The following is a 72,089-nucleotide window of genomic DNA, read 5'->3' on the forward strand; positions in this document are numbered from 1 at the left end:
GAGCGTTTGGTATTGACGAACATATTTTAACAGGTTTTGACCGTACTAAACTTTTTACAACTAAAAATATTATTTTTTACTATTAATGTTAGATTTCTGTCCAGTTTGCATGCAATATATTTATTTCTTCTAGCTTTTTGTGTTGAGTACTCAAATATCAGTTACGTTTGGACTAAATATAATTCCAAATTCTTTAAATTCCTTATTGTGCCATTCTATTTGTAAGTCCTGCCATAATCGATCATTGCTAATCGCTGTAGACCCTATACATATTGCTTTTGATATATTTAAAACTAATTCCGTTTCGTCCGCACACTGCCCGATGTTTGTGTTCTTTGTCATTTACAATAATTCCTTCAATCTTATTATTATCTCTAATCATACACCATAGAATTTCAGCTACTAGGAAAATATTTGGCGACAATGGGTCTCCTTGTGGACAGCCTCTTTCATGTAAAGGTTTTTGAGAAAACAATATGTGAGGCGCTTGACTTCCTCACACATAACGCCTTAGCGTGAAAGTTGGGAATGAGGTTTTTAGACAAGAGATAGGCATTCCCATTGACACCAGTTGAAAGTTTTTCTTGTAGACATGTGGAGGACATTTCCAAATTTGACGCATCAGTTGATGTCCTGTGCTATTCCCTATATGATCTGTACCATATGTTCCCGTGTTTCGTTCACTTGTACTATCATGAGTTTGTGACGAGTGCTACTGGTGGGATATACGCTCACCTCTTTTACGAACACCTGGTATCATCACTATTTGATATGCATTCATAAATACATGCTCATGATATAATCGGAATCGTATAATCGACTCTGCTATATCTATATATTTCTGTCACCTCATCAGTTAACCCATGGGAATTGCGGTGTAGAACGTCAGTCCATGTTTGTCGTGTAAATGCAACTTCCTGACTTAGATGTTCACGAGACACCGACGTCGTGGATCGTTGCTCATGATTTCAATCACTGGATTGTCTGTCCCAGATTATTTAGAGGCCGACGTCCTATAGCTTGAATAATGCTGCCTGCAGTGTTAAGCGTCAAACAAATCAGGAAGCATATCACAAGTTAATGCGGTAATTGCATGCTCAGGTGTATCTGCCCAACACCAACATCTTGATGATTGCCATTGATTACTACTACCAATGCATTAGGTTTATCAATACTCACAAACACGTGGGGTTTCTGTGGACGATAAAGGCCCCCAGTAGTCATTTGCATGTCATCGTATCTCAAATGGTATGGATATCGATGACTGGATTGTCTGGTCCATACTCGACTATTTCCAGACCGTCATCATGTAGCTTGAATATTGCTGAGTGTGTCATTAAACAACAAATAAACAATTCTGTCACACGTTTGGGGAGTTTTAATTTGGCATTCAGATCTCCTCGATCTTATGTATATGTTTTACTTAATTACTGCAGTGAATCAATTGTCACTTTTCTACTTCAAATATGGAAATCATTCGAATGACCATATATCAGCAGACTGTCCAGGTCACACTCAGTCACTCACTCACTCACTCCAATTGCGTAGATCGATGCTCATGATATCCATTTCAGGAATGTCTGGTCCAGACTCGATTATTTACAGACATACAGCTGGGATATTCTGCGTGTGGCGTTAAATAACAAACAAACCAACTGCATATAATTATGAAAGATTAGTCCGTCAGATCGGTATTTCAAGCTTCTGTTTAAATGCTCACAATATTGGATTAGGTCCATGATAATATTCCGATCCTCGTTGTCAGGCCACGCATAGCTTAGAAACCTTAAAGGGGAAGTTGACACGCAAAAATCACTTTCTTTCTTTTTCTAAAACAAAACGCAATTTTAGAATTAGTTAGTATCTGTGTTTGAAAATATACGCTCATTTTTTTCACAGTGAAAGTAGGAAGCTCACAATAGTGTTAAAATGATATGTCGTTATGAGGCCTTCGTTTTACGAGCGAAATAGGCCTGAGTTATCCCCCTTAGATTATGACGTAATTGGTGCCAATTCAACTGGGTCCCTGTCTATTCTCAACGCAAAAGATATCAAGGACCAGTTTGCGGTAAAACAACATGGTCTACGACACACTCCGGCGCAGTGGTGACTCAGCATAACACAATTCTGGCTGGCATCTGAGACGCTAGAATCACAAAACTGTACCTACACCACGTGAAGCGGCTCTAACAAAGCATGATGACGTCATAATGTTTATCAATTGGCACCAATGACGTCATATTGCAAGGGGCATAAGCCATGGTGTTTTTGTTATGGAAATAGAACACTTGGTAAATGTGAAAAATATAGATCGTTTTAATGCAAAAAATATGTTAATTAAATATGATGTTTTTATATTTTTGTCTATGACACTTCTATGTTAACACTTTTAATGTGGAAAAAGTACAAGAAAAATTGGTTCATTTCCGTGTGAACTTGCCCTTTAAGGCTGTCTTTGGAAGCAATTCTTTTCGAATTCTTGCAATTATTATTTGATAAATGATTGTGTATGAAGTATACCATAATTATATCTTTTCGTCTCTTCGAAAGCATAAACAAAATAAGCTATAGCAGAATTCAGTGTCACAAAGGCAATTAATGTTATTTTCACTGATACACATCGTATTTAAATGTCATTACTCATGCGATCATTCAATGTGTAACGCTTTTGGCGATAATGTAAAGGAAATTGCAATAGTATGGTGCATCGGAGTTTGAAGGAATAGTTTGTGTTGTCGGAATCTCCCAGCGGACTCTGCATTTTGCAGAGATTCCTTATGATTATGGAAATAGTTTTGTCGCTTTTATTAACAGGTGTATTCATGTGTACACATCCACCAACAGAAAGCTTGACAGCGGAGGGTAAGGACTGACCTTTTGATAACGAGTGTATGTGTTTGTGAGAGAGAGAGAGTGAGAGAGAGAGAGAGGGAGAGAGAGAGAGAGAGACAGGGATGGTGGATGGGTGAAAGGGGAGGGGTAGTTAGGATGTTTGGAGTAAGAATACTTTTGTGTAAGTATATTCTGAAACAAATACTATAAAGATATTGCTATATAAATAAAATAAAAACATAGTTCGGCTTATCCATTCATAGAATCAAATTGTATGTTTTGAAGCAGTGGATATATGCAATATCCAATCTCTGACCAACTTGTTGCCCGGATTTTCTTCTTTCCAATCTGGAATAAGTCATAATTCTCTGCTATAAACATTTGTCAAACTGATTTATGTTTATTATAATTAACCTCACTGTCATACACAACAATTTCGACAAAAACCCATTCCATACTTTCCAATCATACTTTCCATCTCTGTTGTACGATTCCAACTGCATCATAAACACCACTGATCATGATCTACATTTTAATACTGACGATACCAGGTGTTCCCGCCACACCGTCAGTCAAACACACACACACACACACGCACGCACGCACGCACGCACGCACGCACGCACGCACGCACACACACACACACACGCATGCATATGCAAAGTTATTGTTAACCTAAAAACACCGGAACATATGGTACAAGTCAAAATACGGAAATGCATGAGGTATGATTTTTGTCAAGTGACGATATCAAAATCTTCAGGTGTAAATCACGAAGACTAAATATCCACAGCTCAAACATCCGACTTTAGCCGTACACTTACAGTCAGTAAAAGTTATATCAAATCCCCATAACGCTACCAACGCATCAAGGTTTGATCTGATACATCAGCTAAAGTACCTTCACATCCAAACTTACGATGCAACGCCGAGACTTGCAAAGGAAAACCTCTCAAAACAGTCCCACATACAGTTCGTCATGTACAGCAACAAAGTAAAAGATGTATCAAATTATCCTTAAACTGAAACCGTAAAAAAACATGTTACACTCTAAACACTAACTCTAAAACATTCAGTAAAATCATTGTTTTTAAGTTAACCTTTTACAACACGTGTTACAACCATTGCTCGGCAAATACCATCCGTGAACACACAGCTGAACAAAAGGCTAAAAATCAACCTTTTCTTAAAGCTTTCCTTAAAACTGAAAGATCAAAGAGACTTTTCAACAGACACTGACGTAGCACCACAGATAAATTTCATGGCATCTGCTTTCTCTGTGGTGTTTCTGAGTTCTGGAAATAAGTCCTGTAAACGGCAGCATCAGGCAATCGATGAAACAAAGATGAAGATGCAGTTATATGGTCGTTGCACATGGATAAGAAACATCAGTTTCAGGTTTTGCATGTTCTGCAGACATGTGTATCGATTTCTTTGAGGTATAGGAACATTCATTGCTCTAGATAGGAGTTGTTGTAGTAGGGTAATGTTCGCCGTGGTCTGCAGCTGGTGCCTTTAACTAGCGTGGTGGTAACGATGATGGCTTGCACAGAACTAGGTAGACGCTGTTATTACATAGACTATTACACAGTCAAACATTATTAACAATAAATCCCGGGACCATTGAATAAACTAAAAGCGACAAAACCTTTTCTGTAATCATAAGAAAAAGCTTTGTAGGATTCCGACTATATCATAACCATTGCCCAAAAGGGGTACAGTGTGTGAAGCCCACTTCTGGAGTACCCCGTTGTGATATTGCTGGAGTATTACTGAAAGCGGTGTAAAGTCCGACACACATTCATGAGCATGACAGTAGTACTGATGTGCGATTGGTGTCAGACCTCAAACACAATTTCATTCAAATTGTGTGAGTAGCGTGTGAAACCAGTGCGACTACAAAATAGGGAAAATCAAATTTAGAAATGTCCTCCAAACTTTTGAAACCTCCACTAAGGAAATGCTGTAACCTCGATCAAACAACTTCTGAGGCAGAGTCGTATGCCACTCTCTGCAATCGTCGTGGAAAGACCATGCTCGATTAGTAGTGCCTAAAAATGTGAAATGTGGATACTATAGACTGCAGCTGCAGATTATTGCTCGACATACAGGGGAAAATGACTATTGAAAAGTTGATAAAGGCGGCCCATAAACGTCCTGTCCATACTCATCTATGTCCAGAAATCTGTGCTGGGGTGCCAGTGCACGATTCAGTTATCTTTCAGTTCAGTTCAGTTCTTATCAGTAGTAAGCAACGTGGATACATACCAATATGTTTTGCCTAGGCCTTGGCCCACATTCATAGAACAATCTTCTTTACTATCGATCTTTGTCGCTTAGAATCAACTTAATTATGTCCAAACCTAAGTCCTGTTCGACTTGCACAGAGCTCTGTTAGCGCGGTTGAAAGATGGCTTGGATTTAACGTCGTGATCTTAGATTAGATAGATTTTGGACATGTCCTAGACTGGGCTCAGTCTGCAAATGTCTGCAAAAACTCCTGTTCATCGCATGTTTGATCTTCAAATAACTTGTTGGGCGGTCGGGTATACGTAGCCTCGTGGTTAAAACGTTCGCTCGTCACGCCGAAGACCCGGGTTCGATTCCCGACATGGTATGAAGCCCACATCTGGTGTCCCCCGCCGTGATATTGCTGGAATATTCCTTAAAGCGGCGTAAAACCATACTCACTCACTCACTCAAATAACTAGAACAATGACATCACTGACACAAATTATGTCTATTCCCTATTTTGCCTTGTACCAATGTTCAGCTGAATACTTGACTTGCTTTTGCATGTGTTTGTGACGTGTGCCAATGGTGGGGCAGGATACGCTCACTTGTCGGGATCATCTGGTATCAAACAGTTGGTCAGGCTCGCTAACTTGGTTAATGCATGTCATCGTATCTCAATTACCTGAATCCATGCTCTTGATGTCAATCACTGGATTGTCATATCCATACTCGATTATTTACAAACTGCCGTCATATGGCTCGAATATTGCTGAGTGCGGCGGTAAACAACAAACAAACAAACCATCTAGTTTGATAGTGATACATAAACACATGCTCATTATATACCAGTGGTCGGAATCGTACAATCGACTCTGCTTTTTTATGAAGGCGCTTTGTCGCTATTTTATGGTTTTGTCAAGTTCCATGCATACATGCATAATTTAACTTGAAGCAGCGAAGCACGCGTCTTCACTTCACCGCTAAAAGCACGAATGAAACAGTAACATCGTCCTCCAAAGTACACATTACTCTCACACTCTCTCAGTATCTCTCTCTCTCTCTCTCTCTCTCTCTCTCTCTCTCTCTGGCTAATAGGTCTTGAGGAACATAAGGAGATTTACATATGGCGTACTTTTATGGCGAAAAACAGACCATAGTTCTTCATTTTCGGAAGTGAACTATAGGAAGGTGACTCAATTACTCCCACACAAATCTGGAGAATATCGGGAATGATTGTAACCTCATCTCAAGTGATGAAGGGGTAGGCTGTGATCGTCTTCACAGCAGGAGAGTAAGAAGTGGCGTTTCTCGTGAAGATGTCCATGACACAATTTCAAGTTTGCATTCTATATATAATTCTTGCCGTTTTCACATTCAGGCGAAATCTTCCCTTGTCCTTATGGGCAGTAATGCAACTCTTCTTTCAAACAGGATCAATGTATTAAGCCATGTCAAGTTTATCATGAGTAATATCATTATACCAGGTTCAGCTTCCAAGATTGACATGTCAACGCCGTATGATGTATGTAGGTTTGCTGGAGGTTTGTTTGATTGATTATATCGTGATGACACAAACGGGTTTCCATACTTATTGAGGATTTACTCATGTTTCATGAGGACATTTCCAAAATTTACGCATCAGTGACACAAATTATATTCGACGCAATTGCCTTTTTTGACCAGTACTAAATGTACCAATTTTATCCAGGTGAAGAATTGACTTGCCTTTGCATGTTTTCGTGACGGGTGCCAGCGGTGGAGTAGGATACGCTCCCTAATATTTATCAAATGCAACGTATGATTCACGCAATATTTATGTCCTGAAAAAAGTATTCATACGGAGTTGAAAATCCAGATGATTTCCGGGCTTCGAATCAAATGTTATTAAAAACAACATTTTTCTTTCATTTTTCATATTCATATGGCGCCCATTGCACGATTCAGACGATATACATGCATGAGTTGATGAATCACCATCACCTTGGTGAGCGTATCCTGCTCCAACTGTGGCATCAAATACAAACACATTTTACAATCTATCACACATCCCTTCATTTCACATTAACAAATTATGATTCTTTTCAACGCGGATTTCACATAGTGAGTGAGATGTCGTTTTACGCCGCAGTCCCAGTTAAATCACGGCGGCCTGAAACGAATGAAATCTGGCCAGGGTGATAACATGAGAAAGGAATCGAGCCGACGGGGACACGCTGACAATCAATCAGGACACCTTCTGTAACAATCCTGTCTTCATTATTAGTCGGTTCCTTCGACACGGGGTTCCCACGGGGTATTGTTCTCCAAAATCAAATAAAAAGAACGGCATTGTACGTTCATATTCATGTTTGTTCCTACTTAAATCTAATTAATGTCCCTTTGTATATTTTTATGGAGACAGCAGTTTACCAGAGTCTGTCGTTTTGAATCCTGCCCCACATGAAACACGGGTTTTATAACTTGTGGTACCTTCACGCAGCTGTCCTAGGTCGAACTGTGTCGATGTGTACCAAACTGCTATTGTGGATCCGGTTGAGTGAGATGGATGGCAATTTGAATGTAGAACGGTCTAGGGACTGATAGGCAGCTTTGATTGTTTACTCCTCAGGGAGCTGAGAATGCTAAATGAACGTACACTGATCTGTTACCGGGTTACACTTGATATACTCTGATAGGCGTTTATGTAGTCGTCGAATGTGAACCTCTTTTGTAATGTTTACCTGATGGGGGTTTATTTTCTGCGTCTACGGCTGCAATCTCAAGTAAAATGCATCTTAAAGCGTATTGGGGTTTACGTGGAATTTCTTAGATTCTTGAAGCCGATGGTGGTTTACGTTGGCACCGGCTCCAATAACCCCTTGTAATCTTGAAACTGATGGGGAATTATGGGGATATTGGATGGATTAATATCTCGTAATCGTGAAGCTGAGAAAAGTCTCGAAGGCTTCTGTGAAGTACAATCAATTGAATCTAATCGAAATGCTCTATAAACAGTTGAAATAATAACTTTAAATCTTGAAGCTGATGACACTTACGCAGTTGTCATTTGCAATGATCTCGTGTAATTTTAGACTTCATGGTGATTTACGCACCCTTGTAATCTCCCTTGTAATCTTAAAGCTGTTGGAGCTACCCGAAGACATTGGCCGGATTAATAACTGGTAAGATTGAAGCTAGGGACAGTTTTGCGAAGTCGACGGTCCAAGTAAAGTCCCGTTTACAATCAAGTGAAACTAATGAGATACGCCTGGAAGAATAACTTAAAATATGTGTAATTTGGTTCGAGTTGAGATAGAAAAAAAATATTGAAAGAGGAAACCAACATATACCGAATTTTTGACATGATGATATCATTGGATTTCTTTCAAAATGACATTTTGATACATTTATTGATGAAATATTAAATTCAGATAAAATTAGTAGTCCGTTATTCTGTATGCAATATATTCATATATTTTCATCCTAATGAAAAAATCTGAATCACAAGAACCTGTTCTGTTTAATGACACCTACCGTACACTAAAGTGTATATATTTTTGTGATCATGATCACATCTTACCATGACATAATAAACACAAAATGTCGATTCTAGTCGTTCATTTCTCAGCTCCATGAGATAGTATATTTCTGCAGTTTATGGACGTCACAGTATCGCCCACATATTTCACAAGTAATGACAAACTGCTTATATTAGCTTTGTGAATATACTGACCTAGTGTGATGTCTCGTGCGCTTGGAACTACTTCTTATTATCGACGGGTAAAGAATATTTCTGCCAATTAGTTTCAAGACTTGCCACGTATTGAAAAGGTCATCGTCAACGAACTACTTGAAAGCGAACCATTTCTTTGACACTGGCGAATCTAAAATGTTCCATGGCCAACTGAATAGTGACTTTGATCTCACGCGACTGTGAAACCAGTCTGTCTACTTTTATGGCGTATACGTGGTGTCATCATTGCATCATTGCAATAAAAAGTGACGTTTTCTTAATTTGACGGGTTTTCTTTTGGGGTTGGGTTGCGTGCTTGGTGTGAAGGGATACGTATAGCGGAATAACTTTACATCAAATAAAACAAAAGAGACAAAACCTTTTCCAAAATCATAAAAAAATCCACTGCGAGTAGAGCCCATTGTACGGGATTCTAAGGTACAACAAGAGACTTGAATCGGACATCATTCTGGTCACTGATGCGTCAAATTTGCAAAAGTCTTCCCCAGTGTCTACCATAAAACATTTTTTAAAGTTTTTCTCAGGCTGTGAATGATGTAACCCTGATCAAAGTTCTTTTGATAAAGAGTCCTATGACGCTCTTAAAACATATGGTCAAAAGTAAAATGAAGGGAAGAGTTGACATTTGGAAAGTCATCCCTTTTATCATACAGTCTTGTGGATATGCTTTCACTCTGTATCGTATGCATAGATGAAACAGATGAGGCGGTGTCAGTGGTCTCTTATTTTTCTAGTTCAGGTGGATCAATCGGTAGAAGGGAATTAGATATTTGACCATTATTGAACGATATCAGATCATCAACATACGTGAAGCTCAATACGTTGGTCTTGGCCAAATCATGAAAGAACTCATGGAATGAACGATTATTCTGATTCCAGATTCTGCGAATGGCTTTTTGGTTCCGGGGGATAATAGGAATATGTATGTATGTATCTTGTTGGAACATTGTATCTAATACGTTATTGTTTTGGTTTGTTGTTTAACGCCTCACATAGCAATATTCCATCTTTATCACAGCATTCTGTAAATAATCGAGTCTGGCCCAGACAATCCAGTTATTAACATCATGACTCGACACGATATGGCTGAAATACTGCCGATGTGACGTCAAATCTTAACTCATTCACTATTAACATCATAAGCATCTATCTACGTAATTGGCATACGATGATACGATGACAATATCATTTTCGTAACTTTCCAGCGGTCCAATTTGTAGCGGTCTTCCGATTAATTCAGTTCGTGGGGCAATCGTAGTCCTTCAATACGAGGGTATAATACACAGCACTGTGGGAACTTTGCTTATCGAGAAATATTACCATTTTCTCAATATATATTTCCAGGAACGGATCATCTGGTTCATAAATAATTGTATTAGCAAGTGCAGGTCATCTGTCTAAATCTATGACCATACGTTCCTGCCACTAATACTGCACCAGCCACAACTGTTTAGACATCGTAGAGCTGCTGAATATCACGATAGCGACGGCCCACGCTCTTTGTCTACTTATACAGGGATGAATCCTGTTGCATTGTAAACTGTATTTCTTTACATATAACACTTGTATTTAGAAATATAAGTCCATAAGTACATAATGTTTCACATTGAAGGGACCATCCGATTATTCCATGCTATACCAAGCTTCTCTGCTCAACAACTGCAAGACGTAGATTTTAGGAGAAACATACAGTATAGCAGTTACTTTAAATTTGAATCAATGCGGTACGGTCACACACGTATTGATAAATGGCTTTCTCACTTGGTCACCCTTCCAAGGAAGGTCCCCTGTCAGCCTCTCTTGAAACCATATGGTATCCGTGTTTGCCTTCTTTTGGAAACTTTCCCTATTGTTCTATTTTGTTTCGTTGGGTCTGATATATTGACATTCGCTGCATATGAGGTCATCGGCCCTAATTCATAGTTTACAGATAGTAATACATGTTACCTTATGATTGCCAACAATGGACATCATGGGACGTCTTTCTAAATCGTTTGGCTTTAAGCGAGGACATTGATCTGCTGATTCCATGATTGGATTTGAACTGGATGCATGGATAGCTGTTATACAATATGAAGGAGGGGGCAGCAACTAAAACAGTGTACCCATATAGGGAATCGAATCCGGACTTTGGCCTGGCATAAGTGAAATAGCGTTGAAAACAATACGAATGGATCACTGAAAATCGGTTTTGACACCTGGTCTTCGCGAAAGAGGTTAGCATGCCCTGCTTTGTGTAATATTTATAAATTGTACCAACATAGGTGTGGATGCCTAGATAATTTGCATGGTGTCATCATGGGGATTCAAGAACTCTAAAATAGACCTGTATCTCTTATAAAACTGAGCAAAGTTAACATTGTATTACCAAATACAAACAGATATCAACAAATATGTCTGGCAAATATGTGGACTTGTCTAAATCGTACACTTTAGCACTATAATCGTCCTCAGGAACCCAATATGGACTGTAGACACTGATTCACCCCACGATCTCCCTGCTGTTAAAGTCATTAAACGCGACTAGACGTGCTTGTAATCTGACTAACACGAGGAATGGATAATGAGTGAAGGCGATGCTGTTTCTGTGAACAGAATCCACGTAACACTAACCTAGTAGGTTGTCATTATCCAAAGAAAGGGTTACATTGGACATGAGTAGCAATTAGTATTTACATATAAAATAGTATTAAAAAATAGGCTAGTATTAGAACTGTGTACCAGACTCTCAGTACACGCAATGTAGAGGTCGAACCAGTACATGGTTCTAAAAGTATAATCGGATGATTTACATATTCTCAATGTTAATATAGACGGATATCACGGATTTAGTTGTGACTGTGGCATACCATGTATGAAGCTACCGACCTATAAAAAGATGACACTTACTTTAGCGACGTTTCTATATACCTTTTGATAGCGATTGAGATCCATAATACTTCTTAAATACTTAAATACTTAAATACTTACATATTTGTATGAATCATTTAATGATCACGGATAGACATTTTAGGCTAAATCATATATGAGAAAGACATACATAGTGCCGGATAACCTGTACTCTATTATACCCGTCTCCGTGGTGTATTGGATAGAGCGAGCCCGGAGAGACGTTCGGTGGTTCGATCCCTGGCCGCGTCATGCCAAGAGATGTTAAAGGACAATACTTGCTGTTACCTTGTCTCAAGTTAGGGACAATACTTGCTGTTACCTTGTCTCAAGTTAGGGACAATACTTGCTGTTACCTTGTCTCAAGTTCGGTAAGGGAATAACTCAAGGACTGACCGGCTAGGAGTCTTTATAATGAATCTTAATTGGGTATCCATGTTAAACTACGGCATGGTATCTCAGTGGATTATTAAACAGGCATAAATCGGGACTAGCACAAGCAGTCACATATGTGCATGCACGTCGCTATGGAAGTGAAATAATTTTGAAAGCGACGTTTAACGCGATTTCACCTCACCCCATCTACTCTGTGGTAACACTGATTATACTTGCTGCCATACGAAAGATCACCCTTAAAGGTATCTGCACCACATATCATTTCTTAACTTCAAAATGTGTTTTAAAGGGCCGCGTTGTTGATGAAGCATCGTGTTTTCTATTAGATGTTGGCGTCTTACTGCCATTGGAACTACGGATTTGAAACTAAATGAGAATTTACTATGTGCATACGTGTTCATTTAACAGCCTATTTCTTTGATGAAGAAGAACATTCTTACTTCAAATACACATAAAGACCTTTTCATTAACTTTTAATCCTATATCAGTCTACCATCTCTAGTCCCCAGCATTTATTGCATTGTTGTTGTTTTTTTGCATTAAACTGCCTAATACCCAAGTAATTTCCAGCCATCTTGATCAATGGTCAAATGATGTATGCGTGATAAAAAATCAATAGGCAAACAAGCACAAGAATGGGGAAGCAGACAGATAGCCTACTTGGTTGTCTTGAGGAGGGTGTGGGTCGAACCTCATTTCTAAAGTGAACCACTTCTGTTACATCGTATTTCATTGTTGGACCCTTCTGAAGGAGATGTGCGCACCCCTTGTGAGAGATGACACCGACTGGCTTTTGAAAATTTGTCTGTTGGAATAGTCTGGATAGGGCTTCGATGTATTTATCGTCCTTCAGAGTGAAAGGTTATCCGGTGTAGCTGTGGAGAGACTGTAAAGTGATGCGTTGTTGCGTGGCTTCTAGGACATGTTTTAAAAGCCATGAAAATGTCCCACTTTGACGTATTCTATGAGCTGCAGTGTCGTTGGTTCTGCTGATGGCACATTGGTGCAGATACGAAAGACGTTACCAGTGCAATAATTGATTCAGTTCTACAGGTTTGGTTTTTGCCTTTCCGATTTGTCTGGTGTTTGTTCTTTGCGGAAACACTGAGAGCTAGTTTACAAGACAATGGGAAACAGAATTGAACAGAGCAATCATGCCTAAAAAGACGTCGGTGCTAAATCTATTCAAACCAAACTGTGTATGTCCAGCTTCAATAGCACATTCCAATAATGAACATCAGCATTACGACAGGTGATAATTCGGAAATTTGTGTCGTGATAAGGATATTTAAGACACTCATTTGTAGTTTGCATGGTAAATTATATATTTCATCCGTATTCAAGCAGACAGAAGTGTATCAACTATGTATCACAATTTTGATGCGTGCACATTCGTGCTTATAAATGAAATTTTGTATGAATAGATCACTGAAAAAATCATTGACTAACATTATTGTACAAATTCTTACTAAATGTAGTGTAATATTTCATGATGACTTAACGTTTGTATTGAGTGAGGTTAGGTGACACAGTATGCTTACTCAGAGTCGATCAGTCCTTTTTTTTATCCCATTAATGCCAAGGGCCAACTGCAGACAGGGTAACAACACGTACCATCGTTAAACATCTTTTGGTATAAGTCAGTCAGGGGATCGAACAACTGACTTTCTTGTGGGGCAGATTCTCTATCCACTGCAACACGGAGACAGGCTTTAGGTCAAGTCTCCCCTTTCCTCGTCTTTGTGTGGTTAAAACTAGGTATGTTTTACAGATTCCAACATATCATTTAACCTATGTGTCAGCGGGGCGTTATTTTTCTCGTGTCACGGTCTAGTGAACTCTCCCTTCCCCGGATTTATTTCCGACACTGCTCGGCCAAGTCCGGTGGTCGTCATTGTCATAACATTCTATGTTAGGGGATTAGTGGCCCAACTATTTCATTCTCTTGTGATCTAATGGCACTCTCAAACTATGTATTGATTTGGTGTATGTTCTCTCTAACAAGTTCACTACCTTATTCTTGTATTGAAAATGTTTATGTAACTATGATTTTCAAACATTAAGAGAATGTATATGTATTTCTCAGGTATTTATGATCATTTATGCCTCCTCAATAATTGTACATAGCTTGTTGTATATCCTTAATGATACCGTTGGATAGCTTATGTGCAACGCCTTATAAAAACGCTTCCATCTTCCGTATAGATATAGTAATTAGTTTGCTATTCGTGCTTTCCCCATGTTTAGAAACACACTTTGGCTACGCGCCCCAGTCTGTTGTATTCTCCGGCTGTCAAGGAGAGATTGTTCTCTCTGAGGTCCGCGCGCAGTGTAACTGTGTAACTATACTTCTGTCTTGTGCTCTTACGCCCCAGCCCGGACTCGGTTAAAACAAGAATAGCAGTTAGATCCGCTATCTGTCGTAGATCTCCTAAAGCCAGGAGATGCACTAGCGAAGGTCAAACACGCTCTATTTCTGAGAGATGGACAGCTACTCGAACGTATATAAACAGAGCAGCCAAAGATAAAAATAAAATTATATCAATATACGGAAATAGAAATCATATCAATACAATAAATTATGTGAATACCAAACTCACAATAGATATGTGTACCCTTCTCACACACATGAGTCCTAAAGAGGGTCAGGTCAGCCGAAATTGCTGAAGAAGAAGGCGACCTCTTAAACAACAACTTGTGTCTTTACCCCCCAGGATTGGTTTAGCCGTTTGTTCGGGTCGGTATGCCACGGGGTGGGGTTTCGTTAGTAAGTGGTTTCGGGACACTTTTTGATCGTCTAATGACTTTCTCTGGTTGTATTGAGCTAACTTGGTAACTATTGTTTCCAATACTCCGATTTTCTAGTAATCCGTGGATAACCAACCTTCCCGTGATTGTCTAGCTATTTAGGAATTTTAGTATTTCCTTGATCAGTCAAAGGTTTTGAATCTTTAGTTTGTTAGACTAAGTTAATATTCAGCTGTACTCGTCTATTTCATGTCCAAGAGACTTATTTTAGGGATAGGCCCTCGGTGTTTATTTCCCGTTATTTAACCCAGCTGCGGTTATCCATTCATTTGAGTGTTGAGTTAATTGACTCAGGGGCTAATTGGTCGCTGCCGACTTAATTGGCTGTCTACGCATCTGGTCAGTATCTTGTCAAAGTGTTGTTTTAGCTACTCTCATTTTATAACTGTAATACAATAATTATTGTTTAACTTAACCGCTTGTGTATTTGCTGTGATGTAAATAATCAGTGATCTTTGTCAGCGCAGATTGGGGTTTTCTGCTCTTTTATTGTCATCTATTGGTACAATTAGCTATTATTAATAAACCTGTGAACCTATAACCACGTTTTCATTATTGCTTTATTCTTGTTTAATGACACCCCTGATCATTGGCGTACAGCTCCGTGACACTATGCCAGCCATCTATTCTTAAAGTAAACCATGATTAAAACAACTCATAGTCCTAGAAATTGTACAAAATTGTACAAAATTGTAACTCGACTCAGTTGGTTAGATGTGTGTGTGGGGTGGGTGGGGTGGGGGGTTGGGGGAGTTCCGTCCCTTAGACGTGACAGAAACCTATTATCGTGTGCCCTGATTGTTTCTGATTGTCCCCACGTCAACCGTCAAGGACTTGAATCCCATCGGGCTTTACTATGACATCAAGCTTACACGCTCTGATATTACCACGGCGCTAAACCAACCACACCCACTGTGTTAGAAACACATACTATCGCCACCCAACTAAGTAATACATCATTTATTGTCATACTTCATCAATATGTTTATTTTCCGGATTACTTCTCAAGACGTCGTATCCGTTGTAGACGGTGGTCTGATTTGACTTCGTTTGCCTGAAACAGAAGAAATATTATCTTTATTCGGTGCTCAAACAAGTAACAAGCGTCTAGCTGATATGCATAAGCCGCTGAACGTTTATTCACGCAACAGCAAGGGATGTCGTTATCAGCCTCTCTAGGTACATATTATCCATTCCTTGACATGAATAGTGCCAGTATTGAGAAGAGGGGGACCCACAATGGATTGACTGGGGCAAAAGACCTGCAGATATATGCTAGGGTAGCATATTCTTAAATCAACTTTGTAGGAAGGGGCAACAGACCTGTAAATGTTGTGGAAGCATATTCTGAAATCAACTTTGTAGGAAGAGGCAACAGACCTGTAAATATTGTAGCATATTCTTAAGTCAACATTGTGGGAAAGGTACTCCAACGTGATCAATGGTGACTCTTGCGAATAATTTATAAGATGGATTAAAATCAGTTCAAATATGTGTACATTCAGTACTTAGCTATCGGAATCGGTTTGTAGGAGGAACTGACCTAGGGCAGAGATAACATTACCAATTACTGAACAAAACTTGGTATTGAAAACATGGTTGACTTTTAATTAAACTGAGTGTAAGATATCACATAGTAAAACCGTATTGTTGATAGTTCTGCTAATAATTGCGAAAGATGGTGGTCAATTCAACTTTGTGCTTTGGAACTCAAAGTAGGGATGTGTGCCAGTCGAAACGGTTCTGTAAATAAGGTCAAAGGAATAAATCATTTAACACACTTCGTGTGGGGATTCTGGTTTAAACCTAATCCTCAGCAAGCTGTACTGGTCGTAAGAGTGAGTGAGTGAATGAGTGAGTATGGTTTTACCCGGCTTTTAGCAATATTCCAGCAATATCACGGCGGGGGACACCAGAAATGGGATTCACACATTGTACCCATGTCAGGAATCGAACCCGGGTCTTCGGCGTGACGAGCGAACGCTTTAACCACTAGGCTACCCGACCACCCCTCGTTAGAGGCGATTAAATAGGTGACCTGGTCGATAGCTTGTCACATACCTGTTGTGGATGATAATATGAAGAACTGGTTTGTCTGATCGGACTTACTCATTTACAGGTCGCCGTCTTATAACTGGACTATTTGAGTGTGGCGTTAAAAAACAAACAAACTCTAATGCCATTTGTAGACATAGTTTCGTAGTTCATAATTCACTGTAGCTTAATCTGCCTGTTTTGTTCCTTTTGAAATCCACATGTCAGTATGTAGGTGTCTGGACTGAAAAAGTCACGAATTGCTCCTTGAATACTTTAAAAGACAATTGTTACTCGTTTGGTTGTTTGCTTTTTGTTTTTCATCTACATTGACAAAGATAAACCATACGCATCAATAAACTTTCCAAATATAACAGTGATACCGTCAATCAGCTTAACTTCGAAAAACATCTTTGCGATCTCACATTAAACTTCATATTATTCGCCCTCTCAGTTTTGCAAGAAATCGACAAATCTTTAGAATGTCAAATATTTGAGTCAAATGCCATCGCAATAGTTATTGATCACGTTACATGATCTGGTAAGGAACGCTGCACACAAACAGTAATTCTTGCTGACGTTGCCATGACTTTTTGTCGTAATATAATTGCAATATATCCCATATCTAAATACCATGATAAAGAGACGCATTAGCTGCCAGCCTTGTTTCATTCAGTTTTGAATTGCACAAAAGAAAGGTGATCTTCACTTTTTAGAAGGGTGTAGTTACACATTTAAAGAATAGCCTATGACCTACGGGGAATTAGGGGTTATCCGAAGCTTGGCCTATTGGTGGAACGACGTTACACAAAATCGTATTCAACTGTTTCGACAATGCCTTCACATGGTTAAGGTCGGTGTCACTAACAGTTAAAACCGTTGAACATCAACTGAAACTAACTATCCAATAGCATGATTAAAGAAACATTATAATGCTCACTGAAAATAATTATTCCCGTATAAGCGTCCAAATGAGTAATATCAGGTGAATGTGAAGGAACATTCTTACAAATCAACAGTCTATTCTTTTTTTTTGACGTGTCTATTCTTCCCGTGTCATGATATAATTATTCATTTCTGAAATCTCTGTTATCTTGGCTCTTGATCAGGGATATTTCCTGATGATGGAAATGCTTTTACCGGGGACGGTATAGGACCTGATGGTATTCTTTTTGAAGTGCAATGACCATCAATATAAAAACATATCTCATGTCATTTTACTATTATCTTGGTTCGTGATACTCGGCGGCATATCCCGTGTTTGTGTCAGTTCGCCTGATGATTTTACATGTATCAGGTGTATGACTTAATATAGAGGTATTGACTTGAACGACAGGTTTGTCAGTTACCGTGACCATCAATGTAAAAATATCTGATGTCATCTCACTGTTATCTTGCCTATTGATGTCCTGTGACATTTACAGAGTTTGTGATGACCGTGTGCTGTTGTATATTACCTGCTAAAGCTTTCTACTGAGGTATTGAACTGCCAGGATTTATCAACTTGAGGATTTATCCCGTTATGTGTTTTCGGACGCTTAAGATACATAGTTTTCTATCTAAACACATGAACAAATGTAAAACATCTCATGCACTTCTTAATGGCAAATTTCTCTTACAATAAGCCATCATCTGAGTATATACAATGTCTGTGTGATGCTACGTATACATCCCCGTTAGAGAGCGAGTAAGCCTATGATCCGACGATATATATTACCATTATACCAGTATTACTTTTATTTGGCAATACCGGTATTAATTACATTAAAAAATGCAAAATGTGTGAAGACAAGTTTTATAAACAAAAATATTAGAGTAAGATTTGGACGTTGTATTTATGCATGTATAGGTTTTTGGCCTGTTCATGTATGTATGTATGTATGTATGTATGTATGTATGTATGTATGTATGTATGTATGTATGTATGTATGTATGTATGTATGTATGTATGTATGTATGTATGTATGTATGTATGTATGTATGTATGTATGCAAGCATGTATAGAATCATACACACACATGCCCATAGCCATACAGACACCTACATACGTGCGTATCTACGTAATACATATATAGACATACACATACACATACACATGCATTACATTATCAAAACTAGCACTTACTTGGTGACATCATTTGGATCGCGAAGCCAAGTTTATATGATCGGTTTATCGCATCTAACTATAACACTATCACTTATATGACAAAATGGTATCGCTATATGTGTAAATATCTGTTATGTAGTCTATATTTAGTCTTCTGTCATGTTAAACAACAAGCGGCGAGATTACGCCATGCACAATGTTTTAACTGTTTGTTGTTTTGCGCTGCACTCCAGTAGATAAGCATACACCTTTCCAGGAGATAGTCGAGTCTGGACCAGACAGTCCAGTGATTGACATAATGAGCATCGATCCACGCAATTGGGATACGATGACATGCCTCAACCAAGTCAGCGAGCCTGACCACCCGATCCCGTTAGTCGCCTCTTACGGCAAGCATGAGTTGCTGAAAATGAGCTTTAAACCAGATCTATGCATGCTTGAAGCGTTCAATAACAGCGGAAGAGTTAATCTTGAATGGCGGTCAGGAACGGGTGAGGGAGATTTCAAGAGTGAAACATTTGGAGAGGGAAAGAGATAGTTACCTATAGTAGATGTTTGATTGTATGCCTTTGTTAATTTCACCACACTAAAATAACTTAGAAAGCGACAGCAGCTAACATATTTCATTATATGATAGATAGCGTTATGGATAGATACAATAAACAAATCTAATAAACTTGGCATCACGATCCCATAACCATACAAGTGGGTCATCAAGGAAGTACCAGTTTTGGTAAACTCCATACATCGAAGAGTTCATTGTATATCAGCCATTCACCCGTTGGTCATCACCACACCGTGGGTGTCACCTAGGGAGAACTAGTTTTGAAAAGCTTCAAACATCGAAGAGTTGTTTGCATGGCATGGTATATGAATTGAGCGATGATCGATGCTGATATGAATCACTGGTTTATCGATTCCCGACGCGAATATTTACAGACTGTCATAATACAGAGTTAAATATAAAACAACCAACAAAAATAGATTAGATGCATTCTTGATCTACAAGCCATTGCCTGGCGTTCCCGAAAAGTTGAGATATAGGTATCCCTTTTTGTTAGTGTAAATTAATATAGTTGCAAATAATTGGGCACCATCACAGCCATACCTTCCCATTTTGAATCCGCCCCGGAAACCTTCCCGAAACTTTGGGGCTGCATTTTGTTCAATAAAGTGTGAAACACCTAAAAACATATTTGAAACTTACCAAGAAATTTGAAGATTGCTGAAGGTTTCCGGGAGGTATCCGGAAGGTTTTCGGATTCAAATGTTCTTTATGTTTTGTTTCTAGTAAATAATGTTAGCCTGGGCAAATCAGATAGCTGTAGTAATATTCCGTGTTATTTTAGTTCTAACCTTCCTCTGAATTTTGAGATCTGTTGACAGTTGGGGTGAGGGGGGTGCAGTGTTGCGTCCCTTGGGCACGCCAGAAACCAATGATTGTGGGTTAGAATACCGGATCGCCCAGAGTATGTTTCTAGGTTTGTCTGCACCATATCCGTGCTCGTGGGTTTCACCGAAGTGGTAAACGTGTGAGATCTGCATCACTTCGGGCTTTCCTCCCACATTAAGCTGACACGCCGTGATATAACTGGAATAATGTTAAAAGCGGCGTTAAACCCAACTCACTCACTCACTCGATAATATTTCAAGAATGCAATTATATGATTACGAAATTTCTACCCTCGTGTTTATATAGATAATCATATATTAGTGATGAAAAATATGTGTACAATGCTAACTAAAGTTTAATATAGCAATCTCTGTAAGTCAGTCTGGTCACAGCGAACACGACTGGATTCAGTTTGAAAGACTGGCCATGAGTGTTTGGACAGGGTATGAAGACAGACTAATAGAGTCACGTCACGGACTCAAACCGCTCGTCCAAGATTGTCTCCAACTGATACTAATAACTATCCTGTCTAGCTGTATCTGGCAACTGATTCCCGTTTTAGACGTATCATACTGTCTGTATGACTTGTTTGGACATAGTTACAACATTCAAGGCCTGGGTGAAGCTTTCACTAGGTTTTCTGGTAGACATGAGGAGGACATTCATGTGGTTTTTTTTCAGGTAGATACGCTCGCCATGTCGCGAACACCTGGTTTCATCTGTTGATTGTCAAACATTATCTTATGATATAGTCGGGACCGTACAGATTTAGCAGAGATTTCCGAGTATTTTGGAAAGGTTTTGTCGCTTTTTTTAGGAGTGAGTGAGTGAGTTGGGTTTAGCGCCGCTTTTAACATTATTCCAGTTATATGACGGCGTGTCAGCGTAATGTGGGAGGAAAGCCCGAAGTAATGCAGGTCGGCATACGCTTTGGTGAAACCCTCGAGCACAGGTATGGTGCCTACAAACCTAGAAACATAATCGGGGCGAACCGGGATTCGAACCCACAATCATAGTTTTCTGGCGTGCCCAAGGGACGCAACTCTGCGCAGCGAATCTCGGCGCCCTAGACGACTGGGCCACCCGTACCCCCCCATCCCCTTTTCAGGAACATACATGGTCAACTTAAGACTTGTGAAAACTTGAATTACATGTGTCACAAGCGGTTGTACGGGGTTTAGGAGCTGAGTGGTCTCTGTCATTACGAGTTCAAAAGTAGAAAGACATATTAGCAGTGCAATATTTGTGTGTGACACCTAATGCTGCCCCGCATATACAAGAGTAAGTGAGTGAGGAATGTTTCACAGCTCAAAGGATCTGAAATTATACGCATTCGAGATTCGAACATGTGTTAGAGTGAATCAACGCTTTAGCTGCTATACTGACCCTTGTGTACGAAGGGAACCGTACGTTTATTGTCGCTGACATCTGTGCCATGACCATTACCACGGCGTTGGTTGTTATCTGGCTTTCAACAACAGATTCTTGATTTAAGGCTGTTTTCATACAAATCACAATCATTTGTGGTTTTATGAATTATCGTAAAGTGGTCAATTTACATTTTTGTGTTAAATAGTTTGAGAAAATCAATATGCACTCAAACCATTTCAATTTTTCCAATTCACAATATTCATCTGTGAAATCGAAATATTTAGATCGACATCACGAAGTATGTTACAGTAGAAACAACAAATCTGATCAAGAATGAATTGAACTTGCTTATAACAGCATGCTCGTAGCTTATTTCAGGGCTGTTTCAGCCGAGTCTTAATTCCAGAAGAAGGAAATCGAGGTCAGTTGTATTCCTTGTCAGATTGGCCCTCGAAGTACGCCCGGCTGCGCTTGGTATCATCCAAGCAACGCCATGGGTCGGTCTGTCGTAGAGTTCTCTCCGGCTCAGGCATCCCTGACAAGTCTCTTCTCGCACTGGGGCATATCTGTTTGGCGAGATGTGAACTTGTCAGATTCTCTTTGTTATTGCTTTCTTGGCCTATGGGCGAGGAACGTCTAATTAAATCATGGCATTTTAGCACAGCGTTCTCAATACAGCTTGATGTGTGCAGTACGGAAGCCCATCGCGACCATCTTATTAATTAATAGCGAAATACGCCTGATTAAATTCTTGTGACTAACGGTGTCGTGGTTGTTTGCCTTTGTCTAAATGTCCAGTGAACGAGGCTATGTGCCTTGTGAATATGTTGATAAGTACTTGTCTTTATGTAATTTTGGCAGGTTTTGTAGCCTATAATTGTGATTGAAAGGATCTATTAATGACACAACGTACATTGAAAAGTTGACAAGTTATAAGTGCTGACCAGTGCATCTGTTAAGGATTCCTATATCGTACGAGTAGCAAAGCTTGCAAGTATCATTATTTGTAACGAATGTCCACGTGCGTTATCTGACTTGAAGTACAGCACCAAAGTACCTAAATATTGTATTATTAGATTTATAATACAGCCTGAAAGTTTATATAAATAAATATATAAACAAAACAAACAAACAATTACAACACAATTAGCTTGCGACAAATGCAGTACATGCAGTACTTTCGTAATACATAAGAATATTTAACTTCGTGTTTCGATACCCGTGCTGCATTTGAGTGAGTGAGTTGGGTTTAACGCCGCTTTTAACACTATTCCAGTTATATCGTGGCGTGTCAGCTTAATGTGGGAGGAAAGCCCGAAGTGATGCAGGTCTCAGACGTTTACCACTTCGGTGAAACCCACGAGCACGGGTATGGTGCTGACAAACCTAGAAACATAATCGGGGCGAACCGGGATTCGAACCCACAATCATAGGTTTCTGGCGTGCCCAAGGGACGCATGCTGCATTTGAACTAGCCCGTGTGTTGATGCTGCACGTGCATTACGTGCGATTTGATCGTTATGGCCAGAACGTTCGTAATGCACGTGCTTAGAATTAATGTGAGTGAGTGAGTGTGGTTTTACGCCGCTTTTAGCAATATTCCAGCAATATCACGGTGGGCGACACCAGAAATGGGCTTCACACATTTTACCCATGTCGGGAATCGAACCCGAGTCTTCGGCGTGACGAGCGAACGCTTTAACCACGAGGCTACCCGACCGCCCCTAGAATTAATGTATGGGCTTAACATTTGTATTGCATAAACTAGGACAGTAAACTGTCAATTCTTTATCGATCATCTACAGTTGAAACAATAGAGTTACAATCATAGTTGTATTTGAGAGTAGTGAGTGAGTGAGTGAGTTGGGTTTAACGCCGCTTTTAAGAGCATAACATATCACGGCGTGTCAGCTTAATGCGGGAGGAAAGTTATACAGGTCTCAGACGTTTACCATTTCCGTGAAACCCGCAAGCACGGGTATAGTGCTGACAAACCTAGATACATAATCGGGGCGAACCGGGATTCGAACCCACAATCATAGTTTTCTGGCGTGACCAAGGGACGCAACTCTGCACAGCGAATCGCGGCACCAGTGGACGACTGGGCCACCCGTGCCCCCCCTTTTTTAGGTAATGACAAGCCGGGAAACCCAGGTCCTGACAACCGGGAAACCCAGGTCCTGACAAACCGGGAAACCCAGGTAATGACAAACCGGGAAACCCAGGTAATGACAAGCCGGGAAACCCAGGTCCTGACAACCGGGAAACCTAGGTCCTGACAAACCAGGAAACCCAGGTCCTGACAAACCGGGAAACCCAGGTAATGCGAGATGGGAAACCCAGGTCCTGACAACCGGGAAACCCAGGTCCTGACAAACCGGGAAACCCAGGTCCTGACAAACCGGGAAATCCAGGTAATGACAAGCCGGGAAACCCAGGTCCTGACAACCGGGAAACCCAGGTCCTGACAAACCGGGAAACCCAGGTCCTGACAAACCGGGAAACCCAGGTAAAGACAAGCCGGGGAACCCAGGTCCTGACAACCGTGAAACCCAGGTAATGACAAGAGGAGAAACCCGGGTAATGACAAGAGGGGAAACCTCGGTAATGACAAACCCGGAAATATAACCAGGGCGAACCGTGATGCGGACCGATGATCAAAGGATTCTGGCACGCCTCAGGGACACCAATCTGTACAGCGAATTGCTGCGCCTTAGACGACTATATGTCCCCCGAGATTGTAGGATTACATTATTGTAGACTTGAAACGTGTAGTTACGACGTTAAGTATGACGTTGAGTGATGGAGCGTGGTAGTGAGACTGTCGAGTTGAAAACAGATAGAGTGCCATGAAGTGACTGCCAATGACGAATTCTAACAAAGTGAATCATTTGTACAAAAATCCGCTGCGGGCATGCACTGCGACTTGAGATCTACGCATGAATATTAAAATGTCAGAGAACCGATTCAATTGGGCGTAACAGGTAAAATAACGGTGAAAAGTATGTGAATTGATCACTAAAAATCAGTGATGATACCAGGTCTTCGCGAAAATGGTAAGCAGTAAAGCATCTGCAGTGGCATCATTTTGGGTAATTTCGTGCATGATCGACCTCTGGGGTGCCTTTGAATTCCTGGGTTCAATACTTTCACCGTATACATTGATGGCCGTTAGAGTCTTCTTGGATTGTGCTAATGTGGAATATGTGAATGTGGTTGGTTGTCTGTCCCCGTACCCGATGAATATTGCTTGTGATTCCTTCGTTGTTCACTACAACATGGCCTATCGGCAATCGTTACGTAACTGCTATAGAGAAAGTGTCAGCACATCTCACTAACCCAACCTCACTGCACCCGTGATGATCCGTTTAGAACAGGTCTTCAGCAACCCATGCACGTACATGTAGTTGAACGAACCGCCCGTGAAGATCCGGTTTGGAACAGGTTTTCGGCAACCTATGCTTGTCGTTAGAGGAGTGAGTGAGTGAGTGAGTATGGTTTTACGCCGCTTTTAGCAATATTCCAGCAACATCACGGCAGGGGACACCAGAAAAGGGCTTCACACATTGTACCCATGTCGGGAATCGAACCAGGGTCTTCAGCGTGACGAGCGAACGCTTTAACCACCAGGCTACCCGACCGCCCCTGTCGTTAGAGGAGACTAACGGCATCGGGTGGTCAGACAGCTAACTTGGTTGATGCACATCATTGCATCCCAATTGCGTGGGTCGATGCTCATGATGTCAATCACTGGATTGTCTGGTCCAGACTCGATTATTTACAGACCGCCGTCATGTAGATGGAATATTGCTGAGTGTGGCGTTAAACAACAAACAAACAAAACAAACACCCTCACTCACTCACTCATTTAAACAACCTACCACCCACCCACTCGTTCATTCACTAAAACCATCCAGTGGACATTATTCATATATCAGTCACTGATTGTCTTTACGAAACAGATAGACAGATAAATTACGAGATATTTGATCTTCGTGCACCGGAATCAAGGTCTGAGGCCACATTAAAAGTCACCCAGGTCATCAAAATACTTTAATGGATAAAATGGTTCAAGGCAGCTATGATTCCAAATATTTCGTTGTTGTTGTGCGATTGTTTCCATGGCAATGAATAATTATTCTTCTCTATAATGTAAACCTCGTGGTCTGTACATGTATAAAGAACAATCCTTTTTTCGTCGTTATTTAATTATCACGCGCAATCACGTGCTTCTGTTGAATATAAAGCTGTCACTTTAAACACAAGGGGATTAAAAGGGAATCAGAGTTCATGATTCACTGTAATAAGAGCAATATTGTATTGCAATAAATTTGTAAATTTTCAGCTGTTACCGATTTACGACAATCGTAAACCAGACTGCCAGACAAGCATTGTGCAAGGTACAAGGTTTACGACATTCATAAGTGTGTGGGTTTTTAATAACTGCTTTAAAAATTAAGAGTTCAAATGATTATGAAAACAGTTGACTAGAAAGCTAAATTGGCACATTTCGAAGGATTTATTACAATCAGTTGCCATTAGCGATCTATGGTGGCATGTAGTAGAGTAATTACATAGATTTAGTAGACGCGATAGCTTTGATCGGGTCCACAGTAGGTGGTTTGTTTTGGAAATCCATATCAATGAGGTACCAGATCACCTCCCGGCGCATTCAAGCGGGTTTGTACTTTGATATGCAATTTAGAACGTAATTACTTCATAACTGTTTGTAATTACCACATATGCACGACTGGTTTTAACAAGTTGTACTTTTACAGATAAATGGAAATTAATTCTGTAGTTTACAATTGAAGTTCAAATTTTCCGCTCGAAAAAACGCACCAGCCAGATTACCAGTAGATATTCAGAGTGCTGATCGTCTGGCTGAATTTACTGCTATATCAATCAGCATCTTCGCGGGTGTTATGAATTTCCTTATAGTTCATAATAGACATAATACTGTATGTTAAATTCTAGACCGGACAACGCCATAATCTACTCACACTCACAAATAGACATGTCTCAATCTATATATAGTTTCGATTGCCAGTATTCATTCCAGACAACAGCGATTTGGCTCATTGGGAGACTAAAGAGTTGATAGGAATAATCTTTAACTACTCCAGAAGGCATGGAGCTTTACTTGTCTGATAACAGTTTCAAGACAAACATTTACGCTAAAAACGAGAACCATCATCCTCATCTGCTTCTCCAGACGACATCTACTCAAGTCAATTCAAGTCAAGTTTATTCTCATAAATCACAACATGTGATACAAAGAAAGTGTCCGACGCTCCATTGTTCTCGGTGCCTAAGGTTTGGTAGCTCCCAATCTGTTGACTGACGAAAGGAGAGTACCTGGGTTTGCTTCCGGGAACACAGCTCTTCTGTCTGGATATTGCAGAAGGCTGCAGTTTTGGGGAGTCTTCATATTCTCCGGAAAGTTCTGGGTGGGTTTGACCAGGCAGCGCTTCCTGGGAGAAGTCCCATTCGCTGACTGGGCTGCGTGTAGAGGGGGCAAGGGCCCTGAGCTGATGATGAGCCTAACCAGCCAGGATCACCCAAACCCTCTTTGCTGCATTTATTTATTTTAATCTGTATCGTAATAACATATATAAGATGTATACATAGTATGTGTGAGCACATACAGATATACAAATACATACCAGTAACATAATGTAGACAATTTCATTGATGCATTGGAGTTTATAAGGACAGGCCTGTTTTGTATAGACATAAGCGGGTAGGTTAGCGCCGATCGGATTAACAAGCTTGACACACATTAAGAAGTCCACATTGATTGTCCGAGCATGGTTTCAACTTGCTTAGTACACACGTATTCACACAACGACTATCAATGATCATTGTCAAATCACAGCCCGTATTTCCGTCTGAAGACATTTCGGATTGTGTTGGCTTCGTTTACGATTGTTGAATGTTGCTACTTGTTGTTTTTTACAAATCGTTTGACATTATTTATTGCTTCTTACTTCCCATCACAATCTATACATAGATTACTACCAATTGTATAAAGGATACTTGTATTGAGTGGGGGATTGAATGAGTGTGGCTTTATGCCTCTTTCAACAACATTCCAGCATTTTCACAGGAACACCATGAATGGGCTTCACGCATTGTGACCATGCGTGGAATCGAACCCGGGCTTTCGGCATGACGAGCGAACGCTTTGACCACAAGGCTACCCCACCGGCCCGGATAATTGTTATAAGAGTTATATTAGTCGCTCCCCGTTACAAGGACCGAGTTTTCATTAATCAACTGTGTGCTAATAATTCATCATGATACAATAAGGACTTGTCTTTCCAAACTGCGGTTTACACTGAACAGTATATTTGTATAGGGTAAATATGATGTAGTAAAGGTTCCCTAACACACTGTATTCTTAATTTTCATTAAAATGCAAATGGTACTAACAGTTTGAAAATACTAGCGACATTACAAGACAAGCAGAACTCAAAAATATCAGCAAGAGCCCGCAAACGTATCGTTTCTGCTGATGCATGCATTTGATATTCTTAGGGAGTCCTGGGTCTCTTGTTGTTGTGTTTTACATCGTCTCAGAAATATTGTAAAATGTTTTGTCTCAGGCTTTCAAAAGGAAAAATCTTACTTACAGTTGCAACAGACTGTATTACCATAAGCTCCTGTCAACAACGCCTGTCCTTACCCACAGTTGCACCAAACTGTATTAAAGTTAGCCCTTGTAAACAGCGCCCGTCCTGACCTACAGTTGCAACAGACTGTATCTAAATTACATACTTTTGCAAACAACGTCTTCCTTTGTTGCAACAGTTTGTATCTAGACAAGCTCTTGAAACTGCACCATGCATTACCCACCGTTGCAACAGACATTATCCAGATTAGCTCTCCTAAACTGCGCCTGCCCAAGCGTACAGTTGCACCAAACTGTATTACAATTAGCTCGTGTAAACAACGCCTGTCCTTACCTGCAGCTGTAACAGACTGTATCTAAATTACATACTCTTGTAAACAACGTCTTCCTTTGTTGCAACAGTTTGTATCTAGACTAGCTCTTGAAACTGCACCATTCATTACCCACCGTTGCAACAGTCATTATCCAGATTAGCTCTCCTAAACTGCGCCTGCCCAAGCGTACAGTTGCACCAAACTGTATTAAATTTACAATTAGCTCGTGTAAACAGCGCCTGTCCTTAGTCCTTAACTACATTTGCAACAGACTGTATCTACATTAGTACCTAGATTAGCTGCTGTAAACAGCGCCTATACTTACCTACAGCTGCAACAGACTGTATCCAGATCAGTACCTAGATTAGCTGCTGAAACAACGCCCGTCCTTACCTACAGTTGCAACAGACTGTATCCAGATAAGTACCTAGATTAGCTGCTGTAAACAGCGACTGGCTTTACCTACAGTTGGAACAGACTGTAGCCAGATTAGTACATAGATTAGCTGCTGTAAACAGCGACTGGTTTTACCTGCAGTTGCAACAGACTGTATCCAGATTAGTACCTAGATTAGCTGCTGAAACAACGCCCGTCCTTACCTACAGTTGCAACAGACTGTTTCCAGATTAGTACCTAGATTAGCTGCTGTAAACAGCGCATGTCCTTACCTACAGTTGCAACAGACTGTATCCAGATTAGTACCTAGATTAGCTGCTGTAAACAGCGCCTATTCTAACCTAAAATTGCAACAGACTGTATCCAGATTAGTACCTAGATTAGCTGCTGTAAACAGCGCCCGTCCTTTCCTACAGTTGCAACAGATTGTATCCAGATTAGTACCTAGATTTACTGCTGTAAACAGCGACTGGCTTTACCTACAGCTGCAACAGACTGTTTCCAGATTAGTACCTAGATTAGCTGCTGTAAACAGCGCATGTCCTTACCTACAGTTGCAACAGACTGTATCAAGATTAGTACCTAGATTAGCTGCTGTAAACAGCGCATGTCCTTACCTACAGTTGCAACAGACTGTATCAAGATTAGTACCTAGATTAGCTGCTGTAAACATCGCCTATTCTAACCTAAAGTTGCAACAGACTGTATGCCAGATATATCATGGATGATATGTAGAGTTTGTGTGTTGGATGAACGTATGCTATTTTCCACAAATGATGCATACGCACTGTCGTGTGAATTTCATAAAAGGTTTGTAGCCCTGGTTTGTTGTGAGGCACGCTGGAGTTTAATGACTGTTCATATTGATTAAGAACCTTCTTGACCACAGAGCACCATCTCTGTTTGTCCATAAAAGTGCCATGTATAAGATAAGCAAGCAATATTTCTTTTATATTATATTTTCTAAACAGTAAAACTGTCTCTTGTATAAAACTGCTGTTGATGTTGAAACCTGCTATACAGTTGCCTAATAGCCATAAGAAAAGTTTCTTCGATATAAAGAAATTATTTTGTCTGCATAGGCGACCAAAGAATAACAGTTTACATTTGTCTATATATGTGTGCATTGACCATTGACCAATTGCAGTTATGGTGGGCTCGCATGCTGATCTACAAGGGAATCCTTGTGCAGGTTGGGCAAACGTTCTCTGGGTGGTTTCCAGTTTTGTGTATGAAGCATGAGATATGTTGGTGAACAACTCACAGCAACTGTTAACAGCAACTGTCCTTACCTACAGTTGCAACAGACTGTATCCAGATTAGTACCTAGATTAGCTGCTGTAAACAGCGCCTGTCCTTACCTGCAGCTGTAACAGACTGTATCCAGATTAGTACCTAGATTAGCTGCTGTAAACAGTGCCTATCCTTACCTACAGTTGCAACAGACTGTATCCAGATTAGTACCTAGATTGACTGCTGTAAACAGCGCCTGTCCTTACCTGCAGCTGTAACAGACTGTATCCAGATTAGTACCTATATTAACTGCTGTAAACAGCGCCTGTCCTTACCTGCAGCTGCAACAGACTATCAAGATTAGTACCTAGATTAACTGCTGTAAACAACGCCTGTCCTTACCTGCAGCTGCAACAGATTGTATCCAGATTAGTACCTAGATTAGCTGCTGTAAACAGCGCCCGTCCTTACCTGCAGCTGCAACAGACTGTATCCAGATTAGTACCTAGATTAGCTGCTGTAAACAGCGCCTGTCCTTACCTACAGCTGATTGTATACAGATTAGCTCAGAGTCTTGTAAACGGAACCTTTCGTTACCTACAGGTGCATCAGACTGCATCCAGATTAGGTCTTGCCAACAGCGCCTGTCCTTACCAATAGCTGCAACAGTGTCTAGATGAGCTTTTGCAAGCAACGTCTGCCCTTACGAACGGTGGCAACAGACTATATTTCGATTTTCCCTTGTAAACAGCGCTTTTCCTTACATATCCGACATTGTGTAAGTCCATTCTATCAGTGAAGTCAAGCGACACAGATAGTGCCCACAAACCAGTGCCTCAAGGTGTATTTAACCACGTTCATTAGTTAGACAGTCGCCCTTAAACCCATTAGATCTTGTCAAATCCAGAGAGTTGCAGCCACATCTGCCTAATTCCTTTCTGATAACCCCTCTGGGATTGGAGAAGTGGTTGCAGTGGAAGACTATATGACGTTAAATAATTACTTGTTTTAATTACTGGTCTGCTTGAGCGTCCAGTCCGTCACCATGATCTTCTGTTCCTTGTAGTTGGAACATTACTTGACACGTTTAGTGTTGTATACGCCACCCAGAAGTTGAATCATTAGATTACATCCCGATGGAAGTGGGAGTGAGACAGGGAAACAGTCTATTTATTAGATTCAAGCCATACAAGGAGTTATTCACATTCTGTCAATTCTGAGTTAGCGGAATTCAGTGTCTGTTTCCAAAATACGTTCTAAAAAACAAATCCTGGATATTGAATAGTTCTTTGGATTTGAGAACTTTTGGAAATAATCTATTTCATTTTTGAAATATTTCATTTATTTCAGATACTTTTTTAATAGAATCATTATAACAGCGAGATAGTGAATGTCGAGTGAATTGTATATGCCGCATACGTATTCCAGCTCATCAAAGGAGCCTAGCAGACTTGTAACGAACTGATAGAATGAGCCATCCACACCGTCGGGGCACGATGACACCGAGTCTTCTAGGTTCACAAACCGTTATCACCATATCTTCATTGCATTCGGCTCTTACTTCTAGATTGAGGTACATGGCATGGGACCTTTTCTGCACGATATTCGCCACACGGGACCAATAATGGACAGTTTAAGTGGTGGTGGTGAAATGGGGTTTAAAGTAGCGTTCAAGATTGTTGAACTTATACAGTGAAGAGCATTCACTGTTCCCTCTGTGTGTGAGTGCGCGCGTCTGTGTGTGTGTGTGTGTGTGTGTGTGTGTGTGTGTGTGTGTGTGTGTGTGTGTGTGTGTGGCTGTGGCTGTGGCTGTGGCTGTGTGTGTACAGGTGCAGACAAATGCGGCTTCAAGGCGCACTTTACCACTGATATCCCCAACACACACAATACACTAACTCCCAGCCGACCAGTCCCTGTTTTAGCCCCTTAATGTCGAGCGCCAGGCAGGGTAACATCAAGTATCATCTTTAATTGTCTTTTGGTAAGGCGCGGACGGGGATTGAACACCGACCTTCCACTCTCCGGACACACCACGGAGGCCGTCAAAGTTCATGTCATACCTTACTACAGTCATACATGTTGCTTAGGGATAAGTGAGTGAAATGGATTTTACGCCTCTTTGAGAAATAGTCCATCAATTCCTCAGGGGGAGGGGGGACTGTCAAAGAAATGCGTTTCATTCATTTTACCCATGAGGGGAATCGAACCCGGGGCCTTCGTGACGAACGAACACTTTTCCTAAATTTTCAGGATTGAATGAAATCAAACGCTGTTGTACCATCCTGTAAGTGTGCATACGTCACACGGGAATAGATGGTCATCTGAAGAACCACACGTTGTTACCTCATCAAGAGCGGCTGGCCTTTTGTGTGGGTGTCGTCTCCCAGCGAGTTAGTGCATGACCCGAAGTCTGTAAGAGAAAGCATTAGTGTCGACATTGTGGACAACAACTGTATTCGGTGGTGGTCTCGAACAGAATTCATATATATTCTACAGACATTGCCCAACGTAGAAACGTAGTTGGACAGGACAGATATAAAATTATTGACCCACATCACCTAGCGTTCGGTCGAAGCTAATCATGCTCCCTGTTCGGGTAGAAGTGAATTGCGTTCTGGTCCAGGTAGGACCTTCTTCAGAGGTAAAAATGCATGAATCTGCGTAGAGGAAAATCGAAGACAATACATTTAGCCCAGTGCCAATGGAACCTTGATCAGTTGGTGATAATATGACCGATGTCTGTGATATAGGTTTGTATCAATCATGTTAACGGCTTATGACTTAATCATCATGATTACTTCTAATCATGTTGATACATGCTTCAGACTCCAATATATTTTGATCTCAGATAGACACCCCATGGTTTTAACTTGAAGTGACCACGTCATAAAGTCAACAACGGGTGAGTGACTTGGTTTTGCGCTGTGTTTAGCAATATGCCAGAAATATCCATTCGTGTTCCCAACAATACTCAATTGCATAGACCCATGAAGATCCGAGTAAGCATCGGTGTTCAGGAACCCAATCTTGTCGTAAGAGGTGACTAACGGGAAAGGGTGACCAAGCACGGTGACCTGATTGATGCATGTCATCGTATCCCAATTGCGTAGGTCGATGCTCATGATGTCAATCGCTGGATTGTCTGGTTCAGACTTGATTATTTACAGACCACCGTCATATAGCTGGAATATTTATGGGTGCAGCTTTAAACTACAAACAAACAAACAACAATTTATGCTACATATCGCTCAATTGACATTGAAACAGACCCCATTCGTTATTGCTTGTCTTTAGTGTCAGACAACAATCTGCAATCTGACGACGGTACGTTCTTCAAGCGTGCCCTTCTCCAAAGTTCATAGACCTCTGCTTATTTCACTGACTTGCAACAGCGAAACAATCTCCTCATTTGACCCAAGTTTTTGTGGATATACCTCTATGTCCACAACATAAGATTCCACTATTACGAATTTCCTTCTACGTGCAGCTTAGTACTGATCAATCAGCCCTCCTTGTAGCTCATGCGTGTGGTATAAGCCGACAAATTATTATCAGGCTTGGTGGTATCGCTGATCATACCTGATGATCATACCTACGTCAAAGGTTTGCCGGATAAGATTATTTACAGGCCACCGTAAAACAGCTTCACTATTTTTAACTCTGGAGTCACATAACATGGCAAAATGAATGGGAGTGTGCTACATTCTGACTGGATGAAAAAGGTTGTCACGTGAGATTTGAAACCCAGAAACCTTGTGGACAGCGTATGAATACTTTTTCGTTAATATTTTTATCAATTCCGAATTTGCGAAATGGATACCGCATCTATTATGCATAATATGTATAACTAATATTTATCAGAGCAACTGATATGTCGATTTGTCTACCAGTGCGGGATCACGGAAGCATTTGACATGATAGCATTCCAGACCGACGTTATTTGAGAATTCAAGCAAAATGAAAGTGAGTGAGTGAGTTGGGTTTAACGCCGCTTTTAACAGTATTACAGTTATATCACGGCGTGTCAGCTTAATGTGGAAGAAAACCCGACGTGATGCAGGTCTCAGACGTTTACCACTTCGGTGAAACCCACGAGCACGGGTATGGTGCTGACAAACCTAGAAACATAACTGGGGCGAACCGGGATTCGAACCCACAATCATAGGTTTCTGGCGTGCCCAAGGGACGCAACTCTGCACAGCGACTCGCGGCGCCTTAGACGACTGGGCCACCCGTGTCCCCCAAAATGAAAGACTCAGTGCGAGGAAACATTACTGATAATGTTAATATTTAATAATTTCACAAAACATTTTCACCCATAAGCAGGTGTTATTGAGTATGGACGCAGGGAAATACTGACATTTGACATTCCACATGAAATACAAGTATCTGGGCATTAGATACTCTTCATCAGTCACACCGCAAATAAGAAAATACTTATCCTCTCTCCTTCACGCCCCAACACTCACCCCACACACGCCAGAAGGTATCGTTCACTTAAAATGAAAACTACATGGCCATACTTCGAATTCCAAATTTATACAAAATTAGCTAATGCAGTATGTTACAAGATAAAACACCTTGGGATTTCTAAAACAGGTCTTATCGAAACCGATCCCCTAGAATCAGTACATGGAGCGATAACACAACATAAACCTCAATTTAAGAAAACAGGTTTTATTAAAAAAACACATTTCACAAATATATTAAGTAACCCAACATAACATCAGGAAGCTAATCGTACAGTTTAGGACAGCGCATGGGTGCGATTTATGAAGCTACTTATGCCCTTGGAAAGCGTTCGTGTACCTTTCCGATTCTAATGTCCCTTTCTGTCTCTTTAACAGGTTCCACGGCGACAGCACAGGATATGGTACGACTCAGGAGGGATTTATTCTCAAATTATAGTCGTGGAATTGTGCCTGTTCATAACCAAAGCGAATCAGCACAAGTTCATATGGACTTTTTTCTCATTATGATCCACGAATTGGTAAGCTTGGCATCTTGTCTCTGATTAATGGCTATCAGATTGGTAATTCATAGAAACCAGCTTTCTCTGCCTGTATTTTGACATTACATTAAATCGTTTCTGTCATAGCTGATAATTCGACATCCTTCAAAAAAGACGTCACTAAATCCAATCATCTTTATCAGCTTGCATTTGCGAACAGCGCAATATAGGAAGAATCAGTCTATGCATGTTAATAAAGCGAACAAACCCTTTCCATATCCAATAACAATCTCGATTGTACAATTCCGACTATATAATGAGCATGTGTTTATGAATCACTATCAAAAAGTAATGATACCAGGTGTTCGCGAATCCTGCCCCACCGGGGGCACCCGTCACAAACCCATGCAAAGGCAAGTCAATTGTTCACCTGAAAAAAAAACTTGGGCACATATGGTACAAGTCAAAATGGGGAATTGCATCTGATATCATTTTTGTCACTGATGCGTCAAACTTGGAAATGTCCTCCACATTTTTACCATAAAACTTTTTGAAAGCTTTACTGAGACCTTGAATGTTGTAACCTTGTAATTTGTAAACATTCTGAGCAAGAGTCGTATGACGCTCTTATGTCCCTTACCGTTTATGATTTAGATGCCAATGGCCAGGGACCCTTTTGTTGATGATCATAATTTCAGATTACAAATATGGACGAGATATTTCTGAGTCCGTTGGTGATACTGCGTGGGATTATTGTTTTTATTTTCAAAATGGATCAGTGATGATATCGTTCTCCTCATCATCTTCATAATGTCAACATGGACAATAATTTCCTGCTCCTGGTCTCGTGAGGAGCTGACGCGATAATCTTTTGACCGTATCATTTTAATTTCCTCAAGAGCACAATTTGTCACCAATAACCTAGATAGTATAAGTATATGGCATTAACTGACCTTTATATGGAAGTGTACGGTATGTACATGAATCCTTTCATTCTATATATTGTATGTTGAGGGTGTTTGCTGGTATGGCTTTGTGTCCACTCGGCTACTGCGCTACTGTCGTGCTTCAAGACATATTTAAATTCTTTCGGTAAGACAAACGGTAGAGATTTGGCGTTACATTTTAAAATAAAAGTGAGATATTTCCAATTTTACGATCATACGCCTATCGCTCTACGATAAAAGTGAAGGAGACTGATACCGTTGCGTGATGTCATATCCCTGTATGACGCCATCAATAGAATGTCACAGCCCGTTACATATTGAGAGTAACGTTATGACGAACATATTTATCTATTCACTCAAAATATTCTTATAGAAATTTATGTTTCCCTTCAGGTGATTGTGTAATCCATGAGAGGTTTAATATTCTAAAAAGTTAAATACTATTACTTATACGTTATGAGCGAGTATGGTTTTACGCCGCTTTTAGCAATATTCCAGCAATATCACGGCGGGGGACACCAGAAATGGGCTTCACACATTGTACCCATGTCGGGAATCGAACCCGGGTCTTCAGCGTGACGAGCGAACGCTTTAACCACTAGGCTACCCGACCGCCCCTATACTTTATGAAAAACTGCTAACAAAGGGAATGGTTTCCGTATATGCCTCAGTAGTCATGTTTGAATTTGCCGCAATATATAAGCGCGCCTAGTGCAATAGAATGTACAGTTACCTCCTTTTTGTTTTCAATTGTCATGTTAGTAATGTAATAGGTTTTTAAAATAAATATATCATTAAAAGTTCATTACCCTGAATACAGATCTGCGGTCATTTTCAGTATTTTGAATACAGGAAACCTCGTTAATCCGGACATCTTAATCCGGTAGTCCCGCTTTCTGTGGGTTGAGAACGTGTAATTATAATTAAAGGGACATTACTTGTGATTCTCTAATCCGGACAGATGTTAATCCGGACAGCTTAACTGTGAGTGGTACCATGCAGATTAACGGGGTATCATGGTATTTGAATTGTACCTGTACCGAAACATCAGTTTCATCTGTGTTCATCTGGGCGGTCGGGTAGCCTAGTGGTTAAAGCGTTCGCTCGTCACGCCGAAGACCAGGGTTCGATAACTGACATGGGTACAATTTTAGAGGCCAATTTCTGGTGTTCCCCCGCCGTGATATTGCTGGAATGTTGCTAAAAGCGGCGTCAAACCATACTCACTCACTCACTAACTCATCTGGTAAGAAATATCATGCATGCGACCAATTTTAAAATTATCCCTTGCTATGTTACTAATAAATACATTTTATGTCATATTGGTTGCAAAGTAATTTGATTATATAAAAAGCTTTTAACAATATTTAAATCATTTCATGAATGTACCTTTCCCCTTATACTTTCAGGATATGAAAAATCAAGTGCTCACAGCAAGTGGTTGGTTAAAAATAGTAAGTATGATTTCCACATTTCCACCATTTTGGCACTATTCATGCATACATCGTGTTTGCATTTTTTTTTAAATATAACCGAATAAACACATTTCCATAATCATAAGAAATCGGAACTAAAAACATAGTCAACTGTACCATTCCAGCTATACCATAAGCATGATTGTATTCTTGAATCACAATCAAATAGAGATGACCCCAGGTGTTCGCGAATAGGTGACCGTATCCTACCCCACCGGTGGCACCCGACGCAAACAATCGCATGTGCCAGTTTGTTGATCACCTTAACAAACACGGGAACATGGTGCAAGTCAAAATAGGTCATTTTTGTCACTGATGCGTCAAATGTGTCCCCTACATGCCCTCTATAAAACGTTTTCGACTATTTACTGACGACTTGTCAGCAAGAGTCGAATCAAGGACATGTAAATATGAAAAAATATAACTTTTCTCATACTTCCTTATTGCTACAACGTAATAAAACAGCAAACATCAGGTATAACTTGGGGAGCATTAAAATGGAACATAAAAAATCTTACTTTTAGTAGGTTTGGAGCGGGGAACGTTTCAATCGAAAAAATCAACTTTTTAGGAAATTCACAGCAAAAATCAGTACAAATAACATCTATAATCGTCATGTTTTACGCTGACAACAAACGGCATTGCTAGCGCACAAATCGTGTAAAGGTCAATGAAAGATAGTCAACTTGGCATACTTGTACTCGACCGCTCTGGCGCACCATCAGCTTTAGGAATCATTATGATAGTTTTCAAAATGATCTTTTCGGGGGGTGGGGGTTTGTATAACAACTTCAGAAGTTTGTTTCATCCTATATTGAGCTTTTGGGCTGTTCCATTAATGTCTCCGAGTAGCGATGTGTAATATTCACATTTCAAAATACAAGAGTAATTCCACTGATGCGTGTCTATCCATCAAACAATTGCGTAAGATCCACGACATGTCCGTAACAAATGAAACGGAAGTATAAAGAAAACTGTTTCTTTGATGTTTGGAAACACATTCTGTACATGTGAATCCCATGTATTATTATATCAATTTCATATATATTTCATTATTTTGTATCTCACAAAGAGAATATTTGGCTTGTTTTGGCCATCGAGGGACCTGACAAAGTAGATACGTCCACGAGTGGTGCAGTCACGAGTGAAAATGGAATATTGGTCTGGTTACAAAATAAGAGGTGAAGTAAATATTGGGTTTAATGTCGCGTCCAAGATTATTGCACTTATATAGCGACGTGCATGCACGTGTGTGTGTGTGTGTGTGTGTGTGTGTGTGTGGCTGCTTGTACTTGTCCGGACTGATACCGATGTATTGTGCCAGCCCACTGAGATACCATGCCGCAGTTTAACACGAATACTCCACTCAGACAAAGTATACTGACCAATCCTTGTTTTAGCCCCTTATATGCCGTGCACCAGACAGGGTAACAAGAAGTACCATCTTTTAACGTTTTTTTTGTATGACGCGGCCGGGGATGGAACCCCGGCCCTTCCGCTCTCCAGGCGGACGCTCTACCCACGGGGGCGGTCTACGAGATAAGATAAACACTTTTTTGACAACGGGGATGAGTGCGTGAGTTGAATATAATGCTACATTGAACCGTTTTTTCGAAGGAGGGAAACCCGAGGTTATGGCGATCCTAGACGCTTACCACTTTAATTTTGTCTAAAAAACAGTTTTATTTGTCATGTATTTCTCCCTCAAGTGTGAAACATAATACCATCCATACAATGTCGACAGTAGAAGTACACAATGGAGTGACAACTCTGTTTGACGAGGAAAATAGTTGCCGTGTGAATAATTAATACACTGAGGGAAAGATTTTTTTTATTTTGAAATACATATAGCAATTCATCATTAAATAGTATATGATACAATATATCATTATGTGTTTGTTTGTTGTGAATGATTTCTTCCACTTGACATTGCTGTTAGTTTCTTCTGCTTTAGTTCTTCTGTAATGAAGCCATACACTGACGCAGTTATTGCACATAACCACGCTAACAGTCACAGTCAATACATTCACAGCTAGTCCTTTCAACCGATCACTAAACGAAGACTCTAATCATTTAACGTGGCATGTAATTGAGCTCCATATACATTTACGGATTGAGCGTGCCTTAGCGAAGGAAGATATTGTGCAGCAAAATACAGTAAACTACGGTTATAACGAACACGCTTATAACGAACTGACGGATATAACGAACTAACTTTTTAGTCCCGACTATTCGCTGTAGTTATGTTGTATATATGCTTATAACGAACTACGGTTATAACGAACTAAAAATAGTAGTCCCTTTGAGTACGTTATAACCGTAGTTTACTGTATAGTTATTCCACTGAACAGTGTCCAATGTAGATATGTGTACTTAGTATTGCTTATGGATATGTATAGTTTTATTTCTCATGTCCATTTTTTATGTGTTTGATGTATAACGCCGCATTCAGCAATATGAAGCCGGAGCCGTGAAGACCCGGGGTAGAATAGGTCTTCAGCAACCCATGCTTGCTGTAAAAGGCGACTATGCTTGTCGTAAAAGGCGACTAACGGGATCGGGTGGTCAGGCTCGCTGACTTGGTTGATGCATGTCATCGTTTCCCAATTGCGTGGATCGATGCTCATGATATTAATCACTGCATTGTCTGGTCCAGACTCGATTATCTACAGACCGCCGTCATATAGCTGGAATATTGCTGAGTGCGGCGTTAAACAACAAACCAACCAACCAACCAACCAAATATTAAGCCGGCCTGTAAATAACTGGATTCAGTTCTGGAAAAGTTAAAGCAGGAATAGCCTTCGTGGTCCGTGGTGATAGTGACGAGTCTGGACGAGGCATTCCATTCTCTGAAATTAAGATCAAAGTTCAACGCCAACGAAACATGATAACACGGCTCCAAGTCGGCTCCTGTGACAAGCAACCGCCTCCTTGGTCAAGTGGTAGAGCGTCTGCCCGGAGAGGCGGAAGGTCTGGAATACGATCCCCGACCGCGTCATACGAAATGTGTTAAGAGATGGTACTTGTTGTTACCCTGCCTGACGCTCGGCATAAAGGGGATAAACAAGGATTGTCGGCTCGGAGTCAGTATACTGTGTCTGAGTGGGGTATTCATGTTACACTGCGGCATGATATCTCAGTGGGCTAGCACTATGAAATCGGCATTTGTCCGGACTAGTACAAGCTCTCTCTCTCTCTCTCTCTCTCTCTCTCTCTCTCTCTCTCTCTCTCTCTCTCTCTCTCTCTCTCACACACACACACACACACAAACACACACACAAACACACACACACACACACACACACACACACACACACACACACACACGGAATACACAATGCCATTTAGAAAGTGGTCAAATGTAACAAATGTTATATATGGGATGGGATGATACATGTAGCGTCCAACCATTAATACTTATCTATTTCTAAAAGATTATCTGTAAATCAGACAGGGCAAAGGCGTAACGTTTTGCACGTATTCTGTATGTATTTTGTAAATAAAAACGACAAAACCCTTTCCATATTTATATGAAATCTCTGCTACACACAGAGTCCATTGTACGATTCCGACTTTGTGTTTATATAGCGCTATCAAATAGTGACGAAAAGGTGAGCGTATCCTGAAAATGTTCACCTGAAAAAAAAACATGTTTTAAATCAAAATGAAGTCTACTATAACCGTTTCGAAAGCTTTAGTGAAGTCTTGCGTGAAATAACTCTGTTCAAACAACTTTTGAGCAAGAGTCGTATGAGACTCTTTGAAATCTTTGCAGAATCGCCTGAAACCAAACGGGGTCGATAATGCCATGAAAGAAAGTAATTCCAGACATGTGTCATAGTCTCACCGAAACACACATCCAATCAGTGTTCACGTTGTCATGATTAACCAACACGAATCTTCTCCCTGATAAAATTATTTTATGTTCTTCAAATCACACTGCATGAAGCGGTGGGAAGTATGACCCAGTCTGTGTCCTATGATACGACTACAGGGACCGGGTGGTCAAGCTCTTTGACTTGGTTACATACGTGTCATCGGACCCCCATATCGTTGCTCATGATATCAACCACTGTTTGTTTCTAGTCCAGACTAGATTATTTACAGGACCGAGTCTCCATCATGTTGTTGTGTGCAGCGTTAAACAACAAACAGGCAGTGTGGTTGCAATGGCAAGACATATTCCGGATTTTTCACGTAAATGATCTTTTGGGTGAGGTGAGGTGAAATGGGGTTTAACGTCGCGTCCAAGATTATTGCACTTATATAGCGGCGTCCATGCAAGTGTGTGCGTGCGTGCGTGCGTGCGTGCGTGCGTGCGTGCGTGCGTGAGTACCATCTTTTAACGTCTTTTGGTATGACGCGGCCTGAGAACGAACCCCGGACCTTCCGCTCACCGGGCGGACGCTCTACCACTAGACCGTGCAGGCGGTAATTGATCTTTTGGGAAAAGGCAAGCTTACATAATAGCCAAACAATTGAACATTATTTTCTATAGCTATCAAATAAAATATATAGAGCAGATCCCAAAAATGACTTTTCATACTGAGTGCCAAATATCTCAAGAGCCACAAATTCCACTTCCCCAGTATCATCATTGTACATAACTAAGTGAAGATGGTTCTCTGTGTTTATTCAGCCCATTCGTTTAGAAGCTATGCTCGAACTGAACTTAAGATTGCTCCTTGATCCCAGTAATTACAATGAGAGGCCAGTGTTCAGCCAACTATCATCATTAGCATACATTATCCTGAGTGCCGTTAGTTGAATCAATCAGTTTAGCTCTTTCAGATAAACGGTGTCCTACTTTTTAAATCTTATTTTTTTTATTTGTTTCCCTTTGGCCGTATAATACATTGTCTTTAAGGAACATCAATGCAGAATATTTTACTTGTCTTGATGATTGACATTGCCAGACATTGTCCGAAATAGGAATACATCATTCAATTATGATGTGTTTTGTTGATCATATTGATATACTAGTATCGACTCTTGATCATACCGACTCTTTTCTGTCGGCATGTATTCGAAGATGTATATCCCCTTGCCACTGACGTTTTAATACAACAGTAAACTGATTTGGAAACATATAGTTTAGTACTGTGCTCGTGAAAACCAAGATAGACAAAAATAGATCCCACCTTGAGCGGTGTGCAGATATTGTGACAAGTTAAATTAAAAAAAACCGTCAAAAACATTTCCAAAATTAAAAGAAATATATTCAAAAAGCAAAGACCATTATACGATTTCAACTATATCATGAGCCTGCGTCTGTGAATCAGTATATATTAATACGAGGCGTTCGCGGAAAGGCGAGCGCAACTTGCCAAACCGGGGCCACCCGTCACAAACACATGCAGTGGCAAGTCAATTGTACCCCTGAAACAACACACGGAAACAAAAGATACAAGTCAAAATAGGGATATATTTTTGTTACCGATACGTCAAATTTGGAAATTTCCTCGATATGTTTACCATAAAATTTCTGAAATCCTTGAAACGTATGAACGTGTGGAAACCTCAAAAGTTGTGAAATCTGGACACCAAAGTCTGGATCTGAAGCTGCTGGAATATTGCTCGACATAAAGGACATAAATATAACGGTATTAAAATCAGTTGTCATGGGAAGGTTGACTCGACAAGTCTTGATGCCAGAGATGACAACTGTTAATAGAACTACTTAATCGATCGGAAGGGTAAGCCAGAAATTCAGTTTGAAGGAGAATTGTGACTTTCAAGAAGACAAATCCGCCCAGCTTGGAGCGTGTTGACTCTATTCATAAGACAAACAACTTGTTACAAATTCACCCACATTACACACAGGCCAAACAGAATTACTTAATCGCTAACTGGCTAGGCACAATAAGATCTTCAACCAACAGACGTATCCCCTGGAAACTATTGATTGTAAGGACCTTTCCCGAGGACTCCTCCACAAAGTCTTCAGTTCCCATCCTCGAATTATAACAGACAGTCCCATGCTCCCTGGGGAGACTGAGGACGGACTTTAGTTATTGTTTTAGTCACGTCTCTTCAGTTTCCTCCTTTAGCCGCCCCCCAATTAATGCCTTCCTCCGCCCTTGGCACCATGGATATATAGTCCCCTTTGCAAAAGTCAATAACTGTCAACTGTTCTCTATGCAAATTGGTACTGTCCTCGAGTAAAGTTTTAGATCGAAATTCGTGAACATGTACCCGCCCCCAAGACAATTCTATCTTGCCGGTGGTCCAGAGTGTTTACTGTTTTGCGTCAGTGAAAGGATGTTTATTCCTTGCTCAAAAACTCGGCTAATGACGCATCTAAGGTTTTGTCCACGACATACATTGTATACTATGTATGTGTCTTTTAATGGAATCGACAAACGAGTGTAATCTAGATCTCAAGGCCAGGCTTTGGCTGGTTGGGAACAAAGGAACATTATTTTGGCAAGTCTCATTCGAATCCTTCCACAATATCAACTTGTTATAATTGACAGTTCTGAACAGGATTTACCGCGCCTCCAGTTCACTGTTATGGTCGACAACATCGTTTTGTCGTTATGGTGATTGTGTAGAACAATTTTGACTTCATTAGTTTCCTGATAAACACGGCTTTACATGGTATATTAGAATTGAAGCGTCGATACATAGACGACAACATAGCAGTCATTAAATTTTACGGGTGGTAATTTCGATAAAGAACGAGGTACATGTACGATGAAAATGCGTTTTGGTGAAACGGAAATGAATAATTCGTAGTCACAAAAAAGTTTTTATGAAAGCTGAAATAAGTAGAAAAGGCCGATTTTTTGCAATAGAATGTCTAATTGTTCAATTCAATTTTCCCCCATATGTTCCTGCTGTCTTTACCATAAGAAACGAGGTTTGGTCAAAAACCTCTAAATGACACTGAAACATATAATCATATACGTCTACATTTGTTTGTTTTTTATTATTATGTTTTTAAAAAGCCAAAGGTTTAATTCCCATTTATATGAACCAGTGTGATAAGTTTTGGTCAACATGTGACAATCCTTTTATCTTCATGACAAACAAAGTAAATCTTTGTCAAAATGCTCTTCAAACTGTCAATCACATTAAAAAAATGTATATGTATATCAATCGCCTATAACTAATACAAGTGAGTGTATTGCATGGTCGAAATATATACGTTTCAACAGTGTCACTTTTGTATTGCTCTTTTAGCATCTTATCCATCTTAAATCGTGATCATATTATTCGTAAGCAATCACTCAGGAATATCCTATTCTATGCGCACATCAGTTTGCGAAGGAAATCTATCACATGTCTAATTCGATTAAAACATGCCAGTTCAAGGTATAAAGTATTAGAAGGCACAATGTCTGTTATCCGAGACAGTTACCATCGACCAGCGAAATAATAGCGAGGACAAAAACTTGTTTATGGGAAACATTTGGGAGGACTCTCCGCAAGCTGCACCAGACTCTTTGATTTATGTGCAAGACGGTGTCTCTGCGTGATGTACGACTCTCTCTCGAAAGCGAGGCGCAATTGTAATTTTCTTAATATTTCTGCTACTTGAGAGAAACGTTCAGCAGGAGAATTCCGGTGTTATCCAGTACGGCGGAGGAGTGAGATAGCAATGAGCCTTCTCAACAATAAATCTAAAATTGGAATCATGATATCAAGGTTTAGCCAGACACCCCTAGAATGACAGAAATGGAATTAGTTTTAACTCAAGGATAGACTTCTGTTTGTCAATCCGTTATGTTCTGAATATTTTTTTCAGCTCCTAAACCTGATAGATGAGTTGAGTTATTATGTCTCGCTGTGGCATTTATGAATAGTTTGAAAACTTTGTAACTATAGCACTAATAACCCACATGTATGTTACTTGTGGGGGCACTGGTGGCCCAGTCGTCTAAGGTGCCGCAGTTCGCTGTGCAGGGTTGCGTACCTATTATTCGCCCCGATTATGTGTCTAGGTTTGTTAGCACCATACCCGTGCTCGTGGGTTTCACCAAAGTGGTAAACGTTTGAAACCTGCATCACATCGGGCTTTCCTCCCTAATCAAGCTGACACGCCGTGATATAACTGTAATACTGTTCAAAACGGTGTTAAACCCAACTCACTCACTCACTCACCATTTTACTTACACCTGTTCCAGTTGAAACAATAAAGAGATGTAACCTGTCACTTGTATTCGGATAAAACTTAAAATAGTTTAAGCTGTACAAAAGAAATGAAAAACAAATAAATAATTACAATTATAAGGGAGACGTTAGTGAGAAAAGCATCATGTAGCCTTAATTACGAATGCAAATATACCTGGTGACCATCGAGAATATCTCCTTTGCTGGTGTTTAAGTTTGGTAAGGACATTATCTCTACACACAAAAACACCTTCACGTTGTTCTCTATTTGTTCTCATTCGATACCAATGGCCAATGAATACAAATTAATCTATTCAATATTACAGGAGCAGAAACCTTTGGTGTCTACATTGCACAACTTTTGAGGTACAATCGAGCATGCTCTATCTACCAAATATCAAAGAGCGTCAAACAACTCTTGCTCAGAATCTGTTTGATCATGGTTACAATATTCAAGGTCTCTATAATGCTTGTAGAAGTATTATGGTAGAAATGTGGAGGATGTTTCCAAATTTGACGCATCAGTGACAAGAATGATGTCCGATTCAATTTGTGCCATGATATGTTCCGGTGTTTTTTCAGGTGAACAGTTGACTAGCCTTTGCATTTGCACCGGTGTGTCAGGAAGCTTATATTTCGCGAACACCTGGTGTCATCACTACTTGATAGTGATTCATAAACAAACTACAGTAAACTACGGTTATAACGAACTCAAAGGGACCACTAATTTTAGTTCCTTACAACCGTAGTTCGTTATAAACACATATACAGCATATATGCATCAAATGGCCGGAACTAAAATTAAGTTCGTTATAAGCGTGTTCGTTATAACCGTAGTTTACTGTATCATTATGTAGTTGTAATCGTACAGTCGACTTTTACTGATTGGGGCTAATTCACGGGAATCCTATATTTGTGCCTGCGTTGTTTTGCATCTACCCTCGTTTACTTGCAGGAATGGCAAGACCAGTTCCTTACCTGGAACGAGACTGACTACGGTGGCATTGATGAAGTCATTGTGTTCCAGAGGGAGGTCTGGCTTCCAGATTTATTTGTGGAGAACACGTAAGTATGTTTGTAACTTAGGGCGTCACGACACACCAATGTATCGATGCAACGCAAAATTACATCACGTTTTGCATTGTCATTACTGATTCATATATTAAACATGTATTATAAAAGTAATATTTGTCACATTTTGCTATAAACATCAAAACTTTAACTTTACCTTACCGCCTGTCACGAATCATAGCCTTGCAACATGTAACTTTTCATAGGATTTCATGAATCATAGCATTGCAACATGTAGCTTTACATAGGATTGCATGAATCATAGCGTTGCAGCATGTAACTTTACATAGGATTGCATGAATCATAGCGTTGCAGCATGTAACTTTACATAGGATTGCATGAATCATAGCGTTGCAACATGTAACACTACATAGGATTGCATGAATCATAGCGTTGCAGCATGTAACTTTACATAGGATTGCATGAATCATAGCGTTGCAACATGTATCTTTACATAGGATTGCATGAATCTAATAGAACAAGCCGAAATAAAGGTAAAACGCAAAGTGGTCAATAACAATACCTTCTTGTCAGCCGGACCAAGTGGAATGTGGAACATTTCAAGCATAAACAACGCAAGTGAAATATCGCGTCGTGTTGTCATCTCTATTTGTCACTGAAACAAATAGAAACTTAAGTAATTGATCAAACCCCGTGTTTCTCGTTACATTTGACTTACTTACGCTTACACGTTTTCTCCATACACAAAGGCGCGTCAGAGGTCAGGTCTGATGAGATGAACTGGGGTCGCGTTGAAGATTAATACACTTATAAAGCGACCTACATGCAGGTGTGTGTGTGTGTGTGTGTGTGTGTGTGTGTGTGTGTGTGTGTGTGTGTGTGTGTGTGTGTGTGTGTGTGTGTGTGTGTGTGTGTGTGTGAATTGAGTTCAAGATCACCGCGAATTTGACACATCCAGTTCGACACATCCCATTTTAAAAGTGACGAATATAGTAAGAGTTTGTCGGGACCGGATTCGACACATCCGAGTTCTGGACAACGGGGTTCGAATGTAATATATTGTACATCGCGATAAAGTGTGTACAGAATCTGTGACAGTTTCAAATGAATTATGTTTCTATAAACGCAATGTTACTACCAACGGTTTAAACGTGTAAGAGCAGGCGGGTGTCTCTTCGGTAGGCGTAATTTGGAAGCTTAATTGATTATCAGGTACTATTGAATCTATAAGTTCATTAGACATACAGTCTAGTCTTAGATCAAAGGACACTTTCCTGACACTTCTTATACAACGCTGAAGGGTGATTTGGATAAAATTCCCATGCACGTCGATATAAATTACTTAATAATTGGTCGCATATCAAAATAATATTCCACTGAAAACGATATGAAATGCCGTCATAGTGTTATATGTAAATAGAATCGTAATGGTGTCCATTAACTGTAATTGAAATGAATTACTTGCCATTTATTGCCGGACATGGAGTCCGGATAACTGAGCGAAACAATCGCAGAGCAAAGACATGAGTCAACTGATTTGTAAAATGTCTGGTATTTTGGCACACGCCATCTCAATAGATTACGAAACAGTTCATACGAAGAAAATTACTACCGGATAAAAACGGTAAATAATACACTGTGTAAATTGCCTTCGCTTGTGCCGCAAGTATATAATGGCTGGCCTTGTATATTGTGGTCAAAGTGACCACCAATAACCGCTGCAATGAATTGGCCAGTTAATGGTCTCGACCACCACGAAGACCATTGTATAATTACCGTCTCTTGACCACTGGGTCGTTTCTTCCGTTTGTCCTGACTGCATTGTCGTCCTCCTGGATGGTCTTGTTATGGAAGTAACCACATTACGTCCAGTGGATAATAATTCATGGCCGTAATTGCATCTGTGAGCCATTAATATGACCAATCTACACTATGTAGAGTCACGGAAAGCTCCACTGTCATAAACATGGATGCGACGAAGCCAAGGATTTGCTCACATAATTGCATCTTAGGATACCGATTTACTATGATGCCATTTATATGTCATGCCATGTTAGAGAATAACGACGTCATTTTATGAAAAAATATTATTTTTATTTGTGCACGTTCCACAACTGGATACACAACACGTACACAAAATAATTTTTTGCTTGTGTAGCAAGTAACTGTTTTCATTTACATATAGGAATAACTGATAAGTATTACCATATCTAAAATCATTCCAGAGATTGGTAATCATCAATTGTTATGGACATAATACTTTCAATAGTCTTGGATAGCTTGTGTCTCTTCAGTATTACTGTGTCGGGGTATAGACGTATACAGCGACGGTTCAATATTGCTTTCTCCTTCAAATGAAGGATCGAGTTGGAATTAACATTATGAAATATTTTCATAAATTTATTATTTTACATAATTTAATTAATTCCAATTGGCAGTATTTCAGTTACATCACGGCTTATTAGCTTGTCGAAGGAGGAAAACCCAGATGCGTACCAAGCGGACCTAAAGAGTATACCACTTTGATGGCACTTCCGGGTCTTATTCCACTTCATACTCCTATATAACGCTCATGGGAATTAGTGTCCCATTTCGATATTGCTCATAAGGTTAGAATATTGGAATTTAGATACCAGAGTTCATCGATTTCAAGAATAGTGAAACTGTTTTGCAGTAGTAGTTTATCAAGCTCACATATTAAATCCCATGCAAATGCCTGAGGGTAAAAAAGGGCCAAAATACCGGCATTGGCCCTTTCCCCCCTTACACAAATTAAAAACATAAGTTTATTTCCTTTTTTGAATGTTTTTTTTATAACAACATTTATGTCTCTGCTGTGAGAATGCGTTAATGTCTAGGAATTTATCGGTAAAAAAAAGTTCATTAACATGCATAATATTATGTGTTTTCATCACTTTTCTTAAAACAGACTCCACATGACATTGGCCTTTATGGCTCTAAGATATAACTTCATTGTTCATACAGTTGACATATATAACTTCCTTGTCTGTTGACATATATAACTTCTTTGTCTGTTGACATATATAACTTCCTTGTTCGTACAGTTGATATATATATATAACTTCTTTGTCCATACAGTTTGCATACATAGCTCCTTTATGCGTTGGCATATACATATATAGTGTCCTTGTCAGTATGTAGTATATATAGGTATAAAAAATATTTCACGTGTCGGGTGAAATATCAAGTTTTTCTCATCGAGTGACTGGGGATGGTGGGGGGAGAGGGGAAACATTACTTCACGTGTGTAAATATTTCATTTTCCCCCGTCACGAGATGAGAGAAACATGATATCTCACGAGAGACGCATGGAATATCCTATTTATTATATACATGTACCTTCTGTGTAGTTGTCTACCGGAACATGACATTGTTTCGTTACTAATGTAAAACCTTGAAACGCATATTCTCCCTACCTAACACAAAGAGACGGTTCACCAACCCTTTTATTTGCGTCTTAAAAAGTAGTTTCGGGTTTGCGACATCTAACAAATATAAACAAAAAAAATAAAAATATTTAAGGTCACGTCATCTGAATGGTCTTTATCGTACATTTAGATATGATTAATATAAAATCAACTTCAACAAAAAATATTCTTGAAATCTACAAGATCGCTGTTGGAAGCGAAAGAATACACGCTGTTCTAGTAACGAAAATGGAGCCTGCGAAACTAACAGTCTCGATTGACGAGTTAAATGATAAATTTTATGGTTTATAACGAAACAGTTTCGAGAGAATCACAAACGGCAAGAAGTGATATTATCTTCATAAATAACCATCTGTCACTATATTATTTCACCTTGCCAATGTAAAATTAACGTTAAAAGGAAGATAACAGCTTGTTTACCGCCCAGACACTAACGACAAAAGGAGTCAATTTGCGGGGGAGGTAACTCTTGTATCACAATAGTTCCGTCAAAGTGTTACAGTGTATGTTGTCAGCAGTGAAATATCAAGTGTTCTGTTCACTGCAATGTAAATATCACTTTTCTCAACTTCGTAAAACTCAGTCGTTACATAAAAAAAATGTATATACTGAGAGGCATTAGAAACGCATACTCAATTTTAAGATATAATTTGTTAAGAACATATGAGGTCCGTTTACATTTTACCTTGTTGACACTGTCCATTGTTGGTTATTACTGTAAACATGTCGTATGGGTTGCAAACAAAAACTGTTTCTGGAAACGAAGCCAATCACCAAAACGCAACACACCACTGGGAATGCTGCTATCGATGCACATTTTGTGAAAGGCATGATGCACGTGCAAACCTCAAAGGGAGGCCCTATAAATGCACACCATGACATTTTGCCATCACTTGCCTACACAATGCCAATGTTAACGCAAGATCAGCGTAATGAAGCAATGGGGACGTTGAATGCTGGTCGTACCCAAGAACAAGTTGCTGCTCATTTCCATTGCCATGAAACGACAATATCGAGATTACATGAGCGGTTGAGAACCACAGGCAGCGTTAGGGACCGTCCTCGACCAGGTGCACCGCCTGTGACGTCACAGAGACAAAGATCGTCAAATCGTTAACAGCCACCTCAGAAATTGCTTCACGTCTGCCAGGAATTTGAGGTGTCGACGATACTACCGTGGACAAATCTTGACTCAGGCACACAGGCTAGCAAGGCAGCGATGTGCATCTCGTGGAGGTAATCTCGGTGGTAGAGATTGGAGACAAGTTGTTTTTTCTGATGAAACACGTGTCACAGTCAGCTACCCTGATGGACGTTTACGTGTATACCGACGCCAACATGAACGATTTACACAACCATGTGTTATTGAACGTGATCGGTTTGGAGGTGGAGGTGTTATGGTTTGGGTAGCAATCAATGCAAATTTCCGCTCGGATCTTGTTGTTATTAAGGGGAACCTTAATGCCAGACGTTACATCGACAACGTTCTACAGCCTGTTCTGCTGCCATTACTGACTCAACGTGGTTTACGTCGCCATGTCTTTCAACATGACAATGCAAGGCCTCACACTGCCAGGATAACAGATGCCTTCTTGCAACAGAACAACGTTAATGTGTTGGACGGGCCTTCAAGGTCCCCAGATTTGAACCCTATAGAACATTTGTGGGATGAACTTGGCCGCCGTGTCCGACGTCAACAAAATCCTCCACAGACGGTTCCACAACTGACTCAAGCTCTTCTGCATCATTGGAGACGTTACCCTCAGGCTGCAATTCGTCGACTGTGTCTCTCAATGCCTCGCCGGCTTCAAGCGTGCATTGCTGCACAAGGAGGACACACTCGTTATTGACACCACTCGCCTTTGACATCATTTTCATAGACATTAATTCTTTGTCACACAGTAACTGTTCATGAAATTCATCAGTGTAATCTTAAATTAGTCATTTGTATTGACTGTCATTTGTATATTTCATTTCAGTAAAAAATTATTGAAACTTAAATTTGAGTATGCGTTATTTGTGCCTCTCAGTATATATCGTGATCGTCAAGCACAAATGTCAACTAAGTAATTTGAACTGGATTATGTCCTGATATAGTTTACGAAAACTATGTGTTCATGTATCCAATACAAATATCCATCATCCCATATCACGTATCTACATGATAATGTCACATATTTGCTATTCTGTGTCTCAAGTGTGCTATTACGATATTGCAAATAAATTTAACTTCAGAAACGTAAATACCAGGGTTCATCGAAAAGAAGAAAAATAAACTCTCCCGCGTTTTTATGATTACATATCTTTACTTACCTGTATTTGTTTTCATACAATTACCAAATAATGCAGACTTTGTAACCAATAACCAGTAATTATCGGATGAAGTGCTTTTAAGAAAAGACACAGTGTTGGTACGTCAATGCATATTAACACGTCATTTCTATTGCTGTATCCCAATATATAATGTTCAAATATCCATGGAGTTATCATGGAGAATGACCATTAAAACTTAAACTTTGCATACATTGATTTTAATATATAACCCAAAGTACTATGTTATATAACCCAAAGTACTGAGAAAGAAACAAGTGGTTTGGGACATGATATATAACGTAGGATCATATGTTTTCGGACATCATACGTTTTCGGACGACCATGTGTATTGCTAATCGGGGTGTGACGTCACATACGTTCTACATACTAAGAAAGGGGAGTGTTTTACTGTTGTTCTTGTGATTACCTAGAAAACTACGAATGTTTCTTTAGCGTCCGAAAACCAATAACACGGTGATATGCGGTTTCAAATTTCATACTTTGATAAATTAAATTGATACAGTATTTGTTCTTTATCATTTCAGAGCACAAAATTACCGTGAACTGGGGAATGACGCCATGCTGATAAGCGTTCATCGTGACGGCCTCATAGTCTGGGAACCCGGTATTGTCGTTGAAACCAGCTGTGCAGTTAATATAGGAAAATACCCATTTGACTCTCAAATTTGTGATATTCGATTCTTGACTTGGATGCATACAAACAGAACTCTACGGGTGGACCCAGGTCATGATAAAATTCACCTGGAACCTACGCTACCAAATGGCGAATGGGATATCACTAATACGAAAGCAGAACGCTATGCATACCCCTCCACGTACCGTAACGGGACAGAACACACTGGCGTTACGTTCCAAGTGCACCTCCGTAGAAAGAGGACATTTTACATATTGAATACCATCATCCCCGTGGTAATGCTATCACTGCTGAATGTACTGGTATTCATTTTACCTGCTGATTGTGGAGAACGTATGGCTTTAGCCGTCACCGTGCTGCTGTCGTTTACTGTCTACTTGGGGATTATAAGTGACGTTATGCCAAAGACTTCGGAAAGTTTGTCACTACTGGGTATGTATAAAACAACACATTTTTATACCCTTTGTAATTACACTTTGTTTGTTGTGTTATGTGTGCGATATTCAAGCCATATGGACCACCCCGGTGGTCTTGTGGATAGAGCGTCTGCCGGAGGGAAGTCGAAGGTTCGATACGCGGCCGCGTCATACCAAAAGACGTTAAAATCTGGTACTTGTTGTTACCATGCCTGGGGCTCGCCATAAAGGGGATAAAAACAAGAACAGGTCCGCTCGGAGTCGGTATACTGTGTCTGAGTTGGGTATCCATGTTAAACTACAGCATGGTATCTCAGTGGGCTAGCACGATAAAACCGATATTAATCCCGGCTGGTACAAGCTGACAGACAGACACACACAAGCGTGCGTTCACGTCTATGAAAATGCAACAATCTCTTGAACGCAACGTTGAACCCAATTTCTCTTCATCTCATCTCCAGTCATATCGCGACCTGTAAATAGTCTTTGTCTGGGGAAATGCTTGATTCGTGATCGACGTGCAACAACGTCGTGATACGATGACACAGAGTCGGCATTTTCACAGAGTCTGACCAGATACCCATGGTAGCCAGCTCTAACGTTAACCATGAGGTACAGAGGAACAATTCTGACCCGGAAACTGAATGAAGTTTATAACGTTAATGAAACCTATGAGTACAGCTCTGGTGCTAACAACTCAAGGGTCATAATCTGTGCGAATTTGGAATTCGAACCCATGACCAGCGGATCCTGGTGCATACGTAACGCTGCTGGGAATTGCGACGTCTTAGACCTTATCAGTTCTGCTCCGTAGTCGACCCGTGAAGATCCGGGGTAGATTAGGTCTTCAGCAACCCATACTTGCCGTAAAAGGCGACTATGCTTGTCGCAAAAGGCGACTAACGGGATCGGGTGGTCAGGCTCGCTGACTTGGTTGATGCATGTCATCGATCACAATTGCGCGGATCGATGCTCATGATATTAATCACTGGATTGTCTGGTCCAGACTCGATTATCTATAGACCGCCGTCATATAGCTGGAATATCGCTGAGTGCGGCGTAAAACAACCAACCAACCAACCAACCGTAGTCATGAAGCTGATGGCAATGCATATTCTGCAAATGGTAGTCAGGAAGCATATATTCGGAACTGATGTTTCTTCTAATGATTCATGCAATGAATATAGATTAACAGAAACACTTCACGTTGCTATTGCAAGAATTGTGTCAATGGATATTGAATATTGGATATTGAATATTCAGATGTACATTGTACCATCGTTCAATGTTAAATTAAGTAATGATTTTTTTTTAATTTTCAGCTGTATATTTGACTTCCCTTCTTTCAATGAGTACATTGTCAGTGTTATGTGCGGGAATGGTGCTGAATATTCACCATAAGGATCCCAAGACGCCAATCCCTGCTTCTGTTAAGTATATTCTTGGTGGTCAACATCGACGGTCAGTCATCCGCGATAAGATGATCGAAGCGGATGCACAGCTGAATGAAGGAATAATCATACACACGCACAGGCGGTACACAGACGATATGAATGACTGCAAGTGCAAAGAAAACGGTGAAAGTGAACCCAATAATAGTGAAAAAGTTCTTCCACACGAATGTCAAAGACTCGTTAAAGAGGTTGAAGAGATGAAATCTCACGAGATCTCATGGCACGACATTGGGAAGTCCCTGGACGGTGCATTATTCTGGGTGTTCTTTATCGTTACAAACACAATAACATGTATAATATTAACGTTGTTTGTTAGCTAGTTGTTATTGGATATACTTCTGTTGAATTTTATTCCATGCAATATTTCACACTTGAGTTTGTGTTTCAATACGACGGAAGGACTGCGGTTTGTGCTGGCAGACCTTTTTCAAGAATGAGGACTCCAATTAAATAAGTGCTGGCCGAATGTTCCCGGTATTGGACCGGTATTGGACCTCTTCTGTACATAGCCGAAGTGTCTCAAGACTATCTGATAATGTTTTGGATGTTCCATTAATGAGGTAGAAGGGGAAACACCACACTAACGTAGGTAGTCAGTGATTCAACACAGGCACCACTGAAGCTCCTGCCTATAAGACAATAAGAACGTTTTGTGATAGCCACATGCTTAAGATGATAAATACACAGGCGAAAATAGGACCAGGTGACCAATGCAACTGTTCGACATTATCATTTCTCGGGTAAACTGTCATGATAATATATTTGTTCGACGTAACATTTCAGTTTGGTATTTCGATATTGAAATATAAAATATATAATATTGATTTTACCATATTTGAGCAACCTTTTCGATTAAATGTTGATTGTTTTGCATCATTAGTGAGAAAATTATTATATCTAGACAACAAATGTGTATGCTTTTTTATGCAGTTATCAATCAATCCTTACTAAATAACACATCGCTTTAATGACATTGAAAATATAACCTTACAGTAATTATAACATTGATAATGTTGATAGAACTGATAAATGTAATAATGTCGACATATATATTCGCAAGTTAACGTCACACGCTTGATATGTAATCATGGCGTTACACGTTTGCCAGTTATGGTTACGACGATTTCAAGAGCTGTTTCTGTAAAAGATAATTTAAAAACACATTTGATTTCTTTTATTGGACTTATTGGACTTTCACAGTGAATCATTGTCACTCGTTTACAAGAACTTCCTTGCTTGCCAAACAATGTTTTCTCATCTATCAATCAATCGTTTGAAGCATGTTTGTGAAAAACGGTTAATCTTAGAGGATCTTAAAGCAACCGAACCATTAAGAGGAGACGTACATTGTATAGATACAAAAGGCCACGTCGACTGCAATTTCACTTCATCGATAGACTTGTAGAGCTGCCAAAGGTTCTGTAATGTCTTCAATTTCAACAAATTGCGAAAAACGTGTATGTTTCAAGCTTTGAAAAGAAAAGTAGGATTTTTCTGTTTTCGAGAATCTCATTACGTATCGACTGCTTCCTCCAATATCTGTAACAATACAATTTGAAATCAACAATGCCGGTACATCAAGGCAATAGATAGAAACAGATCATCTTGTTAAAGCACTGATACCACAGTGAAGAATCTACATAGTAAAAAGCATCTTGTCAGTACCTTAGGTGTTTTTCTTTGACCCTTTCAAACTCTTAGACAGAATAAAAGCAATCTCTGAGGTTTCTGTATAAAATCTATGAAAGTCATGTAGGTCGATCCACTCAGGTTTGCTTCTGAAAGAAGGCCACCCCTGGTTGAATACCTTGGATTGATGAATTGCATTGAAAAGTGTTATTGAATGTTTCTAACGTCCACGCAAAATCTTAATTGAACGTTTTTACAGCCAATAAAGAATGTCTAAAAGAGCAAATACTGTTTTTACGGGAATGCGAAGGATTGATCGCTGGGTTTCGTGTTCATGAATTGACTTAGGAGGCTGAGTTTGAAAGCGGACGATTTGTTAGGAAGTCATTCTTCTTAGTCCCGTGATTATGTCTACGGATTAAACAGTCATTAGTTTCGAGAATGCAGGGTTTAATGCAACATTTTCTTGTTCTGATTAAACATCATGAGATCATGGAAGCATTTCATCATTTCAGGTGATAAATATTTGAATTACTTGCTTACAATTTCATGAACATAACAGCTTTTTACATTATCCATTTTACCATTACTTTGACTTTAAAAGCTATTAATACTCCAAAATTGTTATGTTCATAACTAGTATAACCGTTCAAATTTTGTCCTACCCTCACAGGCGGCACAGATTTGCAATTATATCCAATATGCACGCGCTGTGACAGTACTAAGGACATGTAAAATGCATACGTCCATGTAAATAGGGCGTATATATATATATATATATATATATATATATATATATATATATATATATATATCTCCTCACAGGCGGCACAGATTTGCAATTATATCCAATATGCACGCGCTGTGACAGTACTAAGGACATGACATGTAAAATGCATACGTCCATGTAAATAGGGCGTATATATATATATATATATATATATATATATATATATATATATATTAGCTTTAAAATCCCCAGTAAAAATAGCAAGCATGAGTGAGGATTCAGGTTTCAACTATCTCGACAATGACCTATATTTTATACAGTACTCATTGTTTCGGAACTGTTTATTATATATAGCACACGAGCATCAAACGACTTTAAATTTGAAATACGTTGTAATTGTTGCTGGTAAAAGACAAGATTTTCCTTTGTTGAACGTCTTTATAATGCCGATTTTCCATGGATTCTAAAAGAGTTGACATCATTAAATCCAATATATTAAAGGTCTGCCAATTTTAAGTTCAAAACACTTAACTCCTTTCTCAAATGGTTTCAACTTTACAATTTTCCAGGGGGGGTTTGTCCTTTCATTCCAAATTACGCACATGAAATTCCTATCAAACAAAATATCTTCATGCATTATTTATTAAATACGTTTTATGACTGGTAGTAATTGATGCGACTAAGGTACACGATCCATACATCAAAACGACCATTTCATCGACACGTGGCTCCCAAGTACCAGAATGGTGCTTGCTGATGGATTTAAGCGTATACATGAATAATATTTATGTTTGGTCATATTCAATATAAATCAAGCAGAACTAACACTGTTTTATGACGCATTTGAAATATTATTACATGTTGAGTAAGTGAGTGATAGAGCGAGTGGTCAGCTTAATTTGAAATTTATCATGTCATGTCTAAGCAGTGATTGTAGTGTTAAAAAGCGAACGCGAATAATCCTGCCAACTCAACGATCCCAAAAATAAAGGCCAAGGTCGGTGTTCAGTGATGTCACTAGGACACCCATACCACCGTCACTTTCCACACCCTATCACTAGGGTTAATGTGATTCTTAAACATATGCTCATGATATAGCCGGAATCGTACTACAATGAACTGTTAGCAGAGACTTCTTATGATTATGAAAAGGGGTTGCCGCTTTACAGTGAAATCTGTCCAAATCGGACTCAGCGAAAACCGGACTTTTTCTCCGGTCCCATCAGTTTCTTTATTTAATATCATTACTCAAACTGACCTACATCTGTTTACACTTAGGAATAAAATTACGGCCCCAACAACCAATTTACTATTGAAAAGAAGCTGTCTAAAACCGTAGTTGAAGTTCTTTCACTTTGGAGTAAAATAATGTATTGTGGTTAAAAGAAATTGTTTGTCTCTCCCTATAAGACAACAAAAGTGATGCCCGACTCCAGCTCCAGGATATTTAATATTCTTACTTAATACATGTAATTGCGAGTCAAGAGTAATGATCTGTTCGTGGAATTGTAAATTACGACTATCTTTCCGACTTACCAGACTCTGCATCTGTTCCATAACGAGCACTACGTTCACACTGATTGGCATGTCCTTGTCGTGTGTGGGCCTGATAAATACACTGTAGTTGTGGAACAAGGTGTTCAGTAGTCGGTGTGTATCTTCTTGAGACGCCGTGTCAACTGTAATAAAACAACATTTCAAAACAAAATGGACACACTGTATATTTCCTATACTGTTATGTTTGTTGATCATTGCGTAACCTTAAAGTGTCAAGTTAAAGAGGCATTATAAAAGTTTTTTTAATGGTTTGTTTCTTGTTTAATGCCACAATCAACTATATTTAAGCTAAATGACAGTGGTCTGTAAATAATCGAGTCTGGACCAGACAATCCACTGATTGATATCATGATTGGTTGGTTGGTTTGTTGTTTAACGCCGCCCTCCGCAATATGCCAGCTATATGACGGCGGTCTGTAAATAATCAAGTCTGGACCAAACAGTCCATTGACTGACACCATGGACATCGATCCACGCAATTGGGATACGATGACATGCATCAACCAAGTCAGCGAGTCTGACCACCCGATCCCGTCAGTCGCCTCTAACGACAAGCTTAGTCACCTTTTACGGCAAGCATGGGTTGCTGAAGACCCATTCTACCCCGGATCTTTACGAATGTAGTCCTTTTGATCTTAACACTTTGTAGTCCGCATGGTTAATTAGAATTTACTCACCTGTTAATGAGAAACGCAGTTCAATTTGATTATTATAGTGTCATGAGTGACCCGTGACGACCCGGGTTAGAATATAATGTAGGTCTTCAGCAACCAATGCTTGTCGTAATAGGTGACTAACGGGATCGGATGGTCAAGCTCGCTGACTTGGTTGATGCATGTCATCGTATCCCAATTGCGTGGATCGATGCTCACGATGTCAGTCACTGGATCAAGACTAGATTAGTTACAGACCGCCGTCATATAGCTTGAATATAGATGCGGTTTTAAGCAACAAACAGTGTCACGAGCGTGTCAATAAATAACGGTAAACACAGCTTGTTGTTATCAATCGCAATGGCTGAGGGAACGGCAAAGAAAAAGCGTATCGAACTTACACTTGCTTAGAAAGTTGCTTTAATTGAGGAATTTTTAAGTCAGTGCAAAAACCGAAGCAGAAAGATTTAGCCGAGAAGTATGGTAAGCAGGCTGTCTCGAACATTCTTAAACGTAGGGAAGACTATAAGCATCAGTTCGCCATTTTTGAATGATCCCTCGATGGTGAACCACTTACCTCACCTCCAAACTATTAGGGCACAATATTGAAAAAAACATATGTATAGATTTTTCCTATTGATTTGTTCATTGGGAATATTGTTTTACGCCGCTTTTAGCAATATTCCAGCCACACTAGCCTTCACATTTTGGACTCATTTGAGAAGTCAAATCCGGATCTTCGACATAATTAGCCAATGCTTTGACCACAAGGTACTCCCCAATTCCAGACAGACAAGTATTTTTTTGTAAGCATGTGCGACTGTGCATGTTTATAATACATCTTATGTCACTCTAATACAACAAAATAATGTTAAAATTTACATCCGTGGGTGAGTATGAATGAGTATGGTCTTTCGGTACCTGTAGCAATTTTCCAGCAATAACCTAGCCAGGGTCAACAAGATCTGGCTTCGCACATGTAGGGGATTGAAACTTTGATTTCAGAGTAATGACCAAACGCTGCTATCACAGGATTACCCATCGCAACTATAAGTTATCGTAAGTAGCCAAGGAGACAAGAAAAGGTCTCTGAAACCTTTTATTCCACCATCCATTTCGATTTTGTATTTTTCTGCTTATGCTGTGGAATATAGCTGGCTAGACTTGCTATAACATGTACATGTATCAAGATCTCTGATTTCAGCAGAATGACGGAAAAAGTTTTGTTGCCCTTTTTTATTGATACAGACAGTTCGCTGTCATGGTACACGGTTACTGTGGTGTGGGATTATTTTACATTTGAATCTAGAATACGGAAGTGATTAAACATGTACATGAAAGATCATAAGGATATTTTAATATAGGATACCATTTTGCCTCAACGATAGAAACTCCTCGCCTCTGTTAAACTGAAGAGAATGATCCAAACTGATTGAGATGAAGATGTCGTGCAGTATTCCCGTTACGTGGTGAACGAAGTGTTAAATGCTCTCCTTTACTAACCATTGGCTGCAGATCACATCAAAGTATCCCGAGAACGATCTTTACATAGCTATACAGCCATCAAGAGCACACGTTGGTTTCAGATGTGTCTTTCATAGCAGAGTAGGTTAATGTACATTAAAGGGACGCCATCATGGCTATCTGATAAAACTGCAGGAACGGGCATGGAGTCACTTTCATTGCGCACATCGCAGACTATCGGCCACTCAAGAGGTTGAGTTGAGATCACATGACCTGTGCATATCTCTATCTCACAATGAGATGACTTAATTGACCGGAGATTAATCACAATCAAGTCCTAAGGAACTCTGATGTGCTATTTGATAATTTTGATTTTGCTTGCCATAAAAGGCATTATTTTGAATATCTCATTACAAGGATCCAGACTGGCATATTGATAGCAATTTTCACGTTTCGGGTGTAATTGTTCCTTTCTAAATCACTAATTTCCTGTCTGTATATCGCGAGAATGCATTTATCATGTGGGTTTTTTGTCAGAAACTCTTCAGCATCGGTAAAGAGTATGAATTCGTTTAGGGATAGACCGTCTGATATTGGGTGTCCTTGGATTTTGTATGGAGCTATTTTTTCAGCTAGAGCTTCAAAACCTTATCTAGTTTTTAATTATTACTATGAGCCTAGTTAACAAAATTAAAAAATCACCTTGCAAGAATTCTTTTGTGGCTGACTATTTCATTTTAAATAGTCTATACCAAAAATATTTTTCGATGAAATGATCGGTCTCTTACTGTCTGTAAAAAAATACTTGAGATAAACGGAAGCATATTACTTTTCATTTTGTCGGGAATAAACCATTTAACCGTCTAGAATTTGAAAACTGTCGTAAGTGAATATGATATTTAAGTTTTAATAAAACTTTTTACAACGTAACGACTAACCCGATCATTTACGCGTTAATATTGAACTTCTTTAATAAATGAAAAGATATAAATATAAAATATATTTTATGTTATAAAACAAGACAGGCGGGCATTGATTCACAATACACAGACAAAACGAGACATGTCATTGAGTTGTATATTGTTCATATACCACAGGAGTTGCGTGTCACAACACATGATATAATCTCAATATGATTCAGCCTTGCGTATTCTCACATATCCCATCGTTCCACTATGTTATATGTTTTGGCGAGCTAGGTGACATAAATTATCACCAAGGGATAGTCTAATGTATGTGTTTGATTGTTTAAGTAATTTTACTGACCATCACGGGAAGCTTGAAAATAATCTTTATAGTATCAAGACAACAATTATTTCGCAACGAACACCTTCATAATAGATATGAACTCAAGCAGGATTTGAAAGTTAATGGCTGTCGAGGATTATATTTGAAAGAGTCATGTGCAAATGAGGACTAACTACTAAAACCTATAACTGATTCTATAGGTATTCTATCTAATCGACGACACGGAGAGTTTATCAAGTTTTTCCCGAAGGAAACCGAAATGTGTACTTCTGTCGTTAAACGTTTCAAAGAGTATGAATGTTTACACAGCGTACAATGTATCACCTCATTTAAAAAATACCTCTGACAATAATGTACATGGATTTTATGTCGATGTGAATACTTGAACGTGCACTTGATAATGGTTTTCATAATTTTTCATAAATTACATGTTATCACAATATCAAACTCTTTGTAAATAAACATCATGACATCATGAAAGTGTTGTTTGTTTCATTTAGTCACTTTCAGGTGGAAGAGTGCATCTATGGTTTTGAGTACGTTATCTTTGTGGTTTTCAAGAAAGCTATGACAAATGGTTGAGCCATATTGTTTACGTAATCTCCTTGGTACAGGGATAGCCTCGGTTTTTTGATTGAGCAGTAAACGTTCAGAAGTATTATTCGTAGAGGGCTACCATGCAAATATATTTTCGGAAATATTAAGATTTAAGAGGGAATGTTATTAAAAGCCGCGGTCAGCAATACGTCAGTTTTATCATACCAGCACGTAAATGATCGAGTATAGACCAGACAAACCCGTCACCGAATCAGGAGCAATGATCTATGCAATTAGTCACAGGGTAGGACCAACCGTTACATTTTAGCTGACTCCTTTTACAAGGATCCCAGAATCTACCCGATGCCAATGGCGTGAGTAATGGGTCTCGATGACAGGCTCACAACGTTCCATAGTAAACAGCCTACGGGTCTGACATGCCTCTGCCAACGGCGAAATGATCATAACGATTCACGAACCTGGTGCTGCGCCAGGATGTCAGGGAAACTGCTTTTTCGCTCAGTTTGTTTTTATACCTACATATACGTCGGAGATGTGGTTCATTTCAGGTCATGGGTGACTGTGCAGTGTTGTGTCCCTCGGTCGTTGGCTCGAATCCCCGACTTATCCTCATCACGTTTCTAAGTTTGTCAGCATCATCTCTGTGCTTGCGTCCAAGACCTGCGTCACTTTGAGCTACACTCCCACCACATCCAGCTGACACGCCGTGACATTACTGAGCGACTGGTCAGAAGGCATTAAATCAAACTCACTCAGTAACGTAATAAAAGAACTATTTTGCATCACTCGGATCAAGGACGCATCTGGAACGTTAACCTACAGACTTCTCCAGTCTCGAAGTATCATCAGGCACGACTCACTTGGGATATAAAACGTCAACGCCACAGAATAATCAGTCTCGATTATCTGGCGAAACAGGATTCCATTGGGCGTAAAAGACAAAATCATGCAGAACACAATACGAGTTGACCACCGAAAACGATGACACTGGGCGTTCGCGAAATGTGCAAGAAGGTTCTGTCCCACCTTCAGCACTTGCCAGTGACACAACATGTAGGCATCAGTCTTCTTGACCGTGAAGGTCGTGGAAGCGGTGACCAAAAAGTTTTGAGCCTAACTATGATGGACGGCGTAGGTGGTCTTGTTTGCTAATTAGTTTTCAACATAATTCCCTCCAAGGTGCACACACGTTTCCCAACGATGCTGGAGTGACTGGATCCCACTGGATCCACTCCTGACGGTATACGCCCTCCAAAGCAGAAATGACGTCATCATAACTTGAACATTTCTTGCTAGATAGTTAGTTTTTTTAAGTCTGGGAGGAGGTGGAAAGAGTTATTAAACTTTTCAGCATCCCCTCGTTCATCTATGGTCAACTGTAAGTGCAGTTCGTGGGTACTGTTTAAACTCAGGGTCAAAAGAAGGTTTACCGTGTTGTCTTTATCATTAGTTAACTGGACCATCATGTTCTCTCAAAAGATAAATGCTATTCCAAAAACATAAACTGAAGGGCAAAGGAAAGTATACCCAAAATGTTTTTTTTATAACAATTGAAAATTGAAGGAGTTATTGTTATTTTTATGTGTATGTATGTATGTATGTATGTATATTCGACCAGCAATCATTCCTGCAACAGTTTGGAAAATCTAATCTGTTCCTGGGTAATTTTGTGTACCAATAAATTGGTTCAATGACGACTAGGGTACTAGGAATTGAATTTGCAATACCGCTAACCTACGATTTTTTTCAATTGAAAATCAAACATAAACTAGTGTCCAAAAGAAACGATACCAACTTATTTTCAAAATTGTTTTTTACTAAGTGAATTGTCAAGTATGAAAACATGCCAATTCGTATTGCACATCCCAAACACAGCATAGTCGATAAAAAATACCGGGAACACGTGATCACTTCAAGGACAAACGTAAATTTCGTGAAAGTGACATTTCCCTCTCTAGCATGTTCTGCACGTGCAGAAAAACTGTATAAAACGGCTGATCAGACACGTTGATATCACAGCAACAAAAAGAACACAAGATATGCCACGTTTGACAGCCATCGAGAGAGAGAGAGCCGTTGGAATGGTCCAACAAGGAGCGTCACACGTCGACGTCGCCAGAAGGTTGGGCTGCGCACGCATCACTATCACCAGGTTGATGCAGCGGTTACGTCAGACAGGTCAGACGTCAGACAGGCCCAGGAGTGGAAGACCACGAGTAACCACGCCCCGTGAAGATCGTTACATCCCCGTATTACACCTGAGGAACCGCACCGTAACAGCGACGTCCACGGCGGCTACAGCACTGGGACACAGGATCAGTCGACAGACCGTCTACAGGAGACTACGGCAGTATGGTATCCGGCCACGTCATCCCTACCGCGGACCGCTCCTGACGCCTCGACACCGGAACAACAGACTGATCTGGGCCAGGCGAGTTCGACGTTGGCAACGGCGGGACTGGGCACGTGTTATGTTCTCTGATGAGAGCAGATTCCTCATCTTCAGAAACGATGGACGGCAGCTTGTATACCGACGATTTGGTGAACGTTTGGCGCCTAACTGTATCCAACAGGTCCGGCCGTTTGGAGGTGGAGGGTTAATGGTTTGGGGTGGCATATGTGGTGACGTCAAAACGATGCTTGTCGTAATTCGTGGAAACCTGAATGCACAGCGTTATCTTGATGACATCCTACGGCCTGTTGTGGTGCCCTTTATTCAGCAACAGCCTCGTGGACTCCTTTTCCAACATGACAATGCAAGGCCACACACAGCAAGATTGACACAGAACTTCCTTGCCAACGCCAACGTACAGGTTTTGCCATGGCCCGCATGTTCACCGGACATGAATCCCATCGAGCACTTATGGGACCACCTCGATCGGCAAATCCGACGTCGCCGTGTGCCTCCAGTCAACGTCCAGGACTTGGAACGATGTCTCCTCGAGGAATGGCAACGCATCACTCCCAACGTCATCAGACGTTTGACGTCATCAGTCCGTAGGCGTGTTCTGGCATGTATTGATGCTCACGGTGGACATACCCGCTACTGACTTGACTTTGAGACGTGTGGTGTGACATTTCCCGTTGTTTCTGTGATCAGTGCTCTAACGAAATGTTCATTTTTCGACCCCACCCATCTTTAAAGGCTTGTCATATTGGTTGTACAGATTTTATTGAAATGAAAATTTTGTACAGATGTTGTGAAAGGATTTCTCAAAAGCATAACACCAATCCTAATCTTCTGCATTGTTTAGTTTTTCTTTTATGTCGTTGCAAACAGGTGGTATCGTTTCTTTTGGACACTAGTTTATTATAAAATAATTGAGAGGTATAGTTTATTTTGCCCCTCCTTTTTAGTTGAAAATGACCATGCATGTTGGAACTGAAAGTCCTGACCTCCAGCGCTACGTCTGGAATAGTTATGTTGCAAAGACTTCTGGCATTGCCACTTACTTCTTGTGTGAGTGTGTGATCAGAACACTGCTTTGAATATGATGCCGGGATGTCACGGCGTGTCAGGATAATAATGAATGACAAAATCCCGTGGGTGTTCACGCGGGTGGTAGATGTTTCACAATTTACTCAAACCAAAGAGCAGGAATATGCTTCTGGCAAACTAAGATTATATTAAAAAACGAATCCGGGATTATTCGAACCCGCGAACGTGCATCCTAACCCGACAAAGGGACGCAACTATGTGTGTCAGGAAAATGTATGACGAAAATGCAAAGTGGTCACGAAGCGGTAGCCGTTTACCAATTTGGTCAAACCAAAAAGCACGGATATGGTGCTGACAAACCAAGATCAAAATAATCCGGGGTTCGATCACACGATCAGCAGATCCTAACCCGACAAAGTGACGCAACCAGGTACATCGACAACAGGTCCTTACACGTCTTGGCCACCCGGTCCTTAACTTAATTACTAGCTAATCGTCACAGCTGACAATGACGAGTGTGAAGTACGACATCCTTTACAGAATAGAGAAGTCAAGGATGTTCGTTTAAGCAACGATTCCCAATAAAGCATGCATAATGAATTATGCAATAACTTTTTTATGCTTGAACATTACTCTCCTCGAGGCCGTGTTACATAAATATACATACACGCAGAGAAACTGAAGCCGCGAAACGTGTACACAGCGAAAGAAGTCAATACGATGGATCATTGTGTGGAGGAAAACGTTTTCAAAGGATGATAAAAGGATCCACTGGCTAGATATATTTTCGTACCTGTCTCAGCTCAACGTGAGCATCTATTTTAGCAACTGCGTGATTACTTGAAACATTAAACACAGTATTGGAGCGTATACAAGTGTCGATTGGGGTTTTAATCATCATTACATTTTTGTAAGTAAAGTCAAAATGACCAACCCCAGAACTGTGGTTGAAGTTCAAATCCAGATATATGAGGGGTTTCCAGTTAAAGAATTTAATGATTTCAAATAGTTCCCACTGAGAAAATTAAAACCGGGTTTTCGGTTGCTATATTCCGAGCAATGAGCTGCTGACGAAAAGGAACGTGACTGCATGTGACATCACTGTTAATACAACTGTCATAGTTAACCCCAATGAAGGCACTAAAATATGAATCCATGTGAGTTATAAATTTGGAAGCCGTTGTTTCTCTCCTTGAATTGGGGAGTAACTTGATTGTAGTTCTCTTCAGGCCAGTTTACAAATTAGTCTTTTGCGTTTGTGTGAGTTTTATTTGCTTATTGTATGTCCTTCGCCCAAAGGCAGCTTCCGGTAAGACTTCGAACCCCGGGTATCAGTTATTATGAGTGAGTGAATGTTGTATAACGCTGCAATATTTCAACAATTTTAGCGGGGCCTGATAGTATCGAGTCTGGGCCATGCAGACCACTCTCTGAAATTAAGATCAAACATGGTAACATGGCTCCTTGTCGGCTCCTATGACAAGCAACCGCCTCCGCCCTGAGAGCGGACGATCCAGTGTTCGATCCCCGGTCGTGTCATACCAAAAGATGGAGCTTGTTGCTACCCTGCCTGGCGTTCTGCATTTAGGGGCTAAAACAAGGACTGGTCGGCTCAGTGTCAGTATACTGTGTCTGAGTGGGGTATCGATGTTAAACTGCGGCATGGTATCTCAGTGAGCTAGCACTATAAAATCGGCATTCGTCCGGACTGGTACAAGCAGCCATACACACATTCGTGCATGCACGTCGCTATATAAGTGCAATAGTCTTGGGCTCGACGTTAAACCTCATTTCACCTCACCGTTCACCTCCTATGACAAGCTCAAGTTGCTGGGAACCTGTCCAAGGTCTTCACGGAGTGTATGTCAATGCAGTAATGAAATCAGGAGCTGCATATATAATAATGCTTACACGACTATAAAACATTATTTGTAACAATTCTTAGTTTTATTGTGAACCATATTTTCTGAGACACTATGACATGTTAGCCCCGGGTGCTATATATTGCGTCGAAAATCCGAGCTTGTCGAAAGAGGCAACTAACCGGATCGGGTGGTCAGACTAGCTGATTTGTTTATTGGCTTGTCATCGTATCTCATTTGCGTAGATAGAGGCTCGTATAACCACTGGATTGTGTGGTCCAAACACGATATATACACACCGCCGTCATACAGCTGAAATATTGCTTAGTGCGGCGTTAAACAAGAAACAAACAAACAAACAATCATCAAATTCTGTTGTGTTGAGGCAGTTATCCTCTTGTGGATAGTTTCAGTTCCAAAGCAAACACAACACGACATTCTTTGAATGTAAACTACAGTGACTAAGCCCTTTCCAGGGTCCGTACAATGGATTCTGAAAAGGGCTAATTGTTTCATAGGTTACTTAGAAGTTGACGGATGACACAATTTATGGATTACAACGTCTTTATTTTACTGTAAAGGCGACGTTTCGGTATAGAACCTTTTACCGTTGTCAAGCAAGGTTGAATAATGAGCATGGCACAGTATATATGTGGTAAGTAACAACAATTGCATACATGAGAGAGGACCGCCTCCGTGGTCTAGTGGTAGAGCTTCCGCCCTGAGAGCGGAAGGCCCGAGGTTCGATCCCAGGCCGCGTCAAAAGATGTTAAAAGATGCTACTTGTTGTTACCCTGTCTGACGCTCGGCATTAAGGGGCTTAAAACAAGGACTGGTCGGCTCGGAGTCAGTAAACTGTGTCTGAGTGGGGTATTCATGTTAAACTGCGGCATGGTATTTCAGTGAGCTACCACTATAAATCGTCATTAGTCCGGACTGGTACAAGCAGCCAGCCTCACCCACACACACGTGCATGCACGTCGCTATATAAGTGCAATAATCTTTGACGCGACGTTAAACCCAATTTCACCTCACCTCACATCACATGAGAGAAATTAACATGAATAGGCTAAATAATAACAACAAAAGGATAGTACTGCAACATGATGGACAGAGAACACAGAGACGAGAAAGCAAATGAACAGGAAGCCAATTAAACAAGGGTCTCCGACTATATCATGAGCATGATGAAATAGACTGGTAATCAGTCCTACTGGACTCAGTTCAAATCACAAGTAAGTTCAGTATTATCTACATAAATGTACTGTCGCTAAGCCTCTTTGAAGAAATACAATCAGCAACGACGGGATGCTATCGTTTATGGCAATATTGAAACTGATAGTAAATTTATCAATTCAGATTCCGCATCCTTGAATCCACAGACGGTTCGCGAGGTTGTTTTGTGTTGTTGAATCAATATTGTTTAACGCCACAGTCAGGAAAGTTCCAGCTACATCACGGCGACCTCTAAATACCTGGGCCAGATAAACAGGTGATTGATGTTATGAACAACGCCAAACTCCCATCGGGTACACTGACACGACAAATCACACAGACTGACCACCTGACCCAATACAATCGCTTCTCCAAACAAGCAATACAGTGTCACCATGAACTTTGGTTTCACGGGGCACAAAATTAAGCAGTTTTACTATTATACATTACAAAAAGTAATGGCAGATATGCATTAATATACATCATCACTCAGATGCAATCATCAAGAAGATTATGATTATGTTGAATAAATATGTTATCCAGACAGATAATTATGTTTCCCGTCGTTACGCAGCTTGTCAATATATCAACAATTTCACATTTGCTCTCGTCAACAAGCATTAACACAATCGCGATATAGCGTGACAAAGCAAGGATGTCATCACTTGCAGACCACAACATGACAGGGACTGCAGCAGGTGATTGCAAAGATTGATGTGAAATCAAAACGTCAACGAGAGAGAATAATCAGTCTCGGTTATCTGCAGGGCGTAAAAGGCAAAATAGCCTTGAAACTTATATGCATGGATAAATGAAAATTCAGTCATGAGACAATGTGTTCGCGAAAAGGTAAGCATGTCGTGTCCTACACTCGCCACTCACACAATTTTCATAGAATGGCCATGTATGTCAGAACTGAGTTTGTGGGCTTCCCACTATTTGAAAAAACAATAGGATGTTGTCACTATAGGTTAATAAGGCCAGACCAGGGTTTGTTAAACGTTTGTGTGTTTGTTTGTTTGTTTGTTTGGAATATTCAAGCTATATGACGGTGGTCTGTAAATAATCGAGTCTGGACCAGACAATCTAGTGATTGATATCTTGAGCATCGATCCCCGCAATTGGGATACGATGACATGCATCAACCAAGTCAGCGAGCCTCACCACCCGATCCCGTTAGTCTCCTCTAACGACAAGCATACATGTAGGTTGCTGAAGACCTATTCCAAGACGTGTATGCGGTCATAGCTTTCATACTTTCCCATCCATTAACATTGCATACTAAATGATTAATTTTATACACATTTGTAAAAATATATTCTAGCAGCTTCAATGTGGGAAGCATTAGAATGATAGCTTTTGGACAGTGATTCAGAAATACATGCATGTTATTTATCATACTCTTATAAATATCATACTCTGCTTTTAACAGATATGTCTTAATATTATGGAATAGAGTTTTGTTGCTTTTATTTATTCACACATAATACACATATTGGGCATCGAACCCTAGAGTTAAGGGTAACGGGCAAACGCTTTATCCGCTAGGCCACACCTCCTTGACCTTGTAGCCGATATGTTGGCTTAAAATTGGCTTTAAAAACAAATCTTTACTAATCGCATCGTTTCCAAAGTTTGATGCAGACACTTTTGTTCATTCGTTATGAGCAGATGTCTTTGTTGGTGCACAAGTTTCCTTTTCAAAAATCCCATTCACCAGTTTCAATCTGCAGCTTACGAACAGTTTTCGGTTTGTCAGGGAATTTGATACATGCTGTCTTGGTATTATGTGATTAAAATCAATCGGACACCAAGCTCATCTGGTGCAACTTTTACTTCCAAGATCATTTCCTTAAATTTTGTTCATTAATTAGATCGGTTCTTTTTTTACCTTCATTAAAAAAAAGCACGTTTTTAACAGAATCGGGGGAATCCTTTGACAGTGCCAATTCTACAAAAAGGCTAAAGCCAAGTTCAGTTTGAAATTTGCGAACCCGGTCTGCTCTCGAAAATCTTCAGGAGGAAAAGATCAATTGATGCATTACCACAGGAACTAACTGACTTTCACTTCGACGACATGGATCGGTTTGCTCACTTGACCAACCATCGGCTTTCTCTCTCAAGTTCCAGCTCTTACAAGACTCCCAGATATAGCTGAAAGATAGATTGTACCTGCTGCTATGGAATCTGAGCTCAACAATCTTACATCCTACTGCGGCAAATAAAGATACAGCAGTTTAAACGGATATAGAGTCTTCTGATATCTGGCTGCATAGTATTACTTGGGAGAAGGAGACCCAGGTGGCCTGATGGTCAAAGCGTTACGACAAAGGGCTAGGTTCGATTTTCTACATGGGTACAATGTGTGACGCCTATTTTTCTGTCAGATGACATTCATGGAAAAGACTCAGCAACGGATAACGCACTGGCTGTGTTACGAGACTTAGTGGTGATTTTTGTTTTTGTCTGTTTGTTGTTTAACGCCGCTCTCGGCAATATTCCAGCTATATGACGGCGATCTGTTAATAATCAAGTCTGGACCAGACAAT

At 40.1% G+C, this 72,089-nt stretch overlaps 1 protein-coding gene across 1 annotated transcript; it reads left to right on the forward strand.

The window, feature by feature from the left end:
• The first annotated feature begins 35,234 nt into the window (after positions 1–35,234).
• LOC124134021 (acetylcholine receptor subunit alpha-L1-like) lies at positions 35,235–56,020 on the forward strand. The gene is made up of 5 exons (XM_048397279.1): positions 35,235–35,365; positions 37,683–37,727; positions 46,822–46,931; positions 53,206–53,747; positions 55,054–56,020. Exons 1-5 carry the CDS (start codon positions 35,246–35,248, stop codon positions 55,503–55,505), a joined length of 1,269 nt encoding a protein of 422 aa, XP_048253236.1. The 5' UTR covers positions 35,235–35,245; the 3' UTR covers positions 55,506–56,020.
• Positions 56,021–72,089: the final 16,069 nt, after the last annotated feature.

This window comes from Haliotis rufescens, unplaced genomic scaffold (assembly GCF_023055435.1).
Source record: "Haliotis rufescens isolate VD_foot unplaced genomic scaffold, xgHalRufe1.0.p SCAF_17, whole genome shotgun sequence".
Classification (NCBI taxonomy): domain Eukaryota; kingdom Metazoa; phylum Mollusca; class Gastropoda; order Lepetellida; family Haliotidae; genus Haliotis; species Haliotis rufescens.

What these genes read in the sequence shown, in the direction of transcription:
- LOC124134021 (XM_048397279.1), top strand. Translation starts at nt 35,246, where the DNA reads ATGGTACGACTCAGGAGGGATTTATTCTCAAATTATAGTCGTGGAATT. An exon ending in CAAGTGGTTGGTTAAAAATA is followed by an intron (nt 37,728 to 46,821) that starts GTAAGTATGATT and finishes GTTTACTTGCAG; the next exon opens with GAATGGCAAGACCAGTTCCT. An exon ending in GATTTATTTGTGGAGAACAC is followed by an intron (nt 46,932 to 53,205) that starts GTAAGTATGTTT and finishes TTATCATTTCAG; the next exon opens with AGCACAAAATTACCGTGAAC.